General features: G+C 38.6%; 9 protein-coding genes and 1 pseudogene across 19 annotated transcripts; 6 read left to right on the top strand and 4 right to left on the bottom strand.

The window, feature by feature from the left end:
• Positions 1–5031: 5031 nt before the first annotated feature.
• LOC126606036 (nuclear transcription factor Y subunit A-7-like) lies at positions 5032–8429 on the top strand. Of its 7 annotated transcripts, none has more exons than XM_050273501.1 (8): positions 5032–5294; positions 5534–5601; positions 6081–6151; positions 6281–6545; positions 6826–6938; positions 7010–7081; positions 7338–7499; positions 7621–8429. In XM_050273501.1, the coding sequence occupies exons 4-8, from the start codon at positions 6356–6358 to the stop codon at positions 8065–8067; spliced, it is 984 nt and encodes a 327-aa protein (XP_050129458.1). In that variant the 5' UTR covers positions 5032–5294; positions 5534–5601; positions 6081–6151; positions 6281–6355; the 3' UTR covers positions 8068–8429. The 7 variants fall into 7 exon arrangements, with proteins under 7 accessions (XP_050129458.1, XP_050129453.1, XP_050129459.1 ...); XM_050273496.1 differs by having other exon boundaries at positions 6078–6151; XM_050273502.1 differs by having other exon boundaries at positions 6021–6151.
• A 1016-nt stretch (positions 8430–9445) lies between these two features.
• Positions 9446–12631, top strand: LOC126604854 (alpha/beta hydrolase domain-containing protein WAV2-like). 5 transcript variants are annotated; one of them, XM_050272165.1, is made up of 8 exons: positions 9446–9784; positions 10174–10209; positions 10375–10453; positions 10592–10646; positions 10749–10865; positions 11012–11176; positions 11599–11842; positions 12041–12179. In XM_050272165.1, the coding sequence occupies exons 1-8, from the start codon at positions 9547–9549 to the stop codon at positions 12103–12105; spliced, it is 999 nt and encodes a 332-aa protein (XP_050128122.1). In that variant the 5' UTR covers positions 9446–9546; the 3' UTR covers positions 12106–12179. The 5 variants fall into 5 exon arrangements, with proteins under 5 accessions (XP_050128122.1, XP_050128123.1, XP_050128124.1 ...); XM_050272166.1 differs by having other exon boundaries at positions 12009–12179; XM_050272167.1 differs by lacking the exon at positions 12041–12179 and adding an exon at positions 12385–12631 and having other exon boundaries at positions 9447–9784.
• A 233-nt stretch (positions 12632–12864) lies between these two features.
• LOC126604855 (PHD finger protein ALFIN-LIKE 5-like) lies at positions 12865–20023 on the top strand (annotated as a pseudogene).
• A 572-nt stretch (positions 20024–20595) lies between these two features.
• LOC126605895 (ankyrin repeat-containing protein BDA1-like) lies at positions 20596–23506 on the top strand. The gene is made up of 2 exons (XM_050273343.1): positions 20596–21561; positions 22023–23506. The coding sequence occupies exons 1-2, from the start codon at positions 20992–20994 to the stop codon at positions 22872–22874; spliced, it is 1422 nt and encodes a 473-aa protein (XP_050129300.1). The 5' UTR covers positions 20596–20991; the 3' UTR covers positions 22875–23506.
• An 857-nt stretch (positions 23507–24363) lies between these two features.
• LOC126604081 (protein PLASTID MOVEMENT IMPAIRED 1-RELATED 1-like) lies at positions 24364–28637 on the bottom strand. The gene is given in 4 exon segments (XM_050271163.1): positions 24364–24700; positions 24702–25830; positions 25928–28168; positions 28344–28637. Coding segments are annotated over 3 exon segments (3354 nt in total). The 5' UTR covers positions 28132–28168; positions 28344–28637; the 3' UTR covers positions 24364–24679.
• Positions 28638–32286: 3649 nt separating this feature from the next.
• Positions 32287–35425, top strand: LOC126602622 (glycerophosphocholine acyltransferase 1-like). Its single transcript, XM_050269544.1, has 8 exons — positions 32287–32511; positions 32622–32741; positions 32902–32959; positions 33060–33160; positions 33786–33881; positions 33969–34062; positions 34557–34794; positions 34881–35425. Exons 1-8 carry the CDS (start codon positions 32425–32427, stop codon positions 35242–35244), a joined length of 1158 nt encoding a protein of 385 aa, XP_050125501.1. The 5' UTR covers positions 32287–32424; the 3' UTR covers positions 35245–35425.
• Positions 35426–36107: 682 nt separating this feature from the next.
• Positions 36108–49171, bottom strand: LOC126602621 (myosin-17-like). The gene is made up of 39 exons (XM_050269543.1): positions 48740–49171; positions 47082–47210; positions 46745–46888; positions 46496–46641; positions 46246–46402; positions 46057–46115; positions 45505–45664; positions 45231–45380; positions 45020–45156; positions 44781–44927; positions 44519–44620; positions 44387–44444; positions 44189–44290; positions 43969–44006; positions 43621–43747; positions 43366–43536; positions 42841–42972; positions 42609–42718; positions 42437–42497; positions 41820–41997; positions 41491–41696; positions 41235–41354; positions 41050–41148; positions 40726–40947; positions 40115–40254; positions 39404–39521; positions 39263–39313; positions 39077–39157; positions 38819–38989; positions 38539–38694; positions 38223–38429; positions 37877–38014; positions 37713–37783; positions 37503–37602; positions 37338–37394; positions 37192–37248; positions 37011–37091; positions 36810–36892; positions 36108–36711 (listed from the first exon to the last, which is right to left on the bottom strand). Exons 1-39 carry the CDS (start codon positions 48740–48742, stop codon positions 36588–36590), a joined length of 4593 nt encoding a protein of 1530 aa, XP_050125500.1. The 5' UTR covers positions 48743–49171; the 3' UTR covers positions 36108–36587.
• Positions 49172–58133: 8962 nt separating this feature from the next.
• On the top strand, positions 58134–59962 carry LOC126604151 (threonine synthase, chloroplastic-like). The gene has a single exon (XM_050271289.1). It carries the CDS (start codon positions 58239–58241, stop codon positions 59829–59831), a length of 1593 nt encoding a protein of 530 aa, XP_050127246.1. The 5' UTR covers positions 58134–58238; the 3' UTR covers positions 59832–59962.
• An 800-nt stretch (positions 59963–60762) lies between these two features.
• Positions 60763–63007, bottom strand: LOC126605529 (WD repeat-containing protein VIP3-like). Its single transcript, XM_050272944.1, has 2 exons — positions 62569–63007; positions 60763–61704 (listed from the first exon to the last, which is right to left on the bottom strand). The coding sequence occupies exons 1-2, from the start codon at positions 62905–62907 to the stop codon at positions 61090–61092; spliced, it is 954 nt and encodes a 317-aa protein (XP_050128901.1). The 5' UTR covers positions 62908–63007; the 3' UTR covers positions 60763–61089.
• Positions 63008–65347: 2340 nt separating this feature from the next.
• Positions 65348–67102, bottom strand: LOC126602730 (uncharacterized). The gene has a single exon (XM_050269619.1). It carries the CDS (start codon positions 67100–67102, stop codon positions 65348–65350), a length of 1755 nt encoding a protein of 584 aa, XP_050125576.1.
• Between the last annotated feature and the right edge of the window lie 2050 nt (positions 67103–69152).

The following is a 69152-nucleotide window of genomic DNA, read 5'->3' as shown; positions in this document are numbered from 1 at the left end:
ATATGTAATAAGTGAGGAGCCCTTATTCTATAAAAGAACTTCTCACTCTCATCATTAAGAAATGCCAATTCTTAGGTCAGACCCCTCACCCTCTCAAAGCCTCTCATATTTAGAGAAAAGCTCTCTCCCTCACAATCCTCTCAGAGAAATACAATATTAGTGTGGACGTAGCTCAAACATTGGGGTGAACCACGATACATCTTGTGTTCTTTACTTTGTTGCAGATTCACGGTCGAATTTACGTTGTTCCAAGACCCCTCCGATTTTGTGCATCAACAATACTAATGCATATACTAAAATAAGATGCAAGTATGACATGACACTTAAAAATATATGCATATTAAAACAGTTTCTGGGAAAATGTAAAACATATATATGTATACATAGAAAACCAAAAGCCCACTCACCTGGAGTTCGTGCTACAACTCCCTAGCACAAACATCGAGGCATCACGAACGATCGGCACCTAGAATAATTATCAGACCACATCTTAGAATCCTTATCAATAGAACATGTAACTCACATAAAACACATCCCCAAGGATGTTAATGATTCGAGACCCATTGACCAAAAGTCAACCGTCGGTTAAAGATCGACGGTAGGGTCTACAACCCTACGTAACTCGATTTGGAAGATCCGCACCTTGGATTTCCAATCTGTAACTTCCAAATATCTACATTATGCTTCTAAAACATCATACTAAAATTTCATTACGATCCAACGGTTGGATCTCCGCCAATTGCAAATTCAAGTGGCGGTCAACGTTTTATTTTACAAACTTACAAGTCTAATTCGGAAAGATATATACGTCGGATTCCCAATCTGTAAGTTCCTAATATCCTTAAATATTACGTACTATAACTATTGAATTTTGGTGACGATCCAACGGTCAGATCGTCGATTCATATAATTATCAAGTAACACACCTTAATCAAACTAGATTCACAATAATCAAATCACATCATATGGATATCAAATTTGAGATCAATATATTGATTTAGCGTAAAATAGCATCGGCGGCCCATTGGCCACACGTCACCGTCCCGACTCACTAGAAAATTCAACTACTTCTAAAAAATCTCAAACTTCACAGAAATGAAAATCTCACTATGTGGAACAACTTTCATACTTGTGACTAAGGTCGATTTAGTCTGGAAAAGCCTCAATTTCATGAAAACCCGCCGGAACCCTAGGTTTGGGTGTATTTTGATTCGACCTCCAAACTCACACCAATGCTCCAACCAAGGCTTGGGCTTTGTTCTTGGGCTTAAGGGGAGTTGTTTGATGGTGGGGATCGATGAGATTGCATTCAGGAATGGCGGATCGCCGCCTAAAGACTCACAGGTTGCTGTCAAAGCCGACGGCTTCAAACTTCATAATTTAGAGCCCAATTCCTTTAATTTTTGGGTGGAATGTGAAGAAGGGATGTTATGGGGTTGATCCTAGGTTGTGGCGACGGTTAATTCGCCGGAATCACCACCGGGTTGAGCAGGGTTGTCGGGTCAAGGGAGAACCGGTTCGGTTCCCCTCCTTCTTCTCCTTCCTCATTTCCCTCCTTTCTCTTTCTCTGGTTGGTCACTCATTCCTCTTTCCTTTTATGATTAGTCTCACATCCCCTTCATTTCTCTCCTTTATCTTCTCTCCCAACCGTCCATTTCTGCTTTCTTTAAATCTGGGCCATCCACGTGGCTTTCCAGATTAAGCTCCAAAAATCTGGAGCTTTCTTGAACTTAATCAATTTACTAAAATACCCCCAACTTTAAACGTTAATATTTCATTCATTATAACTCCAAATTGCACTCTGTTTACGCCCATGAGTCCGTAGTGACGAGTACTACAAGGATACACCAAGAAAACGAACCTTACATGACATGACAAGACGGTCCACAAAAATCAACATATTTGCCTCGAAGGGCATTTCCGTAAATTCATATTTAAAAATTATAAAAATCATAATTTTTAGGGACGGGTCGTTACATTAGGGTACTTTTGTCATTTTCTCCTTATTTAACGGAGACTTTTCATAAAATGACTAAAATGATTGACGGTGGACTCCATCGATTTCAAATCTCAGGGACCAATGTGAAAAGTTATGTAAATCTCAAAAACCATTTTGGCTAAAAAGCGTTAATATTATTCGGTTATCGAAGCCCAAGACCAACCCCTCATATCAATACCACCTTAGATGTGAGGTCATTGATTCAGACACTTGGTATTGGAATCAGTTGAACGATGTGATTTTACCTTACAATGTGATTTTACCTTACGAGGGTTTTCTTCCACACCAAGTTATCGGTTTCAGCGTGCGGCGCGCTTTACTGGCATCTCACCAACAATCAAATACTGGCTTTCTACCAAGACAAAGACACTTGGAAAACCTTCGCCCTACCGGATCCAATGCGCAACGATAAGTATTGGAAGTACAATCCGGCCGCTTACCAAGTTCGTCTGGTGTTGGTTCGCAAAGAAGACAAAGAGTTGATGGAGTTATGGGTAATGGAAAACCAACAATCCCACGGTTCCTCCGGTGCCTTACAGAAAGTCCGGTAGAAGCATTTCCAGCCACAATCAGCAACCGTGCAACCAAAAATTCATGAGGACATTTCCTCTACCTTGTTACGCAAGATTTAGGTCAAAAATAAGATTTCACGGTATTTAATTATATTAAATATAACGTAAACTATATAAGAGCGTTCATAGACAGTACATAGAATCATTTATGAGAGTGATCACTGTGCTTTATAAGTCATACAAGGAGAACGACTTGCCTTGATTTGCAAGAAGGACGAGGAATTTACGAAACTACGGACAATTCAAGACTATAACAAAAAGATATGGAGCAATAATGAGAAATTCCTACTCATCGAAACGCTTAATAAAAGTAATGTTTTCGTGCTCTTTGCAACAATGATGTTGCGCTCATGCTCGAAACTTCGGACAAGAAACCGGGTTTTAGTTGGAGGATAGGGGCAGTACAAGAGAGTTGGCATCGTGACATTTTTATGTTGCAGTCTGATGATGACTGTACTAACTTAAGGAATCCAATACAGAGTAGGATTCTATCCCATTTCCTTTCTATTTGAACTGTCATTGTTAAATCACATCAACATCTTATATTAATTTTTTATAATAGAAAAAAAAAGACAAAATAAGAAAATATAAGAGGAAGGGATGGAAAGAAAAGAAGAGAGAATCCTAGTCCGTTTAATACTGCACAAAATGTCATCTCATATAATCGTACAGAACTTATCGCTATGATTTTGGCCGTCATTGGTCATTGGTCATCGGTCATCGGTGCACATCACATTGCACTCTGATGATTATAGTCGTCAAGTTATTTGACTTTTGGACGTGATTAAGTTTAGCCAGAATCATTGCGCTTCTGTTTGAGTTTTGTCGTTGGTGTTATCTCTTTCCACTGCATTGGATATTAAAAAAGCAGGTCGAAGTCAAGGTAAAAAACAAAAACAAAGCTATCACATCATAACTCCAACACCAGCTTTTCCCATCTTATCCTCATCCTGAATATAACAATTAAAAAATATTTAATTGATCTTTTATTTTTATTTTTTTAGTACATTGATATTTTTACATTAAAAAAAGAAGGAGTTTGCCTAAACTACACAATGAGCATCCTTATTTAATATCGAATTCATCATCCACAAAATTTAATTTTAAAATTTCTTACTTCTAAATAAATAAATAAAAAACCACCAAACCGTATTAATTAGTAACATTGATTGATCTTTTATGTTTTCCTTTCATTTGAAGAAAAGTATGATGCTTTTACTGTGGTTGTTATAGAGTTAAGTGGCTGAATGACGTGTCTTGGGTAAAAAATATTAAACCTCATCCTAATCACGTCTTAGGTTGACGTGTCTTTTCCTTGGTAATTATCCAATGGGTCATATATTATATAGGAAATTTTAATGAAAAACTTTTGGTACTATTTATTTTAACAAAAAAATCATATTTTTACATTAAAAAGTCAATTATGGTACTCTTTATTTTACCCTTTACTTTATCTTTATTGTTAAAACTTAAAGTTTTCAAACAATTTTCTTTAGTTTTCCTTATTATTTATTATCTAAATATACTTTAAATATTTTTATATTTTTAAAATTTGAAAAACAAACAAGAAATAATTTCTTCTGTAGAATGTTCACGCAGGGAAGCTTATCGCCGCGGCGGTGCATGGGAAACATTTTCCAGTCAGAGATAGAAGCAGCGGCATAGCCAGCATAGGATCTTGGTTGTCCTTGATCCTAGCAACTTCAAAAGTCCTATATATTTGTTTGTATATCGTTTTTGATTTCTAAAAACATTTAAGACAAATTAAATTACAACTTCTTTCTCCTACTTCTTTTATTTTCTTCTATCATATTTGTCTTTTTTTCTCTCTTCATGTATGAAATATTTTAGTTGAAAAGTCTTGGCAGTTTTCAACATTACTCTCCACAATATCATGCATTCACTCTCAATAAGCCTCAACAAATGTCGACATAAACTTTCAACATATGTTGACAAAAATTAGAAGGTATCTGTTAGGTTCTCGACGAAATAGCCCGATAAACCTTTTTAGTTGATATTATAACTTCATTATTTGAAAATACTGGTTATGCTACTGGATAGAAGTGTAACATAAAATAATGCGCACGCATTTGTGGCGGAGAGTGGGAAATGTGGGCGTGAGAAATGAAAGATTTTTTAGTACGACTGGAACAAGAGATAGTACATTACGTGTCACTATACCAATGGTGGAATATGTGTTTTAAAAAATTAATAACTTAAAAAATACGAAAATATTTTGGCTCACCAGTTATATAAAAATACTGGTGTACCATATGTTCCCTCGAAATAAAAATCTTCTCGTGGAAAACAAGCGAGGAAAAACAGTGAGGGGCGGCTGTGATAGGGAAGGTGTATGCAGCCAAACGTTGAGGGTGCGAATGGGCCCACCACCAATGGAGAAGACGAAAAGGACGAAAGCTTCAAAAATACAAGAAAAGTAGAGAGAGAGAGAGAGAGAGGTGTGTGGCAAGTGCTTTTAATCAGGAATTTAGGATCACGTTTTTGTGTGTGTTGTGTTGTCACAGCAGCAAAAGCCCGAGAGAAAGGAAGGAAAATATAGAGTGAGGAGAGAGAGAAAGAGTGAGTCTTTGAGGAGGAAGAAGAGGAGAGGAGGGGAGGGGAGAGATAGTGTTTTATTTAGACAGTTGGAGGAGAGGAGACATGTCCAAGGTCTTCCCAACACTTATATTCTTTGCTCATTCATCCCTTACCAGATACCAAAGGTCTCTCTCTCTCTCTCTCTCTCTCTCTCTCTCTCTCTCTCTCTCTCTCCCACTCCTATTGCTTCATTTTCTCTCTCTTGCCTTTCCATTTTCTTTTTCCATTTATGGGTTTTATTTTTCTGCTAATTTATTTTATGATGATTTTTATTTGTTTATTGGTGTAGAATCAAGTGGGTTGCTTTCTGTTTGCTATTTACTGATTGCATGTAGATTTTGAGATCATTTGGTTTTGTTTTCAGGTGTTTCTGAAGATGGGAAAGTAGTAAAGTTGTCTCCTTCATCAGTTCTTGTTTCATACCTGTTTTGGGTATGTTTTTATTTCTATTTTTGTACATTTTTCTGCATTTTATTTGTTTTTATTTAAATTTTACTTATTTCCTCTTTTATTATTGGGTTTTCTGGACAATGCTTTGTTCTGGTGGGATTGAATGAGTAATGGGGAGAGTAATATATTTTGTAATTTTTTATTTTTTGGTATGATTGGAGTTGGTCTGGAAATCTCAAGTCTTTTCATTTATCTGTTTTTATTGGTCTAATTTGTTGCATGCTGGTACTGCTTGTAAACTTCTCTGTAATATTTACTGACATTTTCGATCAGGTTTTCTAAACCTTGTTTTTTACTTACATGGTAATTGAGATATTAAATGCAATCTGTACAAACTTGGAAAAACCACTTCTTGGTGTTCTTAGCATGCGGAGTCTGATACATTTAAAAGGTAGAAACAGGACTACCGACTTGTTAGCTGTAAATGCTTCGTTTGCTGATGTAAATCTGATTCGAAGTAGGAGAAATGCTGTGGCTTTTGTTGGATAAGTGATTCGGATAGAATAATCTGTTGGATAGTTCCAATTTATCAGTGAGTTTTCTTATGTTGGTTTGTTTGTGATATTCATTCATGTTCATGGGATTGAGTAGATAATTTGTAAGTGTCCTTAATACAAGGTAGTACTTATTAAGGATCTTTTTTATTTTGCATAAAACTCAGGACACGACGATAGAATCATCTATACCAACTCAAAACTTGAACAAGAACATTTTCAATCAAACTTCCGTCCAGGCAATGCCCCTTTATACTAATTCCATGTCGTGGATTCCAAGTGAACGACAAATTTCAGAGTCTTTATCCAAGGATGTGAGCTTCAAAGTGGTATTTCCGCCACAAGGTTATCATGACGCAAAGCATTTAGGACTTAAACTACAAACAGACCAGGGATCATCATCCACAACCCACTCAATTGGTCACTCTCAAGGTCAGTGCAATTTATCAGAATCTGGTATATAAACTCGTGGTTTATGATCTTATCATAATATCCTGCACACATTGTTTTGGTATCAAATTTCTGAAGTACACTGTTGTAATTAAAAAAAAACAACTTTTTGATATAAAAAGTTTGTTTTAAGAAGTGAAATTTCTGAAGACATAGTTCCCTTATGTACTTAGCTCATATGCTTACCATTAAAACATTCTTTGTTCCCCTTGTTTTCGTGGACTTAGTTCTCTTCTCTTCTGTTTCTTGTCCTTGAACACAGGCGAAGATGAAACATGTGGTAAGAGTGCTGATGGGAAACTGAAGCCAGTTTTCTTGCCGAGTAATCAAGATTTAATGTCGAACTCTTCTCAAGTTGGTTACGGCAATTTAGTGGTAGGTGGAGCCGTTATACCCAGAATTTAACCGTTAGATGGTTGCTAATTTGAACATCTCCTTTCTTCCAGGGCTGCATACCATATCCTTATGTTGACCCTTACTTCAGTGGGTTCGTGACTGCATATGGATCACAGGCTATGGTAAGTTTTGTTTCCATTGGTGTTTGATTAGATTCTTTCACCAAATTGCGTCTAAGGAAATGCGGCTAATTGTCTTTTTAACTGTTTAAGATGAATCTATATTCTACAATTTTTCATCTGATTGGACAAACAAGTTTTATATCCAATTTATGTTGGTCTGAGCTCCATCATTCTGATTATATTTATTAGTTTTTCTTATTTGTTGTGATTGTCACCACCTTTTATGAGCTTATAATTGGAAATTAACTTAATGCAGTCCCATATGCTTGGGATCGTACCTACACGAGTTCTGTTGCCTCCTGATCTGGCACAAGATGGACCCATCTATGTCAATGCAAAACAGTACCGTGGAATCCTCAGAAGGAGACAGTCCCGTGCAAAGTTGGAGGCTCAAAACAAACTTCTCAAAGCTCGAAAGGTATGCACCAAGTCAAAATTCATTTTGATTCCTTTGCTACATTTGGTTCTACATGGAAGTATGTGTTCTTAGTTTGCTGACCAGAATCTCATGTTACTCATCCTGATCTTGTCCATGGAAGAGAATCAGCGGTTGTGTAATAAATGAAACCTCATCCATCCAAACCAGGCCTTACCCTCTTGACACTTTTAAATCAATGCAGCCTTATCTCCACGAGTCTCGCCATCTTCATGCCCTGAATAGGGTAAGGGGCTCTGGTGGACGTTTTCTCAGCACAAAGCGGCAATCAGACCAGAACGCCTCCAGTAGTACCCACCACGTTTCTGACTCCATCAGCGTACTTCAGAAAGATACAGGGGACACAGAAAGTCATCACTCGGAAAGCAGTGAATTCCTCCCTAGTGTTGCAATCCACTCAGACATGACAAGTGTTTCCAACACAAATGACAACTTTCGGCAGCCAGATCGCAGGTTTGTAGGCATCCCTCCCCACATGAGTGGAGCAATGGAGTTCCATGGCAGGTTTATGCGTGCTGGAAACCAGCACTTTGCTTCTGTTGTCCGGTGAGAGGTCAGCACAAACAAGATCATCTTGTTCTCAGCGGTTGGGCAAATCATCCTTGGCTTTTCTCACTCTGCTACCATCTTTCAGACAACTGGTGATTGGAAAACCAAAGATCAACCACCCTTCGTGCTTCTAATGAAATGGTGGCATTTAGAGATGCTGTAGTCTAGTAGGTTTCATATGTATTCTCTCTTGTTCTAGTTCTGTGTTGTTAACCTTGATGAAAGGAGACTGTTTGATTCAAATCGGCTAAAAGCTACGTTGCGAATGTTGCACAAGAACAGTTTGGTTTGATTCGATTCCGATATGTACGACCTTGCATTCGTGTGGCAAGTTCCTTGCATAATATTGGGTTTTTGCTTGCAGCTGGTTTGATATAAAGTTTGTTTTATTTGTTTATTCATTTTTTTGGGTTCAAAAAGTTTGGATGATGATGTTTTCTGGGTTAAAAGTTGATAACGTGATGCTGAAGCGTTCTTAGAACAACTCATTGCCTGCATCTCGCACCCAATTCTCTTTACCTGCAACTTGCAAGCCGGCACATATGTAAACTATCTCATTACATCACACATGTCAAATTTTAATTTGTCTGCAAGAGTGAACGGTTCCGAATTGTTCTATTTTTTATATTAAGAATTTAAGTATTTTCCTTTACATTTATGAAGCCAAGTATTCTTCTTGACAAAATAGCGCCAATGTATCATGATGGTATTCGGTATCAAACAAATTTTTCCTACATAATTTGAAAAAATAATATTTTTTTGTTTGTTGGAAACAACAGGATATTATAAACTACTTTGATTTATTAGATGAAATTTAAACTTAGATTCAACTCACATATGACTTTTGTTTTAATAGAGAAAGAACAATCTACTGTTTGTTCTAGCTAACTTGACTTGACTCGTATCAGTTTTATGATGCTTTCTATTAAATTTTTTTAATCATCAGATCTATATTTTTTTAAAGAGGTCGCACTTGGTGCGATGTCAAGTGCCTTTGCCCATAAGCGATAGGTCTCGGGTTCGAGACTTAGGATTTTCATTTTTAATCAAAAAATTTGACAGTTAAAAGATCCTTAAATTAGTGTTTGAGAATGAGACTTTGAAGTCCATAGGAAATCTCATCATACGAACTACGAAGTTGCAAAACCAATTTACATGGCCCCACCCTCACCTTAATAAAATTGACCAAAACAAATCCCATTGTTCATTTCCTTCATTTAAAAAAAATTCAGAATTTTCAACTGCGACTAGTATTTCTCTAGAAATAAGATGTTTTAAGTTCGAATTTCGTTGATGACGAATTCAATATCAGATTATATTGCTCATTTTAATATAAAAATATTGATATATTAAAAAAAATCAGAAATTTCAACCCCCAAATTTCCACTATGCACTTTCCAGATAGTTAAAAAGGAGCCGGAGATTAGAACAAGCCGAAAACCCAAACCCAGCAAAAAGCTCCTCACACCCCCACCCAGCCATGGTGTCGTACGTGAACGCGCTGCTGTACGGGGTGGGCGGCCTGGTGGTGGCCGGCATGGCATTGCTCGTCGCCCTCCAGGAGCGGCTTGTCTACGTCCCCGTCCTGCCGGGTCTCACCAAGTCCTACCCGATTACCCCCGCCCGCCTACGCCTTACTTACGAGGACGTCTGGCTCCACTCCTCCGACGGCGTTCGCCTCCACGCTTGGTTCATCAAGCTCTTCCCCCACTGCAGAGGTCCGATCCGGTTCTCTTTGCCCGATTCGTTTTTGAATTTCATGTTGTGTTTGATTTGGATGAGCTCTGAATTCTGCTGAATTGGAATTGGGTTTTGGTTTTGATGAGACAATTAGGGTTTTTTCGGTTAGGGGGCTTAGTGAATTACCCAAAGCAGCTAACTAATTGTGTTTGTTTTTGTTAATTTAGATTATAGCTTACTAGAAATGCATGCATTCCACAGTAATCCCTATTCATTTCGTTTAAAAATTCGTCTCTGTCTCTAAGTAATTAGGTCTTTACTTAAAAATTAAGCTGTTATCTTGGACTGCTTACGAATTTTTCGGTATGTTTGTAGCACACAAGGAACAATATTTGATTCTAAGATTCTTATTTTGCTTGCTTTTCAGGTCCAACCCTCTTGTTTTTCCAAGAAAATGCTGGAAGTATCCTTTTTCTCAGAATAGTCAGTCTTTGTTACTATAATTTGGAAACAATGACGTTGTGCGTTGTTTTCATGATTTTTCATTTTGGTTTACATGTAATTTCATGAACTTAGTGGGGAATTGAGGGTTCTATATGCTTTATTGGCCTTGACCACTGACCTGCAGACATTGCTCATCGCCTCGAAATGGTCCGGATAATGTTACAGAAATTGCAATGTAACGTGTTCATGCTTTCATATCGAGGGTATGTGCCTATTGTGTTTCTATCTTGTTGCTTTGTTATTGTATCAACAGCTTAATTAAGAGTAATATATGATGGTTGGAAAGAAAATTTGTGTTGGTGTATGCATACTAAGATGCTAATCTTCATTGATATAAACAGTTATGGAGCAAGTGAAGGATATCCTTCTCAGCATGGGATCATAAAAGATGCTCAGGTATGCTTTTCATTTACAGTTGAATTATGATTCTTACTGTATTTATATTTTAGCGCTGTTTGTATGATTTTCTTTCTTTCTTTTTTTCTTTTTGTCTGCTAGGTTGCATTGGATCATCTTTCTCAGAGGACTGACATTGACACATCTAGAATAGTTGTCTTTGGAAGGTCACTTGGTGGTGCTGTTGGAACTGTGGTCACTAAAAACAACCCTGATAAGGTATCACTCTATTAAATCTGTTGCAACTTAATGTTTTTCACTTCCTTTGAGTATTGGAAATTTCACCACCATCATGGTACTTAAATCGTAAATTTTTTTTTTGGGTGGGTAGGCCGAAATAATTTCTCTCTCTTTATGCCTTGCAGGTTGCTGCACTGATAGTGGAAAACACCTTCACATCTATTTTGGACATGGCTGGAGTTTTACTCCCTTTCTTGAAGTGGTTTATTGGAGGCAGTGGTTCAAAAGGTCCTAAAGCACTTAATTTTCTTGTACGGTCTCCTTGGAGTACAATTGATGTCATTGGTGAGGTGAGCTTTCTTGGTGGTAGAATTTATTGTTTCACCCTGCAATTAGACATGAAAAACAGAAACAATATGGTAGACTTTTATCGTCTGTCTTTTTCAATTTCCTACATATTCCAGTGTTCTGATTGTACCAGTCCATGTTTGATTCTACCCAGGATATCTGGTTGAAATAACTGTATTTTAAGTCATTTTTTCACCAAAACCATATTGTGCTTTAAAAGTGAGCTACCAAGTGTAAAAATTGGCACCAGTACTACATTTCAGCAAACGTTAGTAACATTAAACATGATTCTTAAAGATGTAAAAAAAAAAAAACATCCTTTCTAAATAGCGGTCGCCTCAAAATCAACAAAGTGTGATGAGACACTTTTCTTCTGCCATTACCTTAATGTTCTGTCCCTCACATGTGACGATCAAAAATGCAGGTTAAGCAGCCAATCCTCTTTCTCTCCGGCTTGCAAGATGAGATGATTCCTCCGTCCCATATGCAAATGCTGTATGCCAAAGCAGCTGCCCATAATAAGCAGTGTGTTTTTGTGGAATTTCCCACTGGCATGCATATGGATACTTGGCTCACTGGTGGTGATAATTATTGGAGAACGGTCCAGGAGTTTCTTCAACAACATGTTCCAGCAAAAAATGATGATGAATCGTCTCACACTGATAGAGGTAAGTTTTGGTTACTGAAGTCTTCCAAAATCTTTACACAGAGCACGCACAAAAGTTGAATGAAGGAAAATAACACTCCATAAGATAATGAATGTATAAGAATTATGAACAGAGAGGGAAAATTCATGTTGGATCATTTTACACATACTGAACTGTGTAATTTAAGGATTAACTTGGGAATGGATGCTGGCGCTACAGCCTGGTTGAGTTCTAAAATACTTAATTATTTGACTACACGTCAAGTACCACTGGGGCGGGGGTGAAACTTCATGTTGTATGAACTTGGGATGTAAGTTCCTTATACTGGTTTTCAAATTACATGATTTATATTTGTCAATCTTTGAGCTTTGCTTTTGATAAAATTAGTTATCCTAGATTTCGGGGCAGAATGATTTACTTCTTGGAGCATTCTTTTGTGCAAAATGATTTACTCTCTTTCTCCACTCTCAGATGTGGGGGCAAAGTGATTGGATGGATTTTAGACTTGTTCAAGCAATCTGATTGGCTCCTCACTCAACACAATCTGTACCTTTTTTCTGAAGCTGCAGCAATTGAAAGCTCTCTTTGAGGAGCCGCTCTGCAAGGACCGCTGCACCTATTCAGGTCTTCCCTGTTGAATATTTTTTGTTGGTTTACAAACTTGAGACAATTGGGAGAAAATGTGAATGCCATGGATCTACTATATGACTTCTGACATACACGCTCGATGCCTAATCTGTTCTTACTGACCCATTGTATGAAATAAGAAGTCACTATATATGCAAATATATATGTTGAGTTGGTGCATCAGACCGTTTGTATTGTATCCCTTTTGTGGTGCGTTGGGACAAATGTTGCTTTGAAAATTGTTAGGTTTAAATCCAAGTCATTCGGAGTCGACTGTTTAATTACCTTTTATTGATTTACTTTTGAGTCTCAACCGAGCAACGCGATTGACTTTTTTGTTTTTCCGGTTACAATGCGATTCAGATTATGTGAACCGTATGTTTGCCTCTTGGTAACATGATCAACGAAGATTCTAAAATCGGCTTCGTTGCCGGAAACTGGAATTTTCCACTGTAGTTGCCGGGACAAATGAAGCAAAATGAATTTTAAACTCCGCGTTGATGAAATCTGGGGTCGTCTGTCTAAATAAATTAGTTTTTTTTTTTGTTTTTTGACGCCTCATCCTATGTCCTGTGTTTGATTATTCCTCCCCAAATCGCTTGGTCTAAATATTTTGTTAAACAACAAAAAAAAAACATAGCAAATTTATCCTATGTGGACCATGGTTTTTAGCGTAAAAACTCCTGGCTAATTAGCCACGCCCCAAATTTAAAGAAATTTCTTTTTGTATTTTTATTTATTTTATTTAATTGGGTTTTGGTGTGTCTTTCTGCGCCGTCGCTTCTCCATAAATAAAATGATTAAATAAATCAGTAATTACGATGTGGCAACTCAACCCATTTACCATTCTACCACCACCTTCCTTCCGGCTTTCTTATATTTTCTAAACTCAAGTAAGCTCTGAGGAGGAGGGAGGGAGAGACGGGGGGAAGAGAGTGTACGGACATGGTGATGGAAGTAGTAGGAGGAGAAACAGCAGCGTACAGCCCGCGCACTGTGGAGGAGGTTTTCACCGACTTCAAGGGCCGTCGTGCTGCCTTGATCAAAGCTCTCACCACTGGTCTCTCTCTCTTTTCTTAATTTACTTGTTAATATTTATTTTATTTTATGTTAATTTTTAACTTTTGTCAGTTAATATTTTGACGTTTTGGCGTTTAGTTAGGGCTTTGTTCTAATATTTTGACGTATAGTTAATTTGAATTTCAAAAGATTTAAATAGATTTTTTTTTTTTAATTTTCATAAAATCTTCTTGAGTGTTATTCAAAAGATCCAATAATGTATGTTTATTGGACCTTTTGAGGCAATTATGGACCCTGAGGAGCAATTCTATTTGGTTAATATTTCATAGGATTATGTAGACTTCTTGAAAGATTTGACACAAAGAAATGCCTCTTAGTTACATCTCTCATTCACATACAAATCTTGATTTCGAAAACCCCACAAGAACCAATCGATACAACTAGACAGAGAGAGAAATGGGAAGCACATTCAATATCAGAAGCACAACACTAGCGATAAACCCAACAAAACCTTCATACTTTTTACGCAACAAAAAACCCCATGCTATTCACAAACAGATTTTCAAATCAAAGGAGAAAAACCCACAAACCATAATCTTCAGAAAAATCATCTATTAAAAAAAAGGGGAAATTGATCACTTAACAGATGCATACCAAGAAAGAGTGGGATCCAAGTGTAAACACGAATTTCCTGTAACAAATGAAACAAGAACACCTATACAAAATAAATTTGTATTAATGTAAATTTAGGGTTACAATCTCTTTACAACTTGATCCTCTGATTTGATCTCCGAACTGTGTAGATGTGTAGTGTTGTTGATTCAAGGGTCATGATGACTTGATCTTGGATGAACGAATGCCGCAAGGTTTTGGCTCTTGGCAATGGAGGAACCAACACTTATAGGGGTGTTGGTGGTTCTTCACGGGATTTGACGAAGAACAAGAAGGGCTTTTCGAGTCTACTTGAGTGTTTGAGTGTTTTAGGGGTTTGAGTGCTTAAGAGTTTTAGAATTTCAAATCTTCAGCGTCTGAGTGTGAAATGATTTATGGACCTCTTTCTTTGTCTTAGAGCCTCCTATTTATATACTCTCCAAGCTTTGACTACGGATAGATTTGGCCTTGATTGTGGGCTTGATTAATTGACAAAAGAACCATGACTCGATTAGTGGGCCGGTTCGTGATTTGACTTCATCAATTAACATTTGATTTAATTAAATTAAAATCAAATAATTCATTTCCGCCAAGTGTTGACACGTGTCGTTCTTGATGACTTGTCCGATTTTGTTGAGTCACACGCCATGTGTACAATTTATGAGACACGTGGCGCATGTCACGTATACCCTGGCACGTTAAAACTTTAATGCGTTTGAAACATTTATTTAATCGAAATTTCGATGTCTACACCAAGAACACAATGAAGAAGAAAGGTCTCGGCGTTCAATTTGGTGCTTATATTGGCTTAGGAGAGAAAAGTCAAATTGAAGTTTGAAAAGAAATCCTAGGGGGCAGATGAGATTCTTTGTAACCTTTGTTATGCATAAAATTCACTCCCAAATCCTACAAAATCATTTACTTAAAGAAATCTATTAAAATCCATGACATTTTGAATACCTACATATTTGAATGGACTTTTTAAAATCTTAATTGACTACCGTTGGATTTGAATGTATTCTACAAAATCCTCTTAAAACTTAAGTTGACTACACCATGATTTCAAAGTATTTTAAAATCCTCTTTTAAAATTTAATTGACTACACCTGAATTTTAAAGTTTATTAAAATCCTATCAAATTCTAAATTGACTACACCCCCTAAATGTTTTGGGAAATTTGAAAAAATAACCAAATTTTAGACTCGATATAGAATTATAGCCACCATTTTAATTTTATGATAATTATTGTCACATCCCCGCCTGGGGCGAACCACTTCTCGGGCCTGCTCTACCACCATAGCACGATATTGTCCGCTTTGGACTTACCATTCCCTCACGGTTTTGTTTTTGGGAACTCACGAGCAACTTCCCAGTGGTTCACCCATCTTGAGAGTGCTCTGGCCTCCTTCTCGCTTAACTTCGGAGTTCCTACGGAACCCGAAGCCAGTGAGCTCCCAAAAAGCCTCGTGCTAGTTAGGGATGGGAATATAATTTAAGGATCACTCCCCTGGGCGATGTGGGATGTCACAATCCACCCCTCTTAGGGGCCCGACGTCCTCGTTGGCACACTTTCGGCCAGGGATTGACTCTGATACCATTTTTGTCACATCCCAGCCCAGGGCGGACCACTTCACGGGTCCGCTCTACCACCATAGCACGATATTGTTCACTTTGGGCTTACCATTCCCTCACGGTTTTGTTTTTGGGAACTCACGAGCAACTTCCCAATGGGTCACCCATCTTGGGAGTGCGCTGGCCTCCTTCTCGCTTAACTTCGGAGTTCCTACAGAACCCGAAGCTAGTGAGCTCCCAAAAAGCCTCGTGCTAGTTAGGGATGGGAATATAATTTAAGGATCACTCCCCTGGGCGATGTGGGATGTCACAATCCACCCCCCTTAGGGGCCCGACGTCCTCGTTGGCACACTTTCGGCCAGGGATTGGCTCTGATACCATTTTTGGCACATCCCAGCCCAGGGCGGACCACTTCACGAGCCCGCTCTACCACCGTAGCACAATATTGTCCACTTTGGGCTTACCATTCCCTCACGGTTTTGTTTTTGGGAACTCACGAGCAACTTCCCAATGGATCACCCATCTTGGGAGTGCTCTGGCCTCCTTCTCGCTTAACTTCGGAGTTCCTACAGAACCCGAAGCCAGTGAGCTCCCAAAAGGTCTCGTGCTAGGTAAGGATGAGAATATACATTAAGAATCACTCCCCTAGATGATGTGAGATGTCACAATTATAACCAAAACTTGATGTAAAAGTACTAATATACCCTTAATATTAGAGTTTCTCACAACAACCAAAACAAACTTTTAAACTATCTTAAAGGGAATTGTTATTAGTACTCAAAAAAATTCATTTCGCACTCCAAACTTTCTATAATTAGAAAGAAAAATACATTTGTAAGAAGTGTAAAATGAAATTTTTAGAGTGCTAATAATAGTTCCCATCTTAAAATGAGAAATTAATATTTATCACTTTTTTGTTTTTAGTATTCACTGTGCATATGCAATTTCGTATTCTTTCTTCATCCACTGCAAAAATATATCGGAATGTATGCAATTTAGTTAGTGAAGCACCAAATCCAGGTATCTAATAAAAAATAATAATTAGTACCTTCTTAAGAACATTCTCATAGCTTGTCCTGCTAATTAAAGAGAAAGCCAATATGTCTGCATCTCTATAATTTAGCGGCCTCAACCAGCAGTAATCCTCAACATTTTAAGGTAGTTTAAAGGTTGTGTTGTGGTTGTTATGAGAAACCCTAGTATTAAGGGTATATTAATCATTTTACGTCAAGTTTTGGTTATAATTATCATAAAATTAAAAGAGAAGTGTTATTGGCACTCCAAAAATCTCATTCACACTCCTCACAAGTGTAATTTTCTTTTCAAATATAGAAAGTTTGGAGTGTATAATGAGATTTTTGTAGTGCCAATAACAATTTCCAATTAAAATAATGATTATAATTCTATATAGGGTCTAAAATTTGGTTATTTTTCCAAATTTTCCAAATGTTTTCCTCATTTTTCTAACTTTGTTTCTTCTTGTATTTATTTATTTGTTTATTTTGTGCAGATGTTGAGGATTTTTACCAGCAATGCGATCCTGGAGAGAGGGCTCTCTATGTTGTCTTTTTTTTTTTGGTCAATTTTTTTTGTTTAATTACTGTTTTACCTTTGTGTCCATGGCCCTTCAATTTTATTAAATTTGTTCACTATAAATTAATACTACATAAAATTATTGCTTTCTAACTTTTTTTTTCCTTTCTAGTTTTAGAACTTGAATCTTTTATTTCTGGTCCTCCCTTTTGTTTTTGATAGAACAACATATTTACACTAAAGAATGTGGCAATAAATTGGTATCAAACTCCCTTTTTTAAATGCTTAGGTTGCCGCCACTTAGTACTACAGTTTGGTGGTATCCTTTTCACTTGGAAGTAGGTGGTCTTAGGTTCGAATCTCGCGGATGACAAATTCGATACCAAATTAGGTTTCTCATTATGTGACTTAGCCGAACTCCCCCTAAAAATATCAATGTACTCAAAAAAATGCTTAGCTTGCCCCATTAGCTTTGTTCTCTTTGCTCTTTGTTTCGTTTTCGTCCATCATTTTTACGTGATGCTTACGATTTGGTTGTGTTGAGATGAAAGACATAGGTTTCTGTGGTTTCCTTATTTGGGTGAGAGTAGTAAATTCGTAATCGCGTTTCAAAAACCTACCTTCTGGGGTCATTTAACTTGGATCTAGTTAGAAAATTTGTTGCATTTGATTGGATCCTGCATGTAGTGAAGATATAACTGCTAGAAAGAGCATTCACTACATTTTTTTTCTGGTTTTTGTCATCGGAACTGGAACATCGTTGAATGTTTCCGTTGGCAGTTGCTCTTATGCTTTCGCATTGCATTATTTTCTAATTTGGTGTTTCTATATTGTAAACGTTTCCGTGCAAGTTCTTAACACTCTCTGTGGTCCTTATGATGGATGCTTATTATTGTGTTTAACTAATTGGTAATTGATTGGTCAATGTTTCAGACATGGTGAATCTTTGTTTGTATGGATTCCCGAATGAAGAATGGGAGGTTAATCTACCTGCTGAAGAAGTTCCTCCAGAGCTCCCGGAACCTGCTTTGGGCATCAACTTTGCCAGAGATGGAATGCAAGAAAGAGACTAGTTGTCTCTGGTAGCTGTGCACAGTGATGCATGGTTGCTTTCGGTGGCTTTAGAGCAAGTCCACCGGAACACCATTAGGCCGGCACCCAGTCAAAAAAAGGGGTCGGGACTCAGTCAATTCGCTCCAGCCCGTTCAATTGCCTGGCACCCAGCCCAAGCTGGTCTCCAGACCAGCCTAGAATTGACAGAGCTAGGGACCAAGCTATTAGCGTGCGTTTTTTGGGAATGGCGCAGGCGAAATCATGCTGGTGACCCGTTGCCCGACATCAATCTTCATCGGCACCGTCGACATCCGATCCTACTTCGTCCCGCTCCTCCCCTCATCGCCGCCTTCGGTTGTCCGGTCCCTCTACGCCACCACCTCCCCGCCTCTCAAGGTCTACATCTACGATCTCCCACACCGCTTCAACGTCGAAATTATGAACCGCCGGAGTGAGCTGGAAAAGAGAGAGAGAGAGAGAGAGAGAGAGAGAGAGAGAGAGATAGAGAGAAGGACGACAGACGCGAGAGGGATGTGAGAAACCAGAGAGAGAGAAGTGTGATAGATTGAGAGAGAAGAGGTCCTGACTTCTTCTTTTTGTATATATAAATTATTATTTTTATTATTTTATAATAAAAAATAATAATATTTTAATAAAATTGACCAGGCTATTTTTTGTTAGGGGTGGAGATGCTTTGGCCTATTACTGTTCACTGAGGTCGATTACTGTTCACTTGAGTGGATAAATGCGCTGGGTGCTGGCGCAAAGTCTTTAGGGGTGGATTTGCTCTTAGAGTAGTTCCACCGGGAGGTGGTTAGGCCGACACTCAGCCAAAAAACAAGGTTGGCACTCAGCCAATCCTCTCCAGCCCGTGTTCTTGCCTGGCACCCAGCCCAAGCTGGTCTCCAGGCCAGCCCAAAATCGACAGAGGAATGGACTGGCCCGTATGACGCCAACATGACATTAGCCCTTTTTTTTTTCCTTCCTTTTTTCCGCGCCAGGTCGGGTCAAGGGGGAAGACCCTCCTCTCTTTCTTCTCCACCAAACGACTCCCCACGGGGCAAGACGACGCCAACCCCATCGTCGTCGACGGCAAGCTCTGCAAAGTTGGCACCAAGAGTAAGTAAACACTACTAAACGACTGCTTGTTTATGGGTTTTGGGAAAATGGGTCGGGTCGGATTCGATTGTTTGTTCGTCCAGATTGAAAAAGATTGAATCTTTTTGGTTTTGTAGGAGTTGGGTCTGAGCTTGTTGATGACATTGACAGCAGAGGAGGAGGGGAATAGTTGGAAGATGGGAGGGAAGTGCAGGGGTGCAGGGGTGTGCAGCGGTGAAGTTGAGAAAGGAAGTGCAGGGGTGCAGCGGTGAAATTGAAAAACATTTTAATATTTTTTTTTATAAAGTCAGAAATTAAAAATCAAATCATTATTTTTTATTATTTTATAATAAAAATAATAATATTTTAATAAAATAGACTAGGCTATTTTTTGTTAGGGGTGGAAATGATTTGGTCTATTACTGTTCACTAGAGTCTATTATTGTTCACTTGAGTGGATAAATGTTCTGAGTGCTGACACAAAATCCTTAGGGGTGGACTTGCTCTTATACTTTGGTGCCAGATTCGGTTTTGACAAGACTGAAAGGTACACAGATCTCCCTTCTTGAGTGTGTCTGATGCTTTTATTTCTATATGCATGAAAAATAAGGTTGTTTTGAAGTTGCTCTTGTTGTCGCTGATCTTTTGCCCATTTGACTACACTTGGTCTTCATAAGTGGAAAAGGATCCTCGCCCGATCCTTCTCCTAGGGATTCTGTGATTGTGACCATTCATCCTATATCATGCGGTCAGAAATCATTTTAAAATTTAAAATTTAAAATTAAATATAAATAGTACCTAACAAGAACTGACCGCACGATGTACAATGAACGGTCACGATTACAAATCTTTTTCCTTCATATGTAATGCTTCCCGTGCTCTTTTTAATTTTCATATTTTGATATCCTTCAATTCATTTGATATGACAGTTGAAAATTGAAAAGAGTGTGCGGAAGGTAAAAATGAGAGAGTGAAAAGACGAATTACAAAAACAACTAGCATTATCTCTTATAAATAACGTTTAATGTCAACAGTGTGTAGAAACTTAAAAAAGAATCAAACACAAATAATTCTATTGACCAGTCTAATCTACTTGACCCACTCACCATCATAGAATTAGTTGGAGTTGAATCATAGCGTACAGAAATAAATGAATTCTTAATCAAAGATTGATTGACTGGAAATTAAGGGCAAAAAAGCTTGAGTCTAAGATAGACGAAAACAAGAAAAGCTCACAATAGAGGGCAAACACCAAAAGTTGAAGCTTCCATTCCAAAGGGTCCCAAATGCCCTCCTGCTCCACCTGATAACGTTTGACCTAAGCAAGGCATCCTCTCTCTCTTTAAAACACCAATCAAATGTCAAATTTCAAATTTCATATTTAATCTGACCAACACAAATAAAAATTTCAACTTTAGATCTTTTGGTCAATTTCTGCAGGCAAAAAATATTATTTTTTGTTTCTGGGTTTTCATTTTTTTTAATTTATTCAGCAGTGGCTTTCGCACTACCACATCCATTGAGATCTAAATATATATTATACGACTCCATGGCTGCAAAAGCTTGAAGCTTGACAACTTTTCAGCTCACCCAGAAGAGAGAAACGAGCGGAGAAGATGGACAAGAAGCTTCTGGATGCAGCCATGGCGGGAGACACTGCGGCGCTTAAAGATCTGATCGCAGAAGACCCACTTGTTCTCGACAGAGCTTTAGTCTCCTGCGTCTCCGAGACGCCGCTTCACGTAGCTTCAATGCTGGGTCACCTGGGTTTTGTTACCGAGTTACTGAGCCGCAACCCCGAGCTGGCCTCCGAGCTGGACTCGCATGGGTCAACGCCTCTCCACGTGGCGGCGGCGAAGGGGCACGCGGAGATTGTGAAAGAGCTGGTTCTGGCCGATCCGGGGGTATGTGCGGTGAGGAACGGAGACGGGAGGACGGCGCTCCACGTAGCGGCCGCCAAGGGGCGGGTTAAAGTAATGAGAGAGTTGGTCCGAGTTGGGAATGAGTCGACTCGGGCGTTGACCGACCGAGGCGAGACGGCGCTGCACTTGTGCGTTGGGTGCAACCGGTTGGAGGGGTTGAAGGTTTTGGTCGAGGCAGCCGGGAGTGATGATGATTTTGTGAATTGGAAGGATTGTGATGGTAACACTGTTTTGCATATTGCCGTGGCCAAGAAGCAAACCGAGGTACGCAATTTGAATCGTATTAACTTACTAACTGATTAACGCTTGAGCGCCACTGATATTAGCTAGCTCAATGGTTATGGATTAGGGGGCAAAAGAAGGTACTTTAAGTCTCATTTGGTGTCCGAATTGGATAATTCACTAGGATTAATGTATGCTTGATGCAAGAAATGGAAGTCGAATTCCAAATCTTGTCTGAGTTGAAGGCAGAACATGGATTAGTCGTAACGGAAACTTATCCATTCCAATCATTCCAAGGCGGAAAGGCGTTTCAATGTTCAACTAGAACTCGTATCCGAAACATTAATATGTAGCATTTAGAAACTACTGATACTAATAAAGTGTAGAAATTGGCTTATTATAAATGGATTTATATCTTTTCCTACTGATAAGCATCTCTTAAAAGGGACTGAATTCGTGTTAGTTGCATTTTCTTTACAAAAGGGTGTTTTGAATTTGTGCAGATTACCAAATTCTTGCTGTTTAAAACCGGCGTGAACGTGAATGCGTTGAATGCAAACAGCGCTACCGCCTTAGACATTCTGATGCAGAGTCCTAGAGATTTGAGGGATATGGAGATTGAGGATTCTCTTCGAGGTGCTGGGGCTCAGAGTGCAAAGGATGTACGTAACATTGCGCAGGACTGGGTTCGTGCTCCAACTAAAGAGCGTCAGATTTCAAGACATCGAGGCTCAGCATTGTCCTCGAGAGTGAGTGTTTCTATGAAACCGGCTGGGAACAAGAAACCTACTGATTGGCTTGGTAGGAAGAGAAGTTCATTGATGGTGGTGGCATCTCTCCTTGCAACTGTTGCCTTCCAAGCTGCAATAACCCCGCCGGGAGGTTTTTGGCAGGATGACCTGCAAGTCGACGAAAATGGCAACCCTGTGGCGAGTCCTCACACCGTAGGAACATCTGTCATGGCAACCAAGCAGGGAAAAGAGTATGGTCTATTCATGATTTTTAACACAATCTCTTTCCTCACATCCCTAAGCATAATTCTTCTGCTCGTTAGCGGGCTACCTATCAAACGGAGGAGATGGATGTGGATACAAATGGTCATAATGTGGGTTGCCGTCACAACACTAGTAATAACTTATTTCATCACTCTCCGTCATATGTCACCTAATGACGAAAATGTGCAAATCATGTTACGTAAGGTAACCGAGATATCAGTTTTGACATGGTTGACTTTAATGGTGGTTGTGTTCTTTGGCAATGTTATTCGTATGAATCTATGGATTCTCAGAAAGTACGGTTATATTAAGCCAAAAGAGGTAGATGATGAACTTGAAGAGGTGAGAACTGAGGATTAAGTGAACGACTCTCACTTTTCTATGGCTTTGCAACTCGTCTTTGCAGTATTGCAGATGCATTTAACACTAAATTCATTAATCTGGGCGTGGTATCTGGTTCTGATATGGGGTGCCAAACTAGTATCCGAGAAAGTTTTGGTCTGGAGCTTTATGGAACATATGATCGGACGCGTGAAGGTCTGTTTTCTAGCAGCAAATTTGGATGAAGATACTGTAGTTGTAGCCTTTCTTATCTGATGATTTGGGTTGGAACTTGGAAGGGGTAAACTCTCCGGTCTTGTATATCTATTCCTCTGTTAATAAAAGTACAATGTATGCTGCCTTTCAAATTGTGCAGGTCACGAATCGAATCCTCGTGGCTCGGAGACGGCATGCTGTTCTGTGTTTTGCGTTCTGTCTTCTGTCCTTGTAAATTTTTCAGAAGAAGATATCCTTTGGAGATGTAGGGTTTTGGCTGTCTTATGGGATGTTTGGTTGGAAAGGAGTTCTTGAGCCTTGATTTGAATGTGATTTGTGTAATTCCTTATTTCTGTATTTTTATATACAATTATTGTTCCTTGATTGAAATCAAGGAAATGACAGTGATGATTGTGATTTAGGGCACTTCTCATAAATGTACGAGGCTCTTTTAATTCTGATTGAGTCGATTTAAGTTAGTCAACTCAATGTGAGTGTTGCTTTGGTCAAACAGTTAGACCGAAGTTCATCTCTTGAAATGTATGGATTTAAAACTCTTATGTTAGTACGAATATATCATGATTATGTTTTGTCTTCTAGTCTTTCATGCAACCTAAATTTAGCGTCACTGTCCACCAAATACTTGATACGGAATTAAAAAATGCAACTATTGTCATGTGATAAATTGGTGAAATGTGAAAATCTGTGTGTGTATATAGCTGACCGGGGACATGGTCAACAACACCAAATAATCGTGTCTAGCCACCTCCTTGCTGTGTCATTTAAGAACATATGCCTAAACACATGTTGCATTTTCGGAAGTATTTCCTCTTTGGCTAAATTGCAACACCCGTCCCCGCAATTTATCAGATTTTCACTTTCCGTCAATATAATATTTTCCCGTTGCATTTCGTCTTTGTAGTTTTATTGAAATAAACATGAGTTCGAGGAAAATTTTGCAAACTACATAGACCAAATTCAATGCTATTGAACATTCATGGACGAAGGTGTATGGACTAAAAACTTGTTTTAGCCTTGCTTCATCGGGTCTCGAAACTTTGCACTCAATTTCGAATAATACTCCTCTTAAATCACGGTGATAAAAACTTTAAGAGTTTTAATAAAACATTCTTAGTAATGTTCACTTTTTAACGAAAATGACACTTTTACTCTAAAAAAATCACTCCTAGTACCATTTACTTACAACACATTTTTGTTCTTTTGATTAAAACTCAAAGTTTTCAAGCCATTTTCATTAGTTTTTCTTAAAAACTTCTGTTCATTTCACACAAATATCGCCCGCGGCCGGCTGTGAATCGAACACAATGCCTTCAGACGGGCATACATTACAATGCTTGCAAGCGTATACTTACATAACATGGATTTACAACGGAGAGACGAAGATACAACACTGCCTTTTCCCTTTCATCTCATCTTGCCTATCGGTCAACTATGTTCATGTGACAACAAGAAAGAACCTCACAAGCACAGCCATCAAACTTCCCAGGGAATGCCCTGTTTATATTTATTCGTTCATTCGTTCACAATGCGGCTGCATAATGACAAGAACAAAAGCACTACCCAATTTGAAATTCGAAGTTCACCTTGAGATTCACCATCCACTCAGCTTAATCTGAGAGTCTCATTCGGGAAAATAACGTTTGGGTTCCTTATATGTGGATTTAGAGCCGCCAATTCCTTCCATTTTTCTCCAGTACCATGAACGCGTGCTGAGATGCTCCACAAGGTATCACCAGGCTGCACCTTTGTCGTTGCTGGGCCAGAAGATTTTGGAGCAGCTTTTGACTTCATAAATGGATGCTTATTGCTTTTTCCCATTCCATTAGCAAGCAACCAGCGGGAACCGGACTGCTTCTGGTTTGCAGTACCCCATGGCTTCTTTTTATCCGGCTCGGTTTTCAGACCTGCAACATGGACTTCAGTGATTCTAAACTGAGGAATAGCTTCCACTTCGGCCAATTTCTCATCTTTCATCTCCTCCTTTATTTCTTCTTTTCCCACTGACTCAGACTCTTCATCCTCTTGATTATTCTTCCTTGGTTCTGAAACCGAGATGTATATTCTTGGCTTCGGTGGGAGAAACACTCTTTCCACTTGAATGAGAGAAAGCATTGGTGCTCCAACAGGTTCATAGTTTCGTAGTGGATCACGAAGTTGCACCATCAGTGCTACTGTGAAATTGTTCCCTAATAAGCCACACTTTCTAGCTCCTTTGCCACGCCTTCTCTCTCCCCTTGACCCTCCACGAATCATGTCCAAAGAGTTTGCATGATGGGCCGCAAGGATTTGAGAAGTCCGTTCGCTAATATGATCACCATCATCAATTTCACCGGAATCAAGTTTCAACCATTCGTCAAGAGTTAATGAGAGGCCCATTAATCCGTCAACATCATTGCCAGTGTCTTTTATGTCTAACAACTGCATCCCAGCAGCTCCTTCCAAACCAAGGGATTCACCAACATTGACACCCTTGCCCTGGAGAGCTGACATGTCCACAGCAGACTGTGCGCTGATGTTTGAAGGTGCATCTGCATCGGACATCCCGGCTTGTATCCTCAACCCCTCAATTGAGAGTGCTTCAATTTTATCCATGGCTAAAGGAGCAAGGTCTTCTAAAGAGACATACTCTAAGCCCATCTCATTGCCAGCTGCGCTCGAACTTAACTTATTAGACTTAGGCCCAGATGAAATTCCTTTAGCTCTTGTTAGCCCATCGGATGTATGCTGCCCAACCGATTCATGCTGCACCACGAATTCCCTGCAACACTTAGCGACATGCAATAAAGTTAACAACACTTACCAAAGATTTTGGACTTCAAACTAAAAAATCCAGTGTACAAACAAGACGCACAAACCTCTGAGGTCCTTCCAAAGTAGGTGCAGCTTCCCATGCTACTTGCTCCATTGTCCTTCCAGTGATATCTTCCAAGGGCATTAACTTATTTGCTTGCATAGAAAGCTTTTCAATTCCTACTGATGCCAAATGCTGCAATATCTCCATTACCCCAGAACCCATTTCTGCCGGTACCACAACTGGACTAGAAACCTGCATGATCAAGTTCCCGCCACTTTTGGCCTCGCTGAAAAGTGAGGGATTCATGGACCGCACAAACCCTCCATTCTTTGTCTGAAGAAAAGGACCTAACCCATCTCCAAGAGGAGGCAATTCAAAAGGTTCTTCAGCAGGCAAATCCATTGAACTTCCAAAACTAGCACAACTTTTTGGTGGAGAATGTTGAAAGGCCATCTCATTTAAGCCCCACTCCCGCATTAATGCTTCCGTCTCCAAGTCCTCCAACATTTTCGCCTTTGCTTTACTTTTTACTGCCTGAGCTGCTATCTGATGCTCTTCCTCTGCAGCTTGAATCACAGACGAGAAATCAAAACTATCAGATAAATTCTCCCAACCAGACTCAGTTGAAGGTGTGTAGCCATAGTCTGTTTGGTCACTGATGCCTGCATCAAAATCAAACAAAGAACAACCTCCAGCAAGGGCTTCCTTCTCAAATTGTCTTAGCAGACGCTCTCTTGGAGACTCGGGATCACTCTCAGAACTCAATGAAAATGGACTATGCTCTATCCCTAGCATGCTCAAGAACTCATTAGCAACAGATTCTGTAACATCATCCAAGCTATGGGACCTCCCCATCATATTTTTTTTCGAGTCTAATTTCCCTTCCACATAACATCTTTGGTCTTCCGGAGAAGATTCTAGTGCTGCTCTCTCCAAATTGGATACAACACCTAAAGCAGACTCTAGCTCTTTCATGAGTGATTCTTTGGTGCATAAGGCATCTCTGTTGGAAGTGGACTCACTTACCACAAGGTCATTGGTACGACCCTTTTCCTCAGCCTGGGATTCAAGCTCAACTTCATCTTCAACTGCTACCTGTACGCCAGTGGTGATTTCAGAAAAATGGCTTTCAGCTGGAGAAGCATCAGCAGCCTGTGTAACAACTTCTGATTCCGCCAGTTCCTTTGATGGTAATTCTATGCCCTGTTCAACTATGGAAAATTCATTGTCTTCACATTCATTTTCTACTTCTTTACCAGAATCAGGTGATGGGAAAGAACTCCTTTTTATGGGATCAAGATGCTTGTCAACTGGAGTATCTGACTTCTCTTCTTCATCAAATTTCTGATAAAGTGTGTTTACCGAACTAGAAAGTTCCGACCTTGATACTGGCAAAACCTCATGAAGATCCTTTATGCCCTCTACAGATTGAGACAAGGCCTGTGACTGCTGATTAGGAAGAGTTTCAGCACGCCTTATACTTGAGTTATTGTGTCTCGAAGTCAATGCTTCAGAAACATTCTGGCTATTTCCTGTCGCACTGGGATTATCTTCAAGAACTGTATACCCAAAACTAACATTCAATGAACCACCTTTAGCCTTTCCTGATAATTTGAAACTCGTCGTCCAGTTCCCTGAGCTTTTCTCCTCCTCTAACTCCTCCAATGTCAGGGGAAGCAGCCTCGTGAGGTCAATCCTATGCTTCCCCAAATCTAGTTCTGGTGCACCAAACACAGAAGCATATAGCAAAAAATGCTTCGCCTCATACTTTGCCGAATGGTGGGGCCCACTCCTACTACCATATACTGAGCATGTGTGAGTCAACTTCTCTTCAAATTTTGCCGTTCCTTGAACAATCTTTGCCGGATGAGTAACGAAAATACCATCCCGCCTCTTCCAATGTACACATAGACTAATCTCATTCAAAGTGGAGGGCAACCCTTCAATGGAATGGACTTGAAGAGAAAAGCAGCAGCTAAACCTACGGTTTCGGATATGGGTAATCGCCTTCAAGGGCTTCCAATTCCAAAAGGACCTCTTCTCTTTGTTTAACAAGTTTTCACCACCATACTTATTTTTTGATTTCGGGTCAGGTAAACGGTTCCTCCCTAGAGACATTGACGGGTTACTCGCTGCCGGAATTGAACTCTTAGGGGGTTTTTTGTCTACATATAGGGCTTTGCTTATACTCTCAATCTCTTTCAACAATTTCCGATTACCGGAATCTCCGCCCCTCTTCTTCCCACCTTCCAAATTTGACAACATCGTTTACTTTTTTACACACAAATTTCCAAATTCAAAACTGAAACACAAAAAACAATCAAAATTAAGCAAAACCCAATTCTGCAAATCCACCTAAAGGAGCAAATTTTGAGAATTCAAATTAAATTGGGGAATCCTAATTTCTCACAGAAATTGCGAATAATTGAAAATAGAATTGGAATTTAGAAATTAATGAAGAGTGAAAATTTAATTACCGAATTGAGCTAGAAGCTTACTGGTGAATCGAGAACCAACCAAACCCCTTAATTGCACGATTCAAGTCGCGGCTTGAAATTCCGAGCTGGAATTTTGGGGAAAGGTGTTGAAGATTTTGAATTTAAAGATGAGGAAGGAACGAAATCCCAAATCCTAAATCCAAAAGAAAGAGAGAGTTTCGGAGGTTTCTGAGCAGCCTTTCTGTCGCCCAAACTCTCTCTGTCAGTCTCTCCCTCTCTCTCTCCCTCTCTCTCTCTCTCTGAGTCTCTCTGTTTGAATTGCCGCTGCCTCTTTCAAACGAAAAACAAAACAAAACAAAACATAAAAGGAGTCTGTAATTTAGAAGAGACCCCGGAATTTTATCGTATTTAGTTACTTACACTATATTTTCTGTATCCTTTTATTCTAGTCCTTCTTTCTTTTGTTTATTTTCCTTCTGGTTCATTTTGGTATATGATTGTAAATTAGCTTGTAAAGACAAATTTAAGATTTAGGGGTCGAATATATGACATTTTTATTCACAAGAAACAGGTATAGGAATTATTTCGATTATTGATTTAACTTTGTTTCTTAAAACACTTGTATTTGAATTATTCCAATCCGTAATTTCTTTGTATTTATTAACATAAATGGAATTTAAAAAATTTGGATTTCACATCAAGATTCATAATCCAGTACTAAAATAAATAGGGAATCAGATCAACGAAACACTCATTCTGAATAAGTAAACAACGAACAATCATTAGAGAGCCGCACGTACATTTTCTCCTTCAAGTTCTAATTTATTTTGTCTCTTGATTTTGTATTCGTCCAATTCATTTTAAAAGTAAAAGATAAGCATGTGCATGCATAAAGGAGAAAATATTATAAAAGGTTAATAAAAGGTTATGAAATTTTCCTCCTTGTAGTTATGGGGGTCCTATTTTTTGTTAATTTTGATTTAACTTTGCCGAACTAACTAATAAAAGTTTTTGTGGGCACCAACGTAATTAGCCCAAAATAAATATTTTGCCTTCAATGAGACAAAAGGGTTGCATGAAGATGAAGGGGAAAAGGAAACCAGGCTTTAGGTGTCACGTTTCGTTTTCTGAAACATTTTTCTTTTTCTTTTCTTTTTTTAAATTAATATATACTTTGCTTCCATTTTGGCAAACAACTCCTTTTTTATCAATGGAATGAGAATTTGAAATATTCTAATATTTAAATTTTTCCGTTTTTACTAATATGTAAAAATTGAAATTATTTGGATTTATAATTCTGTTTGTTTGGTAAAAAAACATATAACTGTTGTACTACACAATTTATAATGGAATGTTTGAAATGTTAGAAATTCAATTGATTTGGAAAAAAGTAGCATCTACATTCATTCTCTCTTTGATTTTTAACTTTCCCAGTTAGGACTGGAATTGGAACCATCCGGAGCCATTCATTGTGTATCGTACTGTAAAAAATCATTTGACTTTTCTATTTAAAATTAAACACAAATAGTATCTGACAAAAATTAACTGTAGGATTTGTGATGAAAGGCTAGGATGTTGAGATCCTTAGAATCTCACAAAGTAAATCCGAAGAGGATCCTCTTCCGTTAGGACTTTCGTCATTTCAAGTAAACATGTCATAAGTTACATAAAGTGGGGCAGAATCCCATGTCCTTTAAATATTTCTATTAATTTATCATTGTTTGTGGTAAACAAATATTTATAGTCTTTGCATCAAAATAAGTATTATATATTTATAGTTTTGTTTACCAAAACAAAAATACCTTTATTCTTAATATATTGGTAGCATATGCCCCACTCTTTGTGTGTGAAATTATTTTTATTTTTGTTTTTAAAATAAGAATGAGAGAGGGAGAAAAAGAGGCATGTGAATTGGAGAGAGAAGTTTTCCTTTTTATTTTTTATTTTTTAAATTAGAGGATGCTAGGATCACTCATGGGTGAGACTTTCCAAAAGAACAATAAAATTTTGTTTGTGTGATTTTACTTTATTACCAACGATCTTATTTTGTGGTAGAAGATTAAATTGTCTTTTCACCCTCTTTTAATTTACAAAGAATATGTCATTAATATGTAGATTAGATTATAATTCTCTTTTATCTCCAATCAAATTCAAAGAGGGAGCTTAGAAGCAACAACTGACATCCACATTTTATTGTTGTTGTTTATAATACTTTGCATCTCCTTAAGGGGGTGGTGGAATGTTATTTTATTTTTTTTATGAATAACGTATATTTGTTGTACAAAAATTTTATCTTATTTATGATTCGAATAATTTTTTGTACAAATTACACAGGAAATATACTTTGTTTGCAAGAATTAAGATAGCATTCCTCCCATAGAAAGTTGCAAGGATTATCCTTGTTAGATATTTAATCATTCAGCTACCATGAGAAGTACACACCAAAAGCCAAGAAAAACAACAAAGAGACCGCCCAATTCAAATTTTTAAAATGACGCTCCACCCTGTGAGATCTATCTGTTTATCTTATTACGCCAATTATTGCCCATTTTTCTTATTTTTCAATACCCAAGTGCCATAACCATAAGCATATGTTTGATCATTGAAAACTTTTTAACTTGATATTGGTGATAGTTAAAAGCGGATACAATAGCAATTTTCACATTTAAAATGTTATTTTTACTATTTATTTATAGCATTATTTATATCATCGCTCGAATAGAGATGTGACCTATATGTATTGGTGTGCTCCACTCCACTAATTTTAAGTCGACGATCTTTGACCATATAAATTCTACATGACACTGACTATTGAGGGAATAAGTTTGTGAAGGGCAACGATGGAGAGGAAATAAGAAAGTTTTCCATCATCATTGCTCAAAACCTTCAAAGTTGTATGATACTCGCTGACACGTACATGAATAATTATCAACCATCTATACATAATGAAATTATAAAATAAATCAACGCCTGACAGTCATCCACACCCACCATCACTCCACCATACATTAACTCATAAATCGTGTACCATTTTTTTTTCTTTGGGTGTTAAAATTTGGGACCATTATTTTGATTGGATAATGTGAGCATTTTTGTATTTTTGGGTTTGATGGAAGCCATGCCTTCATCCTCATGCAGAAATAGAAAAATGGTCCATTAAGAACGAACTCGGCCCACTGGCCCAGGCGCAGGATGACTATTTTCAATCCCCTGCTTTCCGCGTTGTTTTGTCACGAGTCAAGGTACCAACATCATCTTACGCCACGTATGCGGATGCTTTTGGCCCTTTCGACCACTAACCTACACGTGGCAGGACATGAATTCCGCACCATGCATAATTCCTCAAATCAAAATTTCTCAAGAAAATGAAATTGAGATTCTCACTGTATTTTACACTTCAGGGTCTACAAATTGAGCAATTTAGACCGTTTAAGAGAAATATATTTAGGCATTCGAGAGAGAAATTGCATGTGAAATGAGCTGAAAAAAAATTAGAAATCTAATTCAAATTGAGAGGTTCAATTTATTATATCCATTAACTCTTTTTTTTAATAAACGATATTATCTATCATAAAAAGAAAAGTAAATTTAACCTCACAATAAGCTAATAATAATGTGATTCCAACGATACCATCCGCTAACTTTAAAATATCAAATCCGGAGTGAATCTTAAACAAGAAAAATGACATTTCACCAAATATCCTTATTTTCACACGATATCTGATTGGCAACAAAAAAAGTTTAAAAGGACATTTCACCAAAGAATCTTTTAACGAGTCGTCTCATTAGAATTACTTCACTTGTAACTTGTTTAATGACTTCTTCTCGCTTTTATTGTTATTTATTTATAAGTTAATAGCATCACGTAATTTATAAATAGCAATAAAAAATCAAGGGAAAAAAAATGCAAATTTACAATTAGAAATGGCCAAGTTTTTTAACATAGAAAAAGGTATGAACTTTTTTTTGTTGTGCGGAAGAAGAGAGACCGTTCCAATTAATAAAGGTTCTAACAGATTTTTGTGTTGTTCTGAAGCGCACCACCTTCCTTCTTTCCCTCCCCTTCTCTCTCTCTCTCTCTCTCTCCCTCTCTCTAAAACTCTGTTTCTCAAAAGCAAAAATGTCCAGCGGCGACGACCCTATGGAGGAAACAAATGGGGATTCGTTTCACCAAGCAATGAGGCAACGGTTGAAAGATCGGTCAAAGGTACGATCAAATTCGATTCCTTTTTTGCTTTTTATTGCAGAAATCGTAATTTTGATTTGTGGGTTGTGTTTAGTTTTTCCTTGTTGATTTGGGAACGCTTGGTTTTCCAGAAAGTTGCTCAGACCAAAGAGATTTTGTCGAAACAAGCGGTTCAGACCAGAGAGATCCTTTCAAAGCAGGCTGTGAAGATCGCCAAACAAGCTGAGGAGCATGAAAAGTTCATCAACAAGGTAAGGACTTCCAATTTTTATGTGGAACCAATTTCCATGTGATTGAATTTTGATTCAATAATATGTATTATATTTGCGTCTTTCTGTGAAGTTAATGGATTGGGTTTGTTAATTTTTGTGTAGGGAATTTATGATATAAGTTGGTTTTGTCGTGCTGTAGGTGACGCATTTTGTGGGGGTTCTCAGTTTCGGTGGATTTTGCTTCCTCTTAGGAGCAAGTAAGGTTTCCTGATTGATCAAATGGTTGTAATAGTTGCTGTTTTGAGAAAAACAATTACGTTGTGTTTTTGTTTCTTACATTTTTTTTTCTTTTAACAGGACCGCAAGATACGCGTTATGTGTATTGCTTGTTCTATTTCATCTTTGTTCCTCTTCGTTGGATATACTATCGGTTCAAGAAATGGCATTACTACCTTTTGGTAAGCTTTGCTATTTCTTTTTGTTTTCTTTAAATGCATCCGTTTATTCAATTAATGTATCTAGACCTCTAGTAGTGAATTAAAGTATTTTAGTAAATTGTTACTGCATGTGGATAAACAGGGTATTGGTCGTATACATTGGATGATAGTGGTAACCATTCGTGTAAAACAGTTAAATCATAGGGGCGGGGTGGTTTTGCCATCTCCAATACATATTTCGACTTGATAGGGGTTCCAAGATAACAAAGTTAAGTGGCAAAAATTTTGGTTGTGTTCTAAGTTCTAACTCATTTTGTTCTTCTCTCTTTATTATTGTCTTACCTACATTGACAAAGAAGAATAAATACATCATAAAAAGTTGGAGATAAGAGAGGAAGCAACTGTTGGTTTGAAATTAAAAATAGTGATCTAGTGTTACACTAGTTCCATGTCCTAATGGATGGTAGAAAGAATTTTTATGGTGCTTCTAACCTAATGCGTACAATTGAAGGCTTGGTGGAACTTTTTCAATATTTTGTAGAAAATCGTCATACTCCTATCATCCTTCGCTTATGTACAGTTTACTTTTCTTTGGTTTAATTATGATGAAAACTGAGGAAGTAATGTACTTGTTTGTATGTTCTAGGACTTTTGCTACTATGCCAACACGATATTTTTGGTTGACCTGCTTCTTTATCCAAGGAACGAAAAGTTTTTCATGGTTTGCTTCTCATTTGCTGAGGTAAGCAAGAACTCATTAGTTACTTTGCTTTGTGATGAAGTGACTATTCACTTGTACAATTGTTGATTCATTCAAATTTGCAACCAGGGGCCGTTAGCATGGGCATTGATTGTTTGGCGTTGTAGCTTGGTTTTTAGTTCTCTTGACAAACTTGTTAGTGTCCTTATACATCTTTTACCCGGTGAGTCAATTCTTTCCTTACATGTTCTTATGAAGTACCTTTGAGACAATTTTGTAATGATTAAATTGTTATCTTTTTTTTTTTTGTTGGAAAATTAATACCATGGCTTCAAATTGTTATAACTTATAGGTAAAAAATTGCCGAAAACAGTTCTCTTGTGCTGTAGCATGTCCACGGAACTGCACATATCTAAGATCAGAGAGCTTTTTGTGGCGATTATATGGTCTCAAATAGATTTTAAAAATGTAGATCCAACCAGATTAGTTGATCATGCCTTAGTTGTGGCCAACGTAGTAAATGTATTTAACGATAGTCTTTAGCACAGATAGTAGTAAACTCCTTGAATGGTTAAGTACGTATTTTAGTTCGGCAGTCAGGGCCTGCAAGTCAAACCTCCAATTCATAGTTTAGTACAATAAATGTCCGAGCTTCTCCTAAAAGTTTATGTTGCGTACGTACTCTGTAGTGAATATGACACAATAGGTTTATTTCAGGGTTGGTTTTCTTCACTATTCGATGGTGGGATCCAGCAACTTTTGCAGCGATGCATCCGGAAGGAACTTCTCGCAGAGCTTCATGGCCTTATGTAGAAAACAAATCCTACCTTTGGATATGGCTCTTTTGGGTGCCCTTGTTTGCTTACACCCTTTGGCAGGCTTTGTATTTTCTCATTGTCAATGTTTTACGTCGGCAAAGGCTGTTGAGAGATCCCGAAGTCATGACTTCTTACAGGTTTTTACCACCTCTCTTTCCTCATCATCCCTTGCATTTTGGTTCTCCTCTTTCGTTTTCCCCGATTCTGACGTCATTTTCAACAGGGAGCTCTCAAAGAAGGCACAGAAAGCAAACAATGTATGGTGGCGCTTGAGCGGTTTGCTTGGGGATCAGAATCGCTTGCTCATGTACACTCTACTCCAAGCCGTATTTACTGTGGCAACAATGGCACTCACGGTCCCTATCTTCTTGTCATATGAACTGCACTTTATCTTCCAAATTCTCAAGGTTTCCGCTTCTGTGTGGAACGGAGGTAGTTTCTTGCTGGAGGTGATGCCGAGGCAAGTGATTCTCAAGGAGAAGAAGAAATCGGAAGAGCAGCCAACAGAGACTCGGGGAGATCAACCATCGGATTATGATCAAAGGACGCACAATTCAGTCGAGGCATCCCCAAGTCCTCCGAACTAGTAGGCTTTGTAATTTGTAAACTTGTGTCATGAAAAGTTACGCGTGTTTTGTTAATTTTTGTATTCATAGATCTTAGCTTTTATTTGTAGAAGGTTAATGTTTGTTTTGCAGACAGATGGGGAATGATTTGTTTGTTTGTGTACAAATTCCGAGCAAGAACCCTAGCTATTTATCTCTCGTACTTACCCTCTCTGCTGTTCATTCCTTTGTGGTTCCTCTAATTATACGTTTCCTTTAAGGACACTAATTCTACTAATTTATTGGTTTAGTGGCAAATTACCTCCAATGATTACAAGGTAATGAAGATTGAGCTGGATTCTTGGTTTTCCATTTTATTTTCTCATAAGTTTATATAAGTATTCAGTTTAAATCTGCAATTGAAGTGGATGCTCTCATTCATGGATTTTAGACCTACTCATGAAGGAGATTCGAACTTGGGTGCGAGAGGAAAATAATGATTTTAATACCCGTCTTCAACAAGTTTACTGACACACAAGGAATAAAAACAAATACAACAAAATAAATCTTATCCCACGACATCATTGTATGAATTCTAAACGTCACTGCATTTGGTTTTGCAATCAAAACGATGTGGCCCCGTTAAAATCCATATAATCAAATGGCCTCGGATCCAAATATCAAATTGACGAGGGATGATTGGTAGGTAATTGCTCATTCTAACTCCTCCATTAAAATACTATATATTACAGTCAAATGTTATTCCTCTCCAATTATAATTGAAAGGTCTTAAGTTCGAATTTCGTAAAAGACGAGTCCATAACTAATTTATTCACCACACCCTTTCAGTGCCAAAATATTAAAATAACGAATACTTGAAATGAATTTCGAAGAAAAGACGGGTATCAAACAAAATAAAAGTCCAATACATTTATATTCTGTAATCTTGTTAATAAACCGGCTTCCATCTAGTATTACAAGTAATAAAACCGAAACATTACACCACTTAATTACAAATTGCTTCCACATACAATAAATGATGGCCTACAAATCCACTCAAAAAACCGGCAGACGACCTTAAACCCAACAAACAAGAAGCTACCGGGCGCCGATGCCCGTTTCCAGGCACGTCGTCACATAAATTGTGACACGGCAGCCTACGAAAAATACCCTCATGTTGACAAAACTTGAGGGAAAGAATGAACTGACTCAGCCATCAGAACCAAGATTGATAGCATGAGCAGATAAAACAAGCACTGTACACAAAAGGTTGACGATTACAATGAAACTGTATGCACAGGTTTCAGTATATCAATGGACTTGCTATGTGTCTTTCGATATAACCATGAAACCTGATTAGAGATGAGAGACCATGATCACGAACATCAGTCAGACCGAGGGAGTAAGAAGCCAAACCCAGAGTTTTCACGAATCAACGGTGGAGGTTCAATGTCGGTTATGTCTACTTGTTGCATTGACTTTGAGATGTCGTCCACCGAGAATGGTATGCTGCATAAAAATTCATACAACATAAGCAAAAAGATAAAAACTCCAGACGGATAACCAAACACAATTCCACTGTAATTAGGGATGACGAATATCAGTACCTTGAGTCGTCATCTAACAGGAAAGAGCTGCTCACAGCATTGTTGGAGTCCTCGGTCATTAGAACTCTCATGCTTGAAATAACCTGCGTCGTTAGGGAAGAATTTCAGAATACCAAAAGCGAGGACACAAGTCAAAAGTGGAGTACTTTATAAAAGACTAGACAGAGTACAGTATTTTGGTGCCATTTGAGGTCAACTTACATCTGACGAAACACTGTGTGTACCGTATTTGTCATCCCAGTACATTGTACTGATCCTGTATAACTGCTGTATGCTAAGCACCTGACGAAGAAACGAGCAATAACATCAGAATGAAGGCAACATGCAAGGAAAAGAAAAAGGTCCAATGTAAAAATGAGTGACTCAAAGAAGAGGCACGCACCGGGCACAGTTCTTTCGTTATTTCATTCAAGGTCTTCTTTGGTTTCTGATGTATAACCTGAAATTTTCAGAAAATCAGTCAGCAAATTGTGCAATAGTCAGAATTACCATTTGCTGCAATTTAAAGATCATAGAAACGAATTTTACAAGGAATCCAACAGCCTGCCTAATATGCTTCAGTTCATCCCAAGCTGAGCCTGCGTACTGTTGACAAAGAAGGTTTAAGGAAAAGACATGAGACTGTCAATAAAAAAAGGGTAAAAACATGAAAGAAAGCATAAAATATAGTTCCAAGTGTTGCATGGTTCTTACTTCCTCGCCTGCCCCGTAGCACCACTGTTCTAATTCAGCCAAACCCGCTTTTACATACTCCCCATTACTGAATGAACAACACTCGCGCCGCAAAAGAAGACTGCAGAGAATGATTAAATTAAATGCCACAAGGCCTTTAAACAAAGTGGTGGGCGGAAAAAGGGGTGGGGGACGAAGGCCACAGAGAGGAAGAGGACTGATAGGATCTACCTATTGAATAGCTGGACATTGATGAATGAAAATATCTGAGTGAACACCTTGCGCACCAAGAAGGGAGGCACCTGCAAATATGCCAAACAATAGAAGAATAAAGTACTGTTCACAAGAAAAGTAATTACAAATCTTTACGCTCTATGGGGAACTATAGAACTCACATAATTTGCTTTCATTGTCTTCAAACAACTGTCCAAGCTTTTCACAATGCTTTGCCAATGAGCAATTAAAGCTTGCTGAGCAACAGCATTAGCTTGGGCACGTCCTTTCACTAAACTTGCCCGTGATGTCCTGGGGGCCTGCATAGTACAAAAAAGAGAAATCAATCAAATTTTTCTGTTGTCCAAGTTGGTATCTACAATGCCAACGCAAATTTTCAGTTCACCTATTATTAGCAAATTCAGACACAATTCCTTCTTTTCTTTTTCTTTCTTATCTTACATATGGCTATGGATTCTATAAACATCAGAAAACATGCTTTTGTTCACAGAAAAAGTTAACAGCCACCTGGATACATAATCCGAGTAATGGTGATATCTCCTTCTTCAAATTGTCTCTTATCATTCCATATATCTTCTCAAGGAAGGCAGTAAGCTGCTGCTTAAACAATAATGCAGGATACTTGGCCTCAACTTGCCGTAAGTCATCCAGTCTACCAAGTCCTCGACCGGTAATAAATGAGAGCCCCCCACTTTGAGGAGAAGCCCGTAACCCCTATGAAGACAAGGGTAAAGATGAAGATTGGTAGAAAAACAAGGATAAATGCAATATGAAACAACAAACTTCTTGAATTAGAAGATAAGTAAATGTAAATGCTTCGTACCTGAGACATCCTTCCAAAAAGAGATGCTGATGACGTTCTCCGCCGTTGTGGTGTCAAGCTAGCTGCTCCACTTGCCTTAAGTGTGTGTTGGAGCAGCAATAATAAAGTTGAGGTATTGGATAACCAATAAGCTAATACGTCATTATTATCCGGGACCTGCAGTGCGTAAAACCACTTGTAACATGTTAAAGAGTATTCAAAACTTGTTCTGATATGTATTAAGAAGGTACGTCAAAGTTTGGACTAACAGGCTGTGATTTTTAAAACCACCAAGAGTTACCTCTATGGCTGAAGCTATTGTTTGAATTACACGGTCGAAAATTCCAGTCCTTTCCACTTCAAAGGACCTCCAGTGAAGAAGACATTTGTATATGACACAAGCAGCAATTGGTCTTCCCCCGAAAAAACCCAAATCTTGTGATATGCATTTGACCAGCAAGTCCTGGTTCTCCTAAAAACAAGAGGATCGCGGTAAACTAATTAGAAACGGAAAAAGAAAAACCAAGGCATCAGGGCATGCCAATAGCCACTTACTTACCAGCTGCTTTTCATTCAGAGATTTCTGTGGTTTTTCCTCTGACTCAGGTTCGCGTGCATTTGGTAGGGCAAGAGTCATTTCCTGAAGCATATAGCAAGCAGTAAGCAATACAAATAAAGCAAATAGTTTCTTATCCCCTAGAGATATGCAAAATGTTCATTCATAAAAGCAATGACATACACATACCGATGTGACCTTGGATTCTCCATTTAGATGATTCCCATTCTCTGATGTCCTCTGCGAATTTCAAGGAGCACTTAACCAGTGAGCATAAATGACAATGCAAATAAATGCAGAATGAGTCATGATCCTAAATTCAATAGATACCTGAATAATCACCGTCTTTGATCTTGACGATAGAGATTTTCCAGTCGGTGACATAGTCAATGCTTGTTGACGAAGTACTTGATTTTCCGACTCTGTGTTAGAAAGTTTCTCCTCTAGCCTGATATGGAGAATAAATCAACTCCAATAAATATGACTTCACAGAAAAGCACTGTTATGCCAGAGAGAGAGGGAGAAAGACAAAACAAAGGAGGGCACATTTCGAGACAAGAGAGGCAGAGAGAACAGTGCGTATGAAGATGACAATTGATTGCAGGTTAAAGAGACTGATTCGTAAATGTAAAGGGGTAAAAAGGAAAAAATAAATGTAAAATTGAGTGAAGATTGGCATGCGGGTTAAGGAACTGCTCTGCCATCCAAGTTGAGCTCTTTTTACCATAATATTCTTCCAAATTATCTTTGGGACCTCTTTATATGCGTTTGTTCCCAAAAACATTTTCTATCTTTTTCCTTTTAAATCAGGTGAAAAATAAAAAACCTCAAGCAAAAACGTGAGTAGTAATTTTAAAGAGGCAGAGAGGAAAAATAAACATAGAAGTAAGTGAAGGGTGGACAACGACCAATGAAATGTACTTGGATTTGAACCTGCTAGGCATGAAGGGAAAATCTCGAGCAAGCCAGGTGTATGAAGCATAATCATTATTATAACATCCTAGAAACCTGACAATTCCATGATCACAAGTGTTTACAAACCTCTGTACAGATTCCTGAAGCTGATCCATTTTTCTGCATGAATCTTCAAATTGTTTGACCAGCTCTGCATTTCTAGCCTCAGCATCAATAGAAGCTTTCCTTGCCTCCTCCGCTGCCTGTCTTTCCGAGAGCAACAAGGCCTGTAGATCTCAATGCCTCTTTAAGTCAGCACATCACACTAGTTCAAATTTCAGATCAAGCTTGGTCCTTCGGGTTTTATTTCTAGTTTAAGTTTTAAAGTTTTACCTTTTAACAAAGTATTGCGCATGATATAACTAGAACAACTTTTAAGCAAAAGAACATAAGCTTAACAAAACTCAAGTAAAAAATACAGGCCCAATAGATCAGGCTTCAAGCTAACCCAGCCAGCTGGCAATCCTAAACCTAAAATGCAAAACCAGTTGCATTTTAAATGTGGCTGTCTGCATTACAGAGACATGACCTCCACTGAATACAGCAATCATCAGGATCAAGTTTCAACTATTATTTATCTTGTTTCAGTTGAAAATGCATTATTATTATTGCTATGGTTATGCGTTAACTGCTAAATCCCACAGGAGAAGATAATTCATTGACAGATAGATAATTATCATCCAAGTTAGAGTGGCCACCTTCAAACTCTCCACCTCAGCTGATAAAGAGTTGATTTTTTCAGTGTCTTGAATTATAACAGGAGTCTCCTTAATGACAGGAGGTGCTTCTTTAATAGCTTTCTCGAGTTCTTCTCGTTCTCTAATTGCTCTGGCATTTGCCTCTTGTATTTGTATTTGCATTGCATGCAAAGCTTCTTGCAACTTAGCAGTTTCTTGGGTTTTTTCCTCTTCTAAATCAGTCTGCAATTTAACTCATAAAACATTAATTTAGGTGCTATTAAATGATCTAGTTTCTCTCACAAACCAACAACACCAACCATACTGGTATTAAACATATATTACCCTTAATCGCTTCTCAAGTTGTAAGCGCCATGTAAGTTCTTCCACACGCTTTTCTAGTTTGTCTTTAGCTTCTTTTAAGGCCCCCGTTTCTCTTGCAGCCTGAATAGATTTAAACCACAATGTAATTGGTATGATGCTTTACATCTTCCTACAGAAACAAATCATATTAAGGAGTGAATTCAAACCATTTTGAGATTTCTGAGCTCTCTCCGGGCAACCCTACGCCTCCACCCACACTGAGTATATAATGCAGCTTTCTGGAGACTCCTATAATAAGAATACGCTACGTGGCCACGCAAATGAGTCTGGAAGCAATCAACAAGAATGATCGATCAATATTAACTTCTCTGAAACAAGATGCATGAACAGAAACATAGATGTTTCTAGATTTCCTTATGAAATTTCTAAACAATACAGTAAGAATATGAATGATAATAGGACCTGGACAAGAATCGCAGCCTTAGTTTGCTTTCTGAATCTGAATTCATTTCGAGCAGTCATTGCCCTCAACCCTGTCTGTATTGTGATTGCAGACAATCGTACTGTCAAGTAGGATTTCCTGGCAATGTATCGTCGGAAATCTTTCTGTATCTTGACAGCTGCTGCTTGTTGTCGCAGCTGCTCAAATACCTCACGAGCATATGTTCCTGATTATTTTTATAAAAACCAAGAATATAGTTATAATATGGAATACCAATGGGTTGAAACAACCAATTAATATAATGTGAGCGAGGCCAAAGGATATTATTTAAATGACAATATGATGGTACCTCTCACATATGATTGCAATTGAATGGCAGCTTTGCGTAATGCAAAGAACTCTTTGCGTGCAACATATGTACGAATTTGCCTTTGTATAGTTCTAGCTGCATTTCCAAGTACCTCTGCTCTCCTTGCATCCAACTCAGCCATCTGACCAGCTCTTAGAAAGACCTTTGTCTTGCCTATCTGCCAAGGCGTTGAACAAAATGATTATCAGACAATAGGTACATAACTACATATACAAAATGCTTGGCAAAATATGAAAAATCAAGCAAAATATGCAGACAATAACAGCATACGTATAGAAAGTTCAAACAGGTTGCACAAGCATCATCTAGATGATAGCACTAGGAACTAAGAAAAAGTGAAAGCATTGCAGAAAGCTATTAGCCTACTAGGGACAGCAGATGGGAATGGATAGTCAGGTTTCCCTGTCAACTCCTTTTAGGACAGGGATGTCAAGCCCACAACCTGGGTTGATGCAGTAATGACCTCAGTTCAAGCTGGCATTGTTCAACAATAAGCTCGGGCACAAAATATAGGGTGTATAAGGGTCGTATTACCCAAGTCTGCTTAACTAACATTGCTAAGTAACATCGTCAATGAAGATAAAAACTTGAATCACCTGATAACCAGTCAATCCCAGTTTATCCAGGATCATTTGACATGCAACCTTGTCCTCGCAGCTGTTCAGGCAAAAGTAAAAACAATTCAACAACATTTCTGATGAAAATGAAATCTATAAATAAATAAAAATATATATCCATCTTTCACCTGGTGTAAAAATGTGTACTTACTTTCCTTCCAAAACTTCGGGAGCAAGAACACCAAAGCGGAGAAGAAACTCATAAAATGTACGTCGGGTAGGATATCCAGCGCAGCTGATCCTAATTGCCTCAAGAACACCCTGAAGCAAATAATAATTACTGGTATAAGCCACCCAGAAACACAGGAATTCCGATGATAATTTTTGCAGGTTATGCAGTAGAATTTAAGCACAAGAGGAATTTATAGGCAGCTCATACTCACACCACAGCGTAATTGTTGTATAATGTTAAAGTTCTCAAAAATGGCAGGCTTGAGGACACTGTTCGGCTTCACACATCTGATATAGTGAGGTTCTGTTGAATTCAAGGTCTCCATCAAAGATTGTAGTTGTAACTGCATTTTCAAGAAGATAATCTCAGTTGTTGCTCCATAATAAAAAGTTTTCAATAGTCTATCATATTAAGAGACTTAGCCGAACATTAAATTAAATCTAAATGCGTTCTGTACAGACAATTCCATACATGGTGTCTTGCAACAGACTCAGTGCTCCTCCATAAAGTGACTAAGAAAGTACATAGTGCTCAATAAATCAAACTTTTGGGTGTTATCTGAGACAATTTTGCAATGTGAAGGATAAAAATTCACTCCTGGTTTAGACTTATGGTGTTCCTCCCACTCCCTACCATAAATTTAAATCTAAAATGTTGAAACTAATTTGATAAAAAAAAAAAAAAAAAACTATAATCCACACATAAGACACTGTAGGGTACTAGATCCAAATAATACCTTGAAGCGTGATCCAATGGATGAAAACTTAGATGACTTGGATGATTCCTCTGGAAGTGGAGGAAATAGCCCTGCCACAAAAGAGCATTTGGAGGCTGACAACAGATCCTGGTGCTCTGCAACCACATAATCTTTGTTTTTATCAAGGAACTGATCAGCCAGATAAGTTACCTGAAAAAGGTTGATGAACGTTTAGCAAAAATAACAATAATATATAGAGGTACTGGACATGCACAATGGCCCAAACATGTATACCTCCCCTGCATAGTGAGATATGGTAAAGCTAGTACGAGAAAGCTTCGGTTTGATAAAGCGCTTGTTTTTTGTAAATGTCTGGTATAACTTCTGAGCGAATGTTTCATGTGTGGATTTAGGAAACATACTGCAAAGCAACAAACAAGCATGAGTCCAACCAAAAGGGAGAATTTAAACAATTCAGACTAGAGCGAGTTAACTAGAGCGCTTGAGTACAATTGTTCATAAAAATGAAAATTAGAGGATAAAAAAACAAAAAACTAGAGTGAGTTAACTTCTAATGAAAATAAGAACTCAGAATCCATCAACTTTATCAAAATTTTGCAGGAGTAAAGATTATCTACATACCAGGCTTCATCTAAAAGTGCAATTATCCCTCCAGGTTTCTGGAAAGAGAAAAGAAAAAATAAAAGATAAATCAAAAACTCAAGTGAAATGGAATGTGAAAACCGTAGACTTCTATTATTCTTTCAGTTGAAGGACTTAAACATAATGAGTTTGTAATCATGTAAACTATAGTAGCCATTCCGGATAATAAACAAGAACACAGCAAGTAACAATCTGTCACCTTTTCAATCAGATCCAATACATCTTGGTTATCAACAAACTCGATGTAGCTCCAATTGATTTCTTCTTTTGTATATTCTTCCTGTTCCATCTTAAAGACATGCTGCAACATGCAATTACATAAAAGATTTTGATTAAGACTGAACCAAACTATTATCATTAAGATTAGGAAGTGAGAACTATGCCAAAAGTTTCCAACCTGATTGAAATGTTGTTGCAACTTCTCATTTGTAAAATTGATACAGAACTGCTCAAAACTATTGAAAAGGAAACTTGTCAGCTGCAAGACCAGATCTTACATTGTAAACAATTTTTGAAGTTGAAAGTTTACCTATTGAACTTAAAGCTCTCAAACCCATAAATATCAAGAACTCCAATCAATGCCTTTGAGTTTGGATCTTGACCAATTGAGAAGTTAATTTTCTCCACAAGCCTGTTACATTAGAGCAAATTTAACGTAAGAACCAAAAACAGTGGTTAGAATACATGCATTTGATACTATATGACAACAGATGTTCATAGCTGAACATGAATGGAGTCAACGGACACAACAAACACGTACAAATAGAACCACTGTAAGGAAGTTGCATTACCAGTCAAACAAACGTGAATAAACAGTTTTGGCTAAGGCATCTCTGCTAGCCAATGCAGAAACAGGGTCAAGAGTCCTTGTGATGATTTCTTCTGGTGTTACCATTACACGCTTAATGAGAGCATCTTCCAAACTCTTAGGATCACACCTACAATAATAATTGACGTGTCACAGTGTAATAAAAAAACTACAATATGAGATTCAAAATGCATCAATGCAGAAATGATAAAAGGAGCATACTTAAGCAACTCAGCTGTCGTATTCAGATGGAATCTAGACTTCTCATCCTTAATGACAGAAGAGTCAATTTCCTCTCCCTTTGCAAATTCAACATTGCCAAGATGCAGAATTGCAGCTACTACCATAAAGATTGCGTCCTGAAAAAGAAGATTATTATCGAACTGAATGTAAAATCACACAATCTATCTTAAGCACATATGAGAACACTAACCTGCTCTTCCTCACTGATCCCAACAATATCCATAGCCCTTCGGGTTGCAAGATATTCTTCACCGTCATCTATTCCATCCAGCTCATAGCAACTGGATTGATTCAAGTAATGGAATTGTTTGGGGTCTCCCAACTTAAATTTATCTCTCTCCTGAAAGTATTTTAAAAAGCAACAATGAATTGTAACTAACCATGACACGTACGTATAGAACATCAAAACACGTGACAGTTGGTGAGGTGTGTGCAAACATTCAATGTCAAGTACATTTAAATACCTCAGGTGGTGAAGCACAAAGAAGGTAAAAGCAATGATAGTTTCTCTCAGGATCTGAGATTTGGCAAACTCGAGACCTTTCAAGCAAATAAGTCCTTATGGCTGCCCCGGAGATCCTCCCATTCTTGTCAAATTGAATCTCCACGAATTTACCAAACCGACTGCAATGTGCAAACAGAATAGACATTGAGAGAGTAAAATGTGAAAAGGGAAAGATGTACACCAAACTTCCTTGGCATCAGATGTTGTATAATTCATGTATCAAAATGATGCAGGCTTGAGTGGCTGACCAACACAGATTTTACCAACCAGAATAAAGCATCCAGTCAGAATTTTCTTATCATCTTAAGACAATCTCTCTTCTTTATTAGCAATAAAATACAGGTACTGCTAGATAATATTATATTAATATCTTGCATTTCTTCTTGGACATTTTCCATCATTCATTTGACAGTTCAAATGGAAGATGTGGGAACCAAATTTACACTACAATCTCTCTGGCATTGGTGAAACCATGATTCGACTTTTCAAGCTCAGGAATGAAAATACTCACCTGGAGTTGTTGTTTCTGACAGTTTTAGCATTTCCAAATGCTTCAAGAACTGGGTTGGACTGTTAATAATCAACCAGAAAATTAATTCAGGTAACAATATTCCTCCCATTTGAACATATAAACAAAAGTAAATTTTCATAATAATACAGAGGAACCACAATCTGAAGACAGAACACGGTTTCATCATACTTCTAGAACTTGCTGTTCAACTGTCCGCCCTTCTACACCAGATCGACCTCCAAGGTATGCAAGATATCGCATAAGCATCTTTGTCGTCTCTGTTTTACCAGCACCACTCTCTCCACTAACCAGAATTGAATTGCTTTTTCCCTCGTTGATCATTGCTCTGTCATACAAAATACTCATAAGAACATGATGGGAAGAAATGTGGGGGAACTGAGAACATAATATTACGCCTAACACCATATATTTAAGTTACCTGTATGCAACATCTGCAATTGCAAAAACATGAGGGCTTAACTCCCCAAATTGGGCTCCTTTATATTGTTCCATCATATGTATGTCATACAAATGTGGTAACCTTTGAAACGGATTTACTGCAATCAAAATATTTCCAGTGTATGTCTGGAAAGATATACAAGGACAATACAATACGACCGTTAAAAACTTTTCATTTCAAATTAAAATTTCCTCGACCACTACAAACATAGAAATCTTTGTATCTTACATATATTTCATTGAGTTCATATCTGGCTGCCAAATTATTCAGAACTCCTGGTTCATGCAAATATGACAGCTTTGTCATGTCATCTACACCTCCAGGAGGAGCTTCAGTATCCTCAGGAAAGACTTTTGAGATATTTGAAACAACCTGCGACCAGATTCTCAGTTAGTCAACATCATAATACCTAGCATAAAGTATATCATGATTAGTTATACATCAAATTTCCACATTAAACTTTGATCATCTAAAAAACCAATTTCATTTGAATAGAGAAGTTTCCAGTGTAACAAAAACATATTTCTCATAACACATACGAGTAAATACATTAAGTGTGGCTCACCGTTTTCCCATTTTTGGTACGTATGTGAACTTCTTCACCATTAATTCGGAAAACTTCTCCACCAATCCATGCTTCCTTTGGGTCTTCAACCCAGACATGAGAACCCACAATAATGTTAACTGGTGGAGCCTGCAAACACAACCACGTTAGACTAGGAAAGAAAAAATGAATACAAGAAATAATTAGTGGCACACAACCTGCAGATTTCCAAAACACGAGAAACTATTGTTCACAAACAGCATATCGATGAAAATGAAACATTAGTCAAGAAAACTATTTTATCGCTCAAATTTAAGATTTTATAAAATGAAAGAAGTGTTTTAGTAACTACTCTCTATCACAATGGAATAAGGTAAATAGGAATTCAATCCAAGAGTAGACCTTATACAATTGAGTTTATCATTTATAGGTAGTTCGACTATAAATAACACCAATTATACAAAGTATTTCATCAAAAATTGTTGAAATGCACCTTGAAAAAGCTGAATCAAAAAACACAACGGCTATAAAATTCTTTAGAAGACAAACTGTGATTCAAAATTAATACTAATATCATATACTGGTGGCCGGCAAAATCCATAAAGAAATGTAACAGGGCCTGGACATAAATCTAACCGCACAGCATGGTTGCGCTCATTGCATACCAGGATTTTGAAGCACTTAAACAAAATTGAAACAGTTAATCAAGAATAAAAAAATTGTTCGCTGATTTCAAACCCGCAAAAGACCATGACATAAAAGGAAACTAAAACAAGAAATACAACTATAAAAACCAGTAGACAACAATTTACAATTACAGCAACATTGCTACAGATACCCTTCTAACATCTTCAACCTCCATTTCAATATTTGACTTAGTGTTGACTATGAAGCCACGTCCAGAGTTGGTACAACTAACCACACTACTTCCGAAAGCTCCATTTCTGATATATATTGAAAGGCCGTGAACAACTATTATGCATGAAAGTTGCCATGCCAACGAACATCTTGTTAGTGCAAAATCCTTCTAGTATGACGGAGGCCAACCAAGTCCTTAGTACTTGATTGAAATGGACCACCAACCTCTCATTAATTTCAGAAACTACCTTGCCACATCATTCCGTATCGAATTAGATCCTTTTATATGTGGCAAGTAAATTATTCCCGACCCAATATCTACTTCACATATCACGCGATTACGCATATGACTAAACTCAGTAGAATCTATCAAGTAAATTTGGATTGTTTGAACCACAATGCCTTTACTAGACAATCTTAACGCCATTAGCATCTAAATCCAACAATAATCCGTTTCATCTATTTTTCTCGTTCCTCTTGTAGAGGCCATAGCTACCGATGCATATTCATGGAATTTGAATTTCACAAACCCTTCTTGCATCACAACTAATAAAAGTTGACAAACAAAAAATTAAACATTTTTTGTGCCTGATTTTTGCAAATTTATTGTCTTTCCAATTCCTACATGACATGAGCTACAAAACTAAAAACCATACAATCAATCCGGAGCCTCGGCTAATCGAACTTCAGCTAATTAAGCTAACCAACAATTTCGCAAACAAAAAAACTAAATCAAAATTAAACTTTCATAATCAGACTTCAGCTAAGCTAATCATATAAATCAAACTAATCAACCATTTCACATATTTCTTTCAAGTTACCATATCGATTTCACCGAACGATCTCCTCCGCTATGACATCCGACACAGAACCGAGCCAAACAGCAACTGGCTCGGCGAGTCAGATCGGAGCGAACCGGACCGCAAGCTTTGGACTTTCAGCCGCAATTCAGATAAACAAATTTGAATTGGCGCTGGAGAAGACGATAATGGGAAGCGAACAAAGCGGAAGAGAAAATTTTCGGCCCCTTTTCGAACCTTTTTTTTCGTTTCTCTCTCTAGAAATTGAGGTATGGTAGATTATATACGAAAAAGATTTGAAAGCTTCTGTCTCTGTCTCTCTCTAAGTTTTTGAGTCCTCTCTCCACAAGTTTTTGAAGTTGTGTGCTCTGTTGTTGCTTGCTGCTGTGCGTTTCGGACAGTTGAGATTTTTTTTCTTTTTTCTTTTTTTTTTTCTACTGGTCTCGCAGCTGAGGTCCTGGGGAGAGAAAGTAGAGAGAGAATGCAGGAAATTGCTTCGTGAGCTCCACAAACATTGGCTTTCGGCTCTACAACCGACAGATTAGAGCTATATTTTAGCGCAAAACAAATGAAAATCTATGTTTTTGGGTAGACATTTCTTGTTAATTAGGGAAAAAAACCCTTCTTCATTTTAGGAGGTTTATCTTTTTCTTTCGACTATAGTTAAAAGTTCATGTGCAAGCTCCAAAAGTACGTTAACGAGCTGTTATTTGTGCTAATTGTAAATGTAAATGCGAAAATCCGGAGACAAATTAGACAATAATACATGTACAAAATAATATTTGTATTAATGTAAATGTAAAGTTACAATCGCTTTACAACTTGATCATCTGATCGATTTCCAAAATATGTAGATGTGTGATGTAGGGGTTGTTGATCCAAAATGTGTAAATACATTAACAAACTGTTATTTGCGTTGATTGTAACGTATATCGTTTAGAGACCGCACATGTTCGATAAACACCTCTTATCGTCAAGTGATGAAACATAGAGTTTGTTGTAAGGGCAACATGGAGCGTGTGTAATATAGAGAGTATTTGGATGCACTGAGAATGAACAATAAGGTGGTTCAAAATTACAGCTGACGCGACAATGACGATCGATACTTTTGACCGAACTATATTTTAATCGTTGAAAAAGACGAAGAGTTAACAAATGGAAATAGTGAAAGGTAATGATCCCTTGTAAATATCTATTTACCTACATTATTGTATATATCATATATGTTTGGTATAAAATGATAAAAGATGTCATGGAATTCAAACTTTAAAGTTAAGATCAAATTACGGTTATTATAAATTTTAAACGAACAAACGAATGTTTGGAATTCATAATTATCATGATTTTTTGTTGGGTAAATTACATAGTAGCCCCTCAGGTTTAAGGTCTATTACAACCACATACAACATCTTTAAAACATTTCACTTTCATACCTCACGTTCTATTTTATTTCAAAATAATACCTCCATTACATTTTCCATCCATTAATCTGTTAAATGCTGACGTGGCTGCCAAATGTGTGCCACGTGGCAAAAAAAATAATTTTTTAATTTTTTTTTTTAAAAAAAACCTAAATCTTCTAAATAAATTATAAAACTAAAAAAAAAAATCAAAATAAAAAACCATACAAACCCATAACCCCCCCCCCCAACCCTCTTCACCCTCCCATCCCTTCTCTCTCCCCAGACCCACACCTCCCATCCCTTACAAACCGTCACCCTCACCCTTCTTCTTCAGTTCACCCGTGTCCCGCCGCCGCCGTCTTCCTCCTCAAACCCCCTGCTTTGTTTATCCAAATCCATCAAACAAAACAAAAGCAACACCAATTTCACATCTTTACAAAAAATTCAGAAATGCCAATTAAACCCAAGCCAGTCAGGAACACAGTCGATTCGGAGCGGGGCCTGCAAGCTCCAGTCAATTAGGAGCGGTGGGTCGGATGCTATGACCGGATCGAGAGGGAGGGGGTTCAAAAGATGCAGCCTTGGGGGGTAGCCATTTGCGTGGGCGAGCTTCCAGTGCACGAGGTCGGAGAGCTCACGTTCATGGTGGGTGATTTAAGGTGGGAAGAAGAGAGTGAATTTTTTTTCCGGTTGGGCTAGGGTGGTGGTGGGTCGAGTTCGTTGGGGTCGGGGGGGGGGGGGTGGGGGGAAGGGTGGGAAAGTTTATGGGTTTTGGTTTGCGGGGGTATGGGTTGCAGGGAGATGTCTCTGACGTTTTTTTTTTTTTTTTTTTTCTGGGTTGCGGAGAAGATGAAGATGGGTAAGAAGATGGGTGCGGTGGGGTGTGTAGAGGAGGGAAGAGGGTGGGTGCGCGATGGGTGCCACGGGGAAGATGAAGATGATTTTTTTTTCCTCCTCTTCTTCTTCGAGGTTGCAGGTTGCAGGTTGGGTTTTGGAGGTGGGGGATGAGGGAGGGAGGGAGGGAAGACGAAGTAGGCTTTGGTTTTTGATTTTTGATTTTTTTTTAGTTTTATAATTTATTTAGAGGATTTAGGTTTTTTTTTTAAATTAATTTTTTTTGCCACGTGGCACACATTTGGTAGCCACATGGCACAAATGTGGCAACCATGTCATCATTTAACAGATTAATGGATGGAAAATCTAACGGATGTATTATATTGAAATAAAATAGTACTTGAGGTATGAAAGTGAAATGTTTTAAAGATGTTGTATGGGGTTGTAATAGACCTCAAAACCTGAGGGACTACTGTGTAATTTACCTTTTTTTGTTATATTATGTGAGAGTAATGAAACGTGTTTGAAATCTCCATAATTCTTTATTGAAAACTTGACTAATTTGTACAAAAGCCAATTTGAGTAACTCCATTAAACCATTAACTTTCCACAAAATAATGAGACCCTTGGTGATCAAAATTCAAATACATTTATATCACCATAGTCTATAGAGGTTAAACTGGAAGCTCCGAAGGGTAATTCGGGAAAAGAAAATTTAAAGTAGTTTTCGACCAAAATATTCTTAGGAAGAGAGTTACGTTTTACGACACGGCAATCCGATATCCTCTCGCCATTCGCTGGCGGTTGAATTTTGTATTGAAGCTATATACTTGGGTGGGAGTAAAGTTCCGGTGTAAGCACTTGGACGGTATGCATTGTCAGTGGATCGCCAACTTGGAAAAAAAAAATTGATCAAAAAACCAAATTATAAATTAGAGCAAGACGTAATTTTAATTATACTTTTTGGAACTCAATTTTAATATCATTTTTTTTTCTGTAACTCAAAATTCGTTCCACTTTACCTTTTATAATTTATCTTGATCATATTTTACCTTTTGAAACTGAAAATTCGTCTTCATAAATCTCAATATCTGCTCCATAATGCTTTAAATCTGTTAATTTTTTATGTAAGTTTGATTTGGGTGCACTAGGCTAACCATTTTCATTTTTATTTTTTTACATCTTCAATAACATTTTCTGACTGTTGAATGCTAACGTGTAATGGAGATTTATAATCAAATTTATTGCATATGTGGTATAGTCTTATCGAGTATGGGGTCTCACATATGTTTCAAGAGGTAACTTATGAGTTTCAAAGTGAAGAAAGAGTTCACAAAGCGGTACACATATTGAATTTCAAAGAGTAAAATGTTGATTTTTGAGTTGTAAGAGGTAAAGTGAGATCAAAATCAATTTTCAAAAGGCACAGCTAAATATAAGTCTTAGAGCAACAATAACTCCATGATCTCTTGAAACCATTTTATTCTGCCAACTTTTTACTAGGAAAAAAAGAAGAAGATGAGTACATGATCGTAGCTCATATTATATTTCATGTGGGTGGGTTCCAATCTATGATATTAATTCACAATATTTGTACTTCAATCGCATTGTACCTTTTATCGATGGAAGAATCTTCATTGTACATAAATACCAAATGTACTTTAAAATAAAAGAAAAATAATGAAAAGAATTTGAAAACTTTAAGTTTTAACGATAAAGATAAAATAAAGGGTAAAATGAATAGTGTTATGATTGATTTTTTAGTGTAAAAATATGGTTTTTCGTTAAAGTGAACAATACCGGGAGTTTTTCGTTAAAGTTCCCTTAAATTCAACTTTACTTGAATTCAACTTTTTAAACTCAAAAACAATTTTCAAAAACCGAACTCAAGACTAACTCAAAAATATAATATATTCTCTAAAAAAACAAAAAGTAAGTTTTTATAGTTTTTAAACTTAAACTCTCTTTTCTTTTCTCTCCCTCATCCCCTCTCACTCCAAATCTCTCTCTTTTCTGCTTTCTATCTCCCCCTTCTTTTCTTTTTTTATTTACTTTTTTTGTCTTTCCTTCAATCTGCTCTTTTCATTTTCTTGATTATTTCTCTCACTCCTCTTTCTCTCTATCTCCTCTTATCCTCTCTCTTATTTCTCTTTCCTCCAATCATGTCTTACTTTTTTTCCTCATCTCTCCTCTTTCTCCCACGACCCCCTCTTTTTTTTATCTCTTTGTCCAGTTTAAATTGTAAAATTTAAAATTTTTAAATCGCATATCAAACAAGTTTTTGAGTCTTAAAGAAAATTGTTTTCAAGAAAATTTCTTAAGAAATATTTTGAGAAATAATAAAAAATTTCAAATAGGATACCAAACAAGCCCTTACATATCGGATGGATTTGGTTACAATATCACTATTATTTAATTAATAAATAAGGGTAAATTACATTTTACCCCCTCAAGTTTGGGGTCGATTTCAATTCCTTACAACATATTTAAAACATTTCACTTTCATACATCAAGTACTATTGTATTTCAATATAATACATCCGTTACATTTTTCATCCATTGGTTAGTTAAGAGTTGACGTGGCTGCCACGTGGCAAAACAATAATTTTTATGCATTTAAAATATTATAATAATTTACCTTATTAATAAAAAATAAAAACCCAAAAATCCTTCCCCAACCCTTTCCCCTTCCCCACAACCTAAACCCCCCATCCCACCCCACCCCCTATCCATCTCTTCCTTCCTATCCGATTGCCGCATCACTATGACTTATGCAATTCCATCTTCTTGCCTCTCAGTTCTCTTCATCTCTTTCCAAACCTCCATAACTCTAATATCTTCTTCCTCAAAGCAAAAAACCAAAATCCTCTTGAATTAAACCCTAATGGATTGCTAATAAAATCAATACCTTCAAACAAATTGGGACCCAAACCCCCTCCCTCCATCCCCTCCATCCCCTTCAACGACCTCCTCCTTGAGGGGGGGCAACCACCCAACCCTTTCTCATCCACCCCCAAGTCCACCGCTGCCCACCTCTAGAGCCTCTCCGTTGAAGTGCTTCAATGGGGATGAACTGCAGGCTGAGCGGTGGATTTTGTAAATGGGAGTTGTAAAGAGGTGAGGGGGAAGGAAGCGGATCTGGGTTTGGTTTTTTTTTTTTTTTTTTTAAATTAAATTAAATTTATTTATTTAAATAGGGTTAATATTATAATATTTTTAATGTATAAATTTTTTTTTTTGTCCACATGTCACAAATTTGGCAGCCACGTCAGCACTTAACGGACCAATGGATAGAAAATGTAACAGATATATTATATTAAAATAAAATAGTACTTGATGTATGAAAGTGAAATGTTTTAATTATGTTGTAAGAAATTGAGATCGACCCCAAACATGAGGAGGTAAAATGTAATTTACCTAATAAATATATTTGTGTGATCATAAATAATATACCCAAATAAGTTACAACAAAACTATAAGTTGTTTGTAACATACCCACATGTGATTTCCTATAAATAACAACCCCTCTCGATACTAGGCGTGAGCAAGTAACATTAGTTCTACATAAAAACCACTACGTTAACGTCAAGATCCAGTTCGCTCGGGGCACGTTGGATCCCGATGCGTTGCAAAAGTTGATTCACCAAAGTTGGCTGTTGTGCAAGGGCGCTCGTCAACTACTTGTCGAGACAAGTGTTGTTCGCCATTTGGATTGGAAGAGCTTGGAAGGAATGCGCCTCCTTGGGCAGTGGAAATGTTGTAGACTCCGGGCGTGAGATTTGAATTGGGAAATGTCAAATCCGCGAAAAAATATGGTGAGAATGCCCCTGGCTCGATGGTAGGTCCGGATGGTTGAGATAGTCTTGGGTCGACTTGGGCTGCTTGGAAAGCCACTGGAGCATGATGGGCCGTGAGAGTGGGCTGCTCATCGGGAGCAGGCTGCTCAGCAGGAGCAGGCTGCTCGGCAGGAGCAGGTTGGGCCGTAAGAGTGGGCTACTCGACGGAAGCAGGCTGGACCACGGGAGTGAGCTGCTCGTCGGGAGCAGGCTGGGTCACGAGAGCAGGCTGCTTGGCAGGAGCAGGCTGGGCCACAGGAGTGGGCTGCTCGACGGAAGCAGGCTAGACCACGGGAGTGGGCTGCTCGTCGGGAGCAGGCTGGGTCACGAGAGCAGGCTGCTTGGCAGGAGCAGGCTGGGCCACGGGAGTGGGCTGCTCGACGGAAGCAGGCTGGACCACGGGAGTGGGCTGTTCGTTGGGAGCAGGCTGGGTCACGAGAGCAGGCTGCTTGGCAGGAGCAGGCTGGGCTACGGGAGTGGGCTGCTCGACGGAAGCAGGCTGCTCAACACGCGGTGCATGTGAATGCGAGGCTTGGGCTTGGGTCCATGTAAACTTGGATGGCACGGCTCGGGCCGTGGTGAAAGCTCCATGGACCTCGCCACGAATGGCTACCGAAGTAGCCACTGCAGTGGTTCCCATGGTGGCCGTGGTGAAGGCACCATGGACCTCGCCGTGGGTGGCTACCGAGGTAGCCACCGCGGTGGTTCCCATGGTGGAAACTCGTGGTGGTGATGCTGCTCCCCTTATTGTTGCATTTTGCCTCACGGATCTCCGCACTCCCATTTCTTGAACACTAGAATTTTCACTTATGGAATTTTCTAAATTTCTAGCCATTATATTTTGCTTATACGTTTTATCAAAGAACCTTTGCAAATAAAAAATTCTAATAATAAGAACGTATGAAAAATATTCAAATGGACTAGAAAATAAAGAAAAAACCTTTTTTGTGCGAGAGTCTTCTACGAGTATGGATTTCAACTCTCAATGAAAGCACAAATTTGTGGATGCAAATTTCTTCCTCCTCGATCTTGGACGATTTTGCACCTACAAAACAATTAACACCTTAGATTAAGGCCAAGAGCCTCACGCACCCACGATGAATGGGGGGGGGCTTTGGCCGAAGAACCTCCGATGCCAAAGTTAGAATTTAGAGAGAAAGAGTGTTTAGAGAATTTTGGGATTTTTGCCAAAGTGTTGGAATTAGCTTTTTGGTGAGAATGGGAGTATACTGTATATTTATAGGGATAGGAGGTGGCTAGGGTTTTTAGGTTTAATTTAGGTTTAATTAGCCAATTTATTTGGCTATTAAACATAAGATGAATGTTTTGGTGGTTTTTGAATTTATTGGGTAATAAAAAGGAAGAAATGGTGAAAAAGGTAGAAAAAAAGTGATGTATTAGGTTTTGAAATGGGGATAGCCGGCCATGTGGTGTTTTAGGGTTGAATTGGATGTATTTTGTAGTTATTTGGATATAATTGATGGTTTAATTGACAATTAATGGGTTAATTAGGCAATAAACCCATTAATTAGCCAATTAACATAATTTAAAAGGAATGTGTTTGGGAATTACCTTGTAGAAAGGATTTGATGAGATGGACTTTGAATTGTTACCTATTTTGGGCACTTCTGTCTTGGTTGAAAGAGGGTTGCCCGCTGCTTGCGCGTAGGAACCTCGTTGTATTGCAAGGGTATTTTTGTCATTTTTGTCCAAAAATCCACGTGTCGCCCTGTGAATATTTTTGGCTCCACAGTCAAGATCTAGTTCGCTCATTTGGTTTCTATTAAGATCTTAAACTCATAACCAACTTAATGTTGATATCTCGATTTGGGTTGGTTCAATTTAGGTCCAAACTAATCGCTGTATTTTAATAATCTAAATCTATCATTTTATTGACCGGTTTGGTTCAGTTATTTTTCTTTGAAAACAATTAAGCAAATATTCTAATTATCTTACATAAGTCAAAGGCGACTTCATATCTTGAGACAGATGGCGGTAGCCAACTATAAAATGCCAAGTGTGAAAAAGTACAAAAGGTTTTGGGTCAATTCATGCAACTCCAAAACATGACCAATCGAACTAATTGCATTTTGGTTTGAAAATTGTCTTAGTATATTACATTTTTGTAGTTTAAAATTCAACCGAAACGACTTGATTTGATTTAGCTGGTTTAAACAATTTGCAGTTGGTTTTTGCTCTCATTTCCTTTTATTTCACACCCTTCACTCAAATCTTCTGCAAATTCCACCAATACACCAAGCCAGCAAGAAACCCACAAGTGAAGAAGAAAAACAGCCGCATCCTCCTACAAGGACCACCACATTGACCGCCGCCACAAAACCATGGAAGCACGCATGACGAGAGATCCTACAAGCAACATCGCTGACAAGGGCGAATACCGGAAAGGACCAACAAAAGTGATGGTGTGAATGCATGAGCCAAAGTTCTACACACTCTAAACCATAGATCTGAGACAAAATGCGGAACACCGGCGATACACGAAAATAATTGAGTATGGCTCGAGAGATGATGGAGCCAAAACATGAAATTAGAGGAGGTGAACGGAGTGAGGAAAAAAGAGAATGCGGAAGTTTGGAGTGTTGGAAATATTTGGTGATATGAATGATGCTTCTCCTACAACAAATCACATAAGATAAACATTAGTATATAGTATTTACGTTGCCGCAATTAATTAGATGAAATAAACAAATACAATAAAATACTTATCTGTTAGAATGTAGACACTGCTTTTTGTTGATGCTTGTTGAACAACTTTGTAGGTTGAGGTGTGTAAGTTCACTGTCGTTAAAAGTAAATTTCGCTATTCGAAGACAATGTCTCGGTGTAACAGGTTATGACGCTCTACCCTCTATCTAGGATACATCAACCTATGATCCTTGTAAGCACAATCAAATGCTAACATTATAAATCCCGTTCAATGCATCGGTTTTGTTTGCAAACAAAATTGAAATTAAGAATAAAAAGAAATCATTAAAGAATGATATACTCGATCAAATATTCCAACATGGGAAAGGAAGAGGATGGAGGAAAAGAGGAAAAGAGGAAAAGAGGAAGACAAAGGAAAAGCCTGGAACTGCCACTGACCATAATCAAATTTAGGGCTAATGACGAAGCGAATCTACGAAAACGAAGGAACACTCACACAACAACGAGAAAAGCTCACGGGAGGAGAGAAATTTCAGCAGTTTGACCTTAATAAAATGAGCACAATGAACGTACCCACAACTACATTTCCAATTCATAAATCCATATGCCAAAACAAAAACGTGTCTAATTCGCACAAGTGTCCCAAACGGACCTACTTATGGTAATGAGTCACGACCCCGCACTTTCCTCCCCCTAAATATCACCCACTCCAAACCCCTCTAAAATCCAAACGCGCGCCGCCTCCTTCCAGACACTTCCCCTCTGTCCCTCTCCTCAGCCATGGCTTCCTCCGCCTTGTTCCACTCCTCTCTCTCCTCCCTCTCCCCTAATCTCTCCGCGTTTTACCAAAACCCCGCGTCCAAACGCCCCCCTACCTCCTCACTTTCCGTATCCTGCACCTCCTCCACATTCGATCCCTCCCCCGCAACAAACAGGACCCCGCCCCAGCCCCCTTCCAGCAAGACCCGCCGCGCCGCCGATGAGAACATCCGCGATGAGGCCCGCCGACACCGCTCCCCCAACAGCTTCTCGGCCAAGTACGTTCCGTTCAACTCGGGCTTCGACTCGCCCGAGTCCTACTCGCTTGACGAAATCGTCTACCGCAGCCAATCCGGCGGCCTCCTCGACGTCCAGCACGACATGGACGCGCTGCGGAAGTTCGACGGCGCGTACTGGCGGAGACTCTTCGACTCGCGCGTGGGGAAGACCACGTGGCCGTACGGCTCCGGCGTCTGGTCTAAGAAGGAGTGGGTCCTGCCCGAGATTGACGACGACGACATCGTTTCGGCGTTCGAGGGGAACTCCAACCTCTTCTGGGCGGAGCGTTTCGGCAAACAGTTTCTGGGCATGAACGATCTCTGGGTCAAGCACTGCGGGATCAGCCACACCGGCAGCTTCAAGGACCTCGGCATGACGGTGCTAATCAGCCAGGTCAACCGCCTCAGGAAGCTCAAACGCCCCGTCGTCGGAGTGGGCTGCGCCTCCACCGGCGACACGTCGGCAGCTCTATCCGCTTATTGCGCTGCCGCAGGTATTCCCTCGATTGTTTTCTTACCGGCTAACAAAATTTCAATGGCGCAATTGGTCCAGCCGATTGCGAACGGCGCGTTCGTGCTGAGCATCGACACCGATTTCGACGGCTGCATGAAGCTAATCAGGGAAATCACGGCCGAATTGCCAATTTACTTGGCGAATTCGCTGAATAGTTTGAGGCTGGAGGGGCAGAAGACGGCGGCGATTGAGATTTTGCAGCAATTTGATTGGGAAGTGCCCGATTGGGTCATTGTTCCCGGAGGCAATCTAGGCAACATCTATGCATTTTACAAAGGGTTCAAAATGTGCCAGGAATTGGGGTTAGTGGATCGAATTCCGCGGATGGTTTGCGCTCAGGCAGCAAATGCGAACCCGCTTTACTTGTATTACAAGTCAGGGTGGAAGGATTTCAAGCCGGTGAAGGCGAATTCGACATTTGCCTCGGCTATTCAGATTGGGGACCCTGTTTCAATCGACAGAGCCGTGTATGCTCTAAAGAATTGTGATGGGATTGTGGAGGAAGCAAGTGAGGAGGAGTTGATGGACGCAATGGCGAAAGCCGACTCCACAGGGATGTTTATCTGCCCTCACACCGGCGTTGCTCTAACCGCATTGGATAAGCTGAGGAAGAGTGGTGTCATTGGAGCCGGTGATCGGACTGTGGTGGTGAGTACTGCTCATGGTCTGAAGTTTACGCAGTCGAAAGTTGACTATCACTCGAAGGCAATCAAGGACATGGCTTGCCGGTTCGCTAACCCGCCGACGGAGGTGAAGGCGGAATTCGGGGAGGTTATGGATGTGCTCAAGGAGTATTTGTTCAACAAGGCACCAAAGGTCTGAGTGAGAGAGGAGGTTTAGGAAGCAAGTTTTTGTATTAATGTAACAAAGTATCCCATTTTGCTGTTGATGCTTGGATTTCAGCACGTTGCTTTTGGATTAATCGAGAGAGTTAATTTTGTTTTTCTGTTTTATATATGTTTCGCAAATATAATCTTATATTTACTTGTGAAAATTGTCCGACAGATATATATGTAAATGACCATGTTTCTGATCACATTCAGACATCTTGTGTAACATTAGTGGAACAACATATCCCTTGGTTTTTTTGGATTAATCTTGTGATACGTATCTCTACGCTGCTCTTTTGTTTGCGTGTTTTAAGGAATTTTCTAGTTTCCCACATGCTTGGAAGGTGTTTGTCATGACTTCTCCCATGGTGCCATGGTGGTGTCATGTCATTATTTTTGTTTTCGTGTGATTCTCCAACTTGTTTTATCATCCTTGACAATGTTAAATGGTGCTGTCATGTCTTGAACTGCTTTTTTTCTTCTCTTCTTTTTGGTAAATATCGAGTCATAAAGTTTAAGCTTCCCGTTGGACGTGTTTCTTGGTGTCACTGTCATACCGTTACATATTTATTTATTTTGGTTAGTGGAGTGGATTGTGGAATGATACGATGCACGGAAAGAATATGCACCATTTGAGAAGTCAACTGCTTTGTACGATAAAAACTTGACTTGAGACATTAAAACCATTCAAGCGTAACACATTTCTTACAAAAGTATAAAATTCAAAAATTTAATGTGAGCTCCCTTAGTATGTAAAAATTAAAGGGAAAAAAATACTCTTATAGTGTAAAATGATTCTCTTAAAGTGTCAATAACAACGCATTTTTCTTAAACATCAAGGTAATAGGGCAGAAAGGAGAGAAATCTGTTGGTTTATTTTCTTTTTCTTGAACCAAGGAGCAACAAAAAATCCACATTCGATCTAAAAAAATGCCACATAATTTTCCATATATGGACAAAAGGTGAATTACCCAACTGAAAAAATGACCAAACACATATATGCCAAAACTTACTTGTTAAAGCTGCGAGCCTAAGAATACACATTAACAAGGTCAAATCTAAGGCTTCGCCAGTTCATTTTTTTACTGTAAAGGGTTCACCAATTCGACGGTAAAACATCCGTCGAATAGGTATGCATTCCCTCCCTCGACCAACACTAGTTTCAAGTGAACAAGGTGTCAAACAAACCGATTTCAAGTGAACAATCTGGTAAATTTCCAAGGTTCTCATATCTCCCCGAGCCAGCCACTTCAAGAGTAGTCGTACAGCGATATGCTCTTGTCATCCGACACACTTGCAAGTCTACCAGGCATTCCTCCTGGTCGAAACGCCACTCCCCAGACTTGGTCAGTGTGGTTGCTCATTGTCTGCACAGCTCCCCTCATGCTGATATCCCACAGCCTCACAGTTCTATCACTTGAGCCTGTTGCAACAGCCGCCCCATCACTGCTCACATCCACACTCAGGACCCATCCTGCATGACCTGACATAGCTCCAACCAAGGTTTTTCCTTCAGCGTCATACATGTGTACATGGGTATCATCTGAGCCTGTGAAGAGTAACCTTGGCTCAACGGGTGAAAACACAAGAGACCTCACTGGCATGAAGTGGCCTTCCAGGTGGTGCAGGAATTTGGCACGATCTGCATCAAAAACAGAAACGGTTCCATCCATCGAGCCACAAGCAATGCGTCTCCCATCAGGACTCCAGGCAACCGATAGCACAAACTTCTTGCTGCTGCTTTTATCAGTTGGCTTGGTACCTTCGGGGCGAGGAATAGACAATGTGGCTACTATATCCCATGTGGCAGTGTCCCAAACTTTGACTGATGCACTTCCCCCACCTGCCACAGCTAGCATGGTACCCTGATCGGGTACCACAAATTAGCATCAATTTGAATATTACCAAAATTGTCTGCTTCAAATACCTTCAATCAAATGCCTCTAAACTTGCTTTAGCAAACAAAAAAGATGGTTCTCAGTAAGAATCAGAAATCACTCGGAGCCTCGATAAATGTAATGCTAAAGACCCTAAAATAAGTCCTAATTTTAGATACAAACACTAAATATGTTCACTTGGAGCATCTCATTTATTCAAATTTGGTCCACTTTGAATATCAGTTTAACAATTAAGAACTAAAAGAGATCAACAACTTCTCAAGAAGAACTTTCCCGAAAACGGGGATACCATTGTGGTGGTATCTAAGCATTCACGCAATTCCACGTGGTAAATTTTAAATGGTATCCTGAAGTCAATCACCCAATGTCACGTGGGAAATTTAAAACGTATGGCGTTATAAGACGTATGACAGAGTGTGATTGGCTTGAGATACCGCTGCATACTGCATAGCGTAGGTAAGTTTGTCTCCAATTGGCATCTCTGACACTATTAGTAAAGCAGCCAAGCAAAATACAACATATTCTAAATCCCCAAGTCTAATTTTATCATAATTTTCAAAGTAAACAAAAATAGGGATGTGATATCCATACATCCTATTTTACTTCTCTCACACATTTTTAATTTTCAACTGTCAGATCGGATGAATTGAAGAAGATCAATGGACATAAATTATCAAGGATGTATGAGAAGTAAAATAAAGTGTGTGGATAGCACATCCCATCAAAATAAACTCAGCAGAATTTAATGCATAGATACAAAAACAAGTAATTAAATACAAACTTTACTCAGAAAATAAATATCCAAAATTTCCAACATTTGCAACAATGTACCTGGGGATTGAATCGTAATTGCCACACTTCAGACGGCGGGGCTTCGAGACTGGCCACTGTATTGTTGGTATCAACATCAAATACCCTGACGAAGCTATCCAGCGAAGCCGAGGCGGCGATGCGGCCGGAGGGGTGGGCCGCCACCGAAGCCACGCCGAGGCAGTGGCCGGTCATTTTTCCCCGGTTCACCAGCTCGTCCGGTTGCCACAGCCTCACGGTCTCGTCCAGTGACCCGGTTAGCAGCAAAGAGGGTCGGGACTCGGTGGCCGGCACCCACGTCACCGCCCATACCGACTCGTCGTGCGCGTCCTCGATTGATTTCAGTCCGGCTAGCTTCATTGGTGATTGATTTTGGTGAAACGACAAGAACCCTAGTTTGCTCACTTCTTCACTCTTTTCGGTCTTCAATTTTCTTTTTCTGGAAGCTTTTGGGATTTATGTTTGGGCTAAGATTTTGAGTTGTTGTATAGTTTGGACCTACCTGAAATTTGTCGGCCCGTAATTGAGTGGATTTGTTAGGACTTGTTCTTTTTTTAAAAGATAATAAATGGTGACAAGCCACGGTTATTCATCCCTTTCATGCTCAGAGAGGCTATGGTGAATTTACACACCAATTTTTACTTCTCACACAATTTGTCGGCCGTCGGATTAAATGAATTCTAAAATATCAATAACTAAAAATTAACAAGGATGTGTGGTTGGAGAAAATGAGTGTGATTGACCTTTGTTTATGTCCATTGTATCCTATTGTAAAGTTACCAAAATACTCAACTAAATTTTAGGGAACTAATGGTGACCCTCCCACCTTCAAATCGGCAAGTTTGCGGTCAACCATTTTCTGGCCGCTTGGGGTGGTGCTTTAGCTTGCCGTACAAAATGAAAAGCCAATGTTTCTCCAGTTTCTTTGTGCAATGGGTCTCCATATCTTTTGTCATCAATCTCTTTTTTTGTCGTTAAAACAATTCCAAAGTTGATTGAAGATTAGACTAATCTTAATGCAAGCTTCATAATAGATACGTCGACTCCAAACTCGGACGTATATTCTACTAAATTTTTGCGTTTATCACCAGAATTCGAACTCTACATTTCTTATACCATATTAATAAGAAGAAGAAGAAAAAATCACTAAATCGATACTTAATCGGTATATTGCCTCTAACTGATTCGCCATGAGTTCAAAGCTTAGGTTAGGTTGATGTTGAACTATCCCAAATGGTGCCCTAAACCTAGATATTCATTTATGCCACCGACCATAGTCAACTACTTTAATTTGGACCCCAATACCCAGCTACTTGTTCGCCTATTCATCATCTGTGTATATAAGTGCTTGATTGGGGCCGGCCGGACCAACAAATTAAATTGCCAAAAAGGATGTGAATGCATCGTTCTTTGGTAGCCGGCTAGGAAGGGACGAATGGTGTTTCCTAATGCAATTTGGTACTTAGAATTAACTATATATTGCAATTTTCCCACTTGATTTTGTATGTTCTTATTATATTTTTTTTAAGGCTTTTTAGCCAAATTGGTCTCCGAGATTGTCCACCATTAGTCATTTTGATCATTCTGTGAAGAATTTCCGTTAAACTGAGGAGTGTTTTTGTCAAATCAACCCTTTCACTTGAACTGATTGTTTCTTCAATTTAATTGAGATTTTTCACAGAATGACCAACATAATTGACGGTGGACAATCTCAATGATCACTTCTATCAATTTTAAATCTCAAAAACTAAAGTGAGGAGTTATGACAATCTTAAAAACCATTTTGACTAAAAAAAACTTTTTTTTTTAAGTAAAGTTGCATTTGTGATCATGTTACTTGTACTCTAGTTTTATTAATGAGTAATGACTTCTCTTTTATTTTAAACCACTCCACCCACACCTTTTACATTATCCTTCAATTTTAACATAAAGCAATGATGCCATTTTCTCGTTTCATTACATTGTTACGTAGGACAACAACTTAGAAGAAACTTTATCATACAAGTTACAACAATGTCTGTCATGTGTTAGTTCGTTTAATTGTTAAATAAAACAGGTTCATCTTTCTTCTTTAGGATATAAAATAATAATCATTATTAGATCAATTGACCAAAAAATAATCATTATTAGATCTGCAATGTATGTCATACATTGTTGCATCGTAATAACAATTCAATAACTTACAAAATATTGTATGCAGTTGTTTTCATGAAAATTTCTCATGTTATATACATATAAAGAAGATTGCACACGAAAACAAAACTAGTTCAAATTATAGAACCCATACACACATTGTACTTTAATACAAAATGGCTCTAAAAGGAGAACAAAAACCACATTGAGATCCCTCAATCCATACATAGTACAAGTACCAAATCCAAAAATTCGCCTACTTCTTCCACAACGAGCTCCAAGAGGTGAGGAAAAAATAAAGCCACACTCGGAAAACCCATTGCCTATTATTTTGTGTACTTGTGTACACACTCACATCATCAAACACAATCAATCCAAAATCCAAATTCACGTCACTCTAATCTACATAGGAGAGAGATTCGTTAGTGTAATCGGAAATATGTTCTCCTCTTCCTATATCTTTAGTCGTGTATATCCACCAATTATACGACAGAATTTAGACCAGGAGGCAGAGGGTGCTCCTAAAGATTGGACAAAAACCCAATCCAAGCCCTAATGCCTTCCATGTTTTCTTTGCCAGTATATACCATAGTTCTTTATCTAAGTGTTAAAATCAAATGTGAATGTAAAAGTAGAGAATGGTGAGTAAAAAACCAGTGCATGCAGATTAGGGCATCTTCTTTTTCTGCCTCATTGAGTTCATCTTCTCAAGCTTCCACTCATCTCTCAGCCTAGCAATGAAGTTATCAGCTTTCGTATTAACATCTGGGCTAGGGCAGAACACGGAGGATCTGCCGCTGCTGCCGCCACCACCGCCGCCATCTCCACTGTCCATCACGTTGACTTTTCTCTGTACTTCTGACTTTGACTTCAAGTCTTCTTCCTTACGTGGCCACGCATCAACGTCATCAACGTCCTCCAATTCAGGAGATCCACAGCGTGAGCTCTCCGCGCTCCTTATCTTAACAAAATCCCCGCGCACAAAAAACTTCAGATCCGGCATTTTGAACGGCGGAGGAGGTGGCGGCGCCACCGGAATTAAAGGACTCTGGCTGCCGCTGTTTACATTTTCCTCGTACAGATAAGTGCTCGACTTAGTCGGCAACGGCGGGCGGCCACTGGAGGCGGAAGATCGTCGCCGGGAAGTAGCCGGAGGTGGTTGTTGCGGCGGAGTTGGTGGCGCCAGCGGGAAACTAGTATTCCAACTCTTTTGTTTTCGCAATGCCGGCTGTGGTGGTGGTGGTGGTGGAGTTGGAGGTGTCGAGACGGAGTGAACTTTCTTAGTTTTGCTCATTCCCTTTTTGAACAGATTATGAAACACAGAATGTGGCGGCGGCGGGGGTGGTGGTGGAGGAGGTGGCGACGGCGGCGGTCTTGTGAAAAAGTATTCTCCTTCTCCTCCTTGTCGTTGGTGTTCAGGCAGAGAAGCAGCAGTTTCGTAAATGTTTCTGGTACCGGTGACCTTGTGCTTCTTCTTCCTCTTTCTCTGATTAGACAGAACCGAAGCCCAAACCATCGCTATCTCCTTCTTCACATTACTCTTCCTGCGTTTCGGCTCCGACCGAATCCGAATTGGCGACGGCGGGGCAGCAGGCCTTGGCGGCGGAGGAGGTGGAGGCGTCGGTGGCGGAGTTCGAACATCCTCAATTTCTTCACCCTCTTCAGTAATATGCTTATTCACTACTTTCCCCGTTTTTGGATCTTTACGTCCAACGGTCTGATACGTCCTTCTCGTTTTTTGTTGACGTGGTGGAGGCGGCGGTGGAGGTGTCGGTGTTGGCGACTTTTGCGGCGGGGGATGAGAAGAGTAAGGTACGAAAGTATCCACCGGAATCTCCTTAATTACATCTGAGTACTCCTCGGATCGGCGTTGGTGTGAAGTTGACGGGGCACGATTGTAATTGCCGATTTCGAAGTCGTCGAAGAAGCGGAACTGCGGCTTGTTGTGATCCGGAGTTTCCCACACTGAGTCTTGCCCGAGTTGCCTCAGATCCGGGTAGGAGCTGCTGCTCCTCCTCAACCGGCCACCACCGATTTCCGGCGTCCTCCTCTCCGAATATCCAAACCATTGCTGCGGAAGTACAGACCCAGCTGCTTCCGATTCCGATATGTTCGCGCTGTTTGTAGTTACTTTGTCCAAAGGGTGTGGAATATTATTGTCGGGAATGCGATCTTCCTCGGTAGGTGATGCGTCTTCGTTTCGCTTGGCGAAAACGCCGCATAGGATTGCGAAAATGACGAGAAACACATTGAGGGAGTCCCAACTTTTCTTGACAGAAATGGTGGGGCGGAGGAGTTGAGAGGTGAGAGATAGGAATGGAGGGATGGTATAGAAGAGGATGAGTGAGATGATGATGGGGAAGAGGATGATGAGCAACGGTGGACTTAAAAGCGGAGACGGTGAGCCATGGCGGCGAGGCATGGAGGAGGGGGGTGGGGGTGGGGGTGGTGGTGATGATGGTGAGTTGGGACAAGTAGGTGGGGGGTGGCGGTTTTGATGGGTCTTTAGGCTTTGTTTACTTGCATTGCTTTTGATGAGTTGGGGTTTTGGGGCTTTGCTTGTGGAGATAAAGAGTACAAAATAAGAAATATAATTTGTTTTTTTGGTCAACAAAATGAAAAATAATTTAGCAGACAAAGATATGCCTTTTGAAAATGAAATATTAATAATCCACGTTTCATAATTTCTTATTAATCAAAATCCATTGAGAGCGTTGTATCATTAAATCAACATAATACAAAAATAATCTGCTTTTTAATTGGTTGTATTTTTTCTTTATGTTTATCTAAATCACGTGATATGTGATGAGAAAAATACAAAGAGTATACAATTGAAAATATAAGAACCTTAAGAGCATAACTCACACACACTCTCTCTCTCTCTCTGATTACATGCACTAAATATCTTCTATTCTTATTAAATTTTATAGGTGATATAACGTTCTTTTGAATAAGAATCGACGTGTTACATGCATTCATCTAAACTATTAATCATGTAGATTTGCATACGTAGACCTAACGTATTACGAAACTATTATCTTTTATGAACTAGTTTCGTGCTTGTGTGGGTAAATTAGAGATAAGACTGATAAGAACATGTATAATCAAATAAAATGAAAGCAAAACTATGCATGTGAATCATAAGGGTGGATTAGATTGAAGCATTCGAATTAATACCAAAACTTAATCATGCTTAAGGCATTACACATAATTTATTATGTTTTTATAATTGTATGGTAGTGTGTATCACTCGACAATAATTGTTTGATAACAACCAATAGTACACCGACAAATATAAAATTATTTAAAAACATTCAAGTGTATGAATCTTTTATTCAAATTAATAATTGAACAATACCTGTCTACTCAAAGAAAAAAAGTAAGAGTTCATACTCAAAATTATTCGTTATCGATTTATAGAATTCCGTTTTTATAATCAGAACCGTTCATATTATAAATCACTCTATAAAGATTTCCTCTGTAAAAAAATGAATTAAAACTAAGGTCGTTTAGTCATCGAACTATATAAAAACAAATTAATGGAATTTGTATAAGTATTATGAAACATTTATGTATTTGCTAAAATAGATTAACAAAACGACCTCAGTTTTAATTCATTTTTTACAGAGATGATCTTTACAGTATGATTTATAATATGAACAGTTCTTATCATAAGCACAAAGCTCTGTGATTCGAATACGAAGAGTTTTGAGTAGGAGTTCCTACTCCCCTTTGAGTAGCCAAACATTGTTCTTAATAATCTGATCTGCCAATTCACCAAAAATAAAATAAAATAAAATAAAATAAAATAAAATAAAAATTGATTTTAAAAAAGAAAGAAAGAAAATTAAAAATATTAATTTGAAGTTCTAAGGCAAGCAAGTTGCAGGTGTAGTCCATATACAGAGAAGCAGAGGACACTTGTACGTACTACTCAACCAATTTCCTTCTTCTCTTTTCTCTTTGTTTGAATGATTGGAGCGTGGTGCGATCATTGAAATTATATACCCTTTTACAATGAAAACACCACGACCGTTCCTCTTTGGTGACAATCTGTCAAACAAGAATTTTTCAAAATTTAAAAAACCCTTAATCCCGGAGAGAATCTGCTGTTTTATAGCCGATTTTAGAGTTTATGTAGAGTCATGCACGTGTTGAGAGATAAAGATTTACAAATTCGTAGTTACATATCTTCTTTTGAGTTTATCTCTCATCACGTAACTTGAGTTTCTCATCGTGTGAGAGCGATGAACGCAAGGGCACCAAAAAATCTCTCGCTTTTTACTTTTCCTGTTGTTTTAGAGTTCATTAATGGTAATACAGCTTTTTACGTGGCCAGTTTTCCTGCATGTTTTTCTCTTAACTATTTTGATTTCAGACTGTAAAGGAGGCTTTAACATTAATTAACCAAACACATATGTTTTCAAATTATGACTTTCTAGTGTGTGGACAATTTGGCTTGGAAAAAAAGC

Source organism: Malus sylvestris, chromosome 15 (assembly GCF_916048215.2).
Source record: "Malus sylvestris chromosome 15, drMalSylv7.2, whole genome shotgun sequence".
NCBI lineage: Eukaryota > Viridiplantae > Streptophyta > Magnoliopsida > Rosales > Rosaceae > Malus > Malus sylvestris.
The sequence above is the reverse complement of the archived record's forward strand: the minus strand, read 5'-3'. Positions and strand labels throughout refer to the sequence as shown.

Bases quoted from the DNA above. Each gene is read 5' to 3' on its own strand.
- LOC126606036 (XM_050273500.1), top strand. From the start codon at position 6,356: ATGCCCCTTTATACTAATTCCATGTCGTGGATTCCAAGTGAACGACAA. The intron at 6,939-7,009 runs GTAGGTGGAGCC...CCTTTCTTCCAG, and splicing joins TTGGTTACGGCAATTTAGTG to GGCTGCATACCATATCCTTA. The intron at 7,082-7,337 runs GTAAGTTTTGTT...AACTTAATGCAG, and splicing joins CATATGGATCACAGGCTATG to TCCCATATGCTTGGGATCGT.
- LOC126605529 (XM_050272944.1), bottom strand. From the start codon at position 62,907: ATGAAGCTAGCCGGACTGAAATCAATCGAGGACGCGCACGACGAGTCG. The intron at 61,705-62,568 runs GTACATTGTTGC...GTACCCGATCAG, and splicing joins AATTACGATTCAATCCCCAG to GGTACCATGCTAGCTGTGGC.
- LOC126604151 (XM_050271289.1), top strand. From the start codon at position 58,239: ATGGCTTCCTCCGCCTTGTTCCACTCCTCTCTCTCCTCCCTCTCCCCT.
- LOC126602621 (XM_050269543.1), bottom strand. The intron at 45,381-45,504 runs GTATTTAAATGT...AAATACTTTCAG, and splicing joins TTTGTGCTTCACCACCTGAG to GAGAGAGATAAATTTAAGTT. The intron at 37,603-37,712 runs GTAGATCCTATC...CATTCTCTGCAG, and splicing joins AATGTCCAGCTATTCAATAG to TCTTCTTTTGCGGCGCGAGT.
- LOC126602730 (XM_050269619.1), bottom strand. From the start codon at position 67,102: ATGCCTCGCCGCCATGGCTCACCGTCTCCGCTTTTAAGTCCACCGTTG.
- LOC126604854 (XM_050272165.1), top strand. From the start codon at position 9,547: ATGGTGTCGTACGTGAACGCGCTGCTGTACGGGGTGGGCGGCCTGGTG. The intron at 9,785-10,173 runs GTCCGATCCGGT...CTTGCTTTTCAG, and splicing joins GCTCTTCCCCCACTGCAGAG to GTCCAACCCTCTTGTTTTTC. The intron at 10,210-10,374 runs GTATCCTTTTTC...ACTGACCTGCAG, and splicing joins TTTCCAAGAAAATGCTGGAA to ACATTGCTCATCGCCTCGAA.
- LOC126605895 (XM_050273343.1), top strand. From the start codon at position 20,992: ATGGACAAGAAGCTTCTGGATGCAGCCATGGCGGGAGACACTGCGGCG. The intron at 21,562-22,022 runs GTACGCAATTTG...GAATTTGTGCAG, and splicing joins TGGCCAAGAAGCAAACCGAG to ATTACCAAATTCTTGCTGTT.
- LOC126602622 (XM_050269544.1), top strand. From the start codon at position 32,425: ATGTCCAGCGGCGACGACCCTATGGAGGAAACAAATGGGGATTCGTTT. The intron at 33,161-33,785 runs GTAAGCTTTGCT...TGTATGTTCTAG, and splicing joins AATGGCATTACTACCTTTTG to GACTTTTGCTACTATGCCAA. The intron at 34,063-34,556 runs GTGAGTCAATTC...GGTTTATTTCAG, and splicing joins CCTTATACATCTTTTACCCG to GGTTGGTTTTCTTCACTATT.